The sequence below is a fragment of the Zeus faber genome (genome assembly GCF_960531495.2).
Source record: "Zeus faber genome assembly, chromosome: 20".
NCBI lineage: Eukaryota > Metazoa > Chordata > Actinopteri > Zeiformes > Zeidae > Zeus > Zeus faber.
In genome coordinates this window covers 4,333,394-4,405,482 of record NC_137207.1, presented here as the reverse complement: position 1 = coordinate 4,405,482, position 72,089 = coordinate 4,333,394, and the positions used below count along the sequence as shown (strand labels likewise).

Below are 72,089 nucleotides of genomic sequence, written 5' to 3'. Positions count from 1 at the left end.
AGGTCCCGACTCCACCGACTCACAAGGCTGGCGAAGACCTTGATCTCATTCTTGCTCAGAGCTGCACCACGGACAACCTAAGGGTCACTCCTCTTCATCTCTCTGACCACTTCTTCATCCACTTCAATGTCCAGCTACCAAAACAACCCCCCACCTCCCCACCCATGGTTAATATCCGCCGCATCCACCCACTTCTCCTCTGTGCTCTCCTCCTCTCTTCCGCCCCACAGCACTTTCTCCTCTCTGCAGGTTAATGATGCCACTGACTCTCTCTGCTCTACCTTGAGCTCATGTCTGGATAGCCTCTGTCCACTATCCACCAGACCTGCTCGATCAACCCAGTCGCACCCTTGGCTTACTGACACCCTTCGGACAACGCGCACTGACCTCAGAGCAGCCGAGAGGAAATGGCACAAATCCAAAACAATTGAGGATCTTGCAAGCTACCAGACACTGCTGTCCTCCTTCTCTTCCAGCATCACTGCTGCTAAGAAGGCCTTCTTTAACGATAGGATCAACGGTGCCACAGACACACGTAAGTGTGTCTGTGGCACCGTCGCCACCGTCGCCACCGTCGCCACCGTCGCCACCGTCGCCACCGTCGCCACCGTCGCCACCGTCGCCACCGTCGCCACCGTCGCCACCGTCGCCACCGTCGCCACCGTCACCGTCGCCACCGTCGCCACCTTTAAGTCTCTGCTTTACCCTCCACCACCTCCCCCAGCTACTAACCTCACTGCTGACTGCCTTGCCTCCTTTTTTACTAACAAAGTGGCAGCCATCAGCAGCCAATTCCCTAAACAACTTACTCACAACCTGTCCCTGGTTTCACCCCCCTCGCTGAAAGTGAGGTATCTAAACTACTAACATGTAGCCGTCCTACTACCTGTCCGCTAGATCCGATCCCATCTAACCTCCTTCAAGCCATATCACCGACTATCACCCCGGCAATCACACATATGATTAATTCTTCCCTAACTTCCGGCACTTTCCCTTCCGCTTTCAAAGCAGCTCGGCTCGCACCACTGCTCAAAAAACCCTCACTCGATCCCAATCAAGTAGAAAACTATCGGCCGGTCTCTCTCCTCCCATTCCTTTCCAAAACCTTAGAGAGGGCGGTCTCTAGACAGGTTACAGAATACCTGTCAAGAAACAACCTTCTCGATACACTTCAATCTGGCTTCAAAAGTGGTCACTCCACCAAAACAGCCCTGTTGTCTGTGACAGAGGCCTTAAAAACTGCTAGAGCTGCTGCCAAATCCTCGGTTCTCATTCTGCTAGACTTATCAGCTTCTTTTGACACTGTCAATCACAGCATACTCCGGTCCATTCTCTCAAGTATGGGCATAACAGGCAGTGCACTTTCCTGGTTAATATCTTACCTTACTGGGCGCTCGTTCAGTGTGACATGGCAAGGCCAGCTGTCTGTGCCTCACAACCTCACCACAGGGGTGCCCCAAGGCTTGGTGCTAGGACCCCTCCTCTTTGCCATATACACCACCTCACTGGGCCCGATCATCCGCTCACATGGCTTTTCATATCACTGCTATGCGGATGATACTCAACTCTATCTGTCCTTCCCGCCCGACGACCCCACTGTCTCCACGCGGATCTCGGATTGTCTCGCTGACATATCCACATGGATGAAGGATTATCATCTTCAACTAATTCTGGCGAAAACGGAACTGCTGGTCTTCCCGGCCAAACAAGGTATTTATCACAACATTGATATTAAAATCGACTCTCTATCTCTTGTTCCTACCAAGGCTGCAAGGAATCCTGGTGTCATTATTGATGTTGCCGCCGTCTCCCGGTCCTGCCGCTTCGCACTACTCAACATCCGAAAAGTCAGGCCGTACCTGACCCAATATGCCACTCAACTGCTGGTACAAACCTTGGTGATGTCCCGTCTCGACTACTGCAACTACTGGCTACTGGCTTCACCTGTGCGGTGAAGCCACTACAGATGATACAGAATGCGGCGGCGCGACTGGTTGTTCAACCAGCCAAAGAGGGCACATGTCACTCCGCTGCTCATCGAGCTCCACTGGTTACCTGTAGCCGCTCGCATCAAGTTCAAGTCTCTTATGCTGGCCTACAGAGTGATTGCTTGGAATGCTCCCGCCTACTTAAATGCTCTTGTAAGAGCACATGTTGCCCCCCGGATGCTGCACTCGTCAAATGAGCGTCGCCTGGCTCTGCCGGCCATACAGCCACGGCAATCCAGCAAGCTGCTAAAAATGACCAGAGCAGGGACCTCCCTCTCTGTCTTTAAGAAGCAGTTGAAGACCCAGCTCTTCAGTGAGTACCTCCTGTCCTAACCTACAATTACTTAGCACTACCTAGCAGTATTTATTGTTACACTAATGTTGTTGATACACTAATCTCTGTCGCAATGTAGCTTGAAAGTTATTCTCCCTTGTAAGTCGCTTTGGATAAAAGCGTCTGCTAAATGATTAAATGTAAATGTAAATGTTATTACAACCGAGGACACACGCGCCCTTGGTGATTAATGGGACTTCTGTCGACAGGGTGAGCAGCTTCAAATACCTGAGAGTCCACATCACAGAGGATTTAACATGGACTTTACAAACAGACATTCTGGTGAGAAAGGCGAGACAGCGTCATTACCACCTCAGACAGCTGAGGAAATTCCGGGTCTCAGTGGGGATCCTTCTACTGTGGAGCAGTGGAGAGCATCCTGACAGGCAACATCACTGCCTGGTTTGGGAACTGTACTGTTCAGGATAGGGGGGCCCTGCAGAGGGTGGTGCGCTCAGCTGAACGTACCACTGGAACAACCCTCCCCTCCCTGCCGGACTTATACACCAGGAGGTGTAGTAGCAGAGCCCGCAGGATCATGAAGGATCCTCACGACCCCAACAATGGACTGTTCCAGCTGCTGCAGTTAGGCAAGTGCTTCCGCAGTCACACAGCGAGAACAGAGAGACTGAAACTGAGTTTCTTCCTGCAAGCCATTAGAACTGTCAATGCTGACCTCACCAGGGGTCCTCACAGAGCCACACATATAGGCTCCACTACCTCACTGTACTGTATGTAGCATACTGTACCGCATACTGTATCACTGTTCTGGGTTGTTCGGTGTTATGGTATTGCTGCGCCATACTGTTGTATACTGTGCTGTATATCTCACACACACTAAGTCACTTTATTCACATGCCACTTTAATGCACATATCTGTATATACAAAAATAGCCTATCCCTTATACATAAGTCTATCCTATATACATAAGCCTATTCCCTTTATTCTATTTTGTACCCCCACTCTGCATACTTTTGAGTTCTTATTTTATTTTATTTTATTCTATATATTTTATTTTATTCTATAGTATTCGACTTACTGCATTACGTTTTAGGAATCAGTTAGTTAGTCAAGTAGAAATTTTTAGGTAGCTATTGTTTTCAGTCTCGAACATATTGTGCGTAATCACCAGGTGCGTTGCATTGAGATTTCACTGCATATATGTATGAAAGTATGAATATGTATGTGAGGAATAAACCTCTTGAATATCTTGAATACCTCACAGACCGGCCACAGTACGTGAGGACAGAACTGCGAGTCTGACATGGTCATCTGCAGCACAGGGGCCCCGCAAGGAACGGTCTTGGCATCTTCCTCTTCACCCTCTACACTGCAGACTTCATGTACAACTCAACCAGCTGTCACCTGGAGAAGTTCTCTGATGACTTTGCAGTCATTGGCCTAATCACAGATGAGGACGACAGGGAATACAGAGAACTCATCATGGAATTTGTGGACTGGTGCCTGCGGAACCACCTCCAAATCAATGCGGGGAAAACCAAAGAGATGGTGGTGGATTTCTGCAGGCGCAGACACTCCCCCCCAACACCGGTTAACATCCAGAGAATGGATATTGACAAAGTGGAATCTTACAAGTACCTGGGTGTTCACATGAACAATAAACTAGACTGGACTAATCACATACATGCACTTTATAAGAAGGGTCAGAGCAGACTCTATCTGCTCAGAAGACTTAGGTCCTTTGGAGTACAGTGGGCTCTCCTGAGGACCTTCTTCGACAACGTGGTGGCATCAGCCATCATTTATGGAGTGGTCTGCTGGGACAACAGCCTCACCACAGCTGACAGGAAGAGACTTGATAAACTGACCAAGAAGGCCAGCTCTGTCCTGGGGGCCCCCTGGACCCAGTGCAGGTGGTGGGAAAAAGGAAGATGATGGCTAAGCTGTCATCCATGATGGAGAACGACTCCCACCCCATGCATGAGACTCTGATGGCACTAAAGAGGTCCTTCAGCGATAGGCTGCTTCACCCAAAGTGTAGGAAGGAGCGCTACCGAAGGTCCTTACTTCCTGCGGCTGTCAGACTGTATAACCAACAGCGCAGCCAGTAGACCACACACACACACACACACACACACACACACACACACACACACACACACACACACACACACACACACACACACACACACACACACACACACACACACACACACACACACACACACACACACAACTGTGAAAAAATCCAAGTGCAATTTTTTATATTAAAAAAAAAAAAAAAAAAGAAAGAAAGTGCAATGCCTGATGTGCAATGTGTCAAGATATGTGCAATACACTTAGTACTGTGGTTCCTATTAATGGTGTTTTTATTTTTTTTTCCAATATATTTTATATTGTTTATAGTGCTTACCTTATATATGCTCTCTATTTTCTGCTGTCCCCTTTTTGCTGCTGGAACAATGTAAACTTCCCTGGTGTGGGACTAATAAAGGTTTATCTTATCTTGTCTTTTTTGTAATCTTCTATCTGTTTTATCCTGTTATTGTAATTGGCACTAACTGACAAACAAAAACAAATGCCCCCACCCCCCACCCCTGTCGGTAAACCGCTTTTTCGGGGGGGTTTTCACCGCGGTAAGAAAAAAATCATACCGTCACAGCCCTAAGCCTATATTTTCTTTTAAAATGCTTATTTTACCTCAATCCATACGGCTTTGTCAATGTCAGTATTTGTCTGAGATAAAATTTCTCCATGCTCTTGCTTGTAGCTCAACTTATAGCTCTTGCTTAATCAGGGGGGAAAAAACAATTAATAAATGAATACATAAGGAGTAGATAAAGAAATATGAAATATGTATTTTTTTCTGAATTCATTTCCAGCTATGTCTATTGTATTTCTGTTTCTTTTCCGTTTTTCCATTTTATTTCTGTGTTTTTTTCACATTGTAAGACACATATACATTGTATTGCTGAAAGGTGTTAGAATTTAGTGGCAACTAATGGTGAGGTTGCTGATTGAAACCCATTGATTAACCCTCTCCATAGCAGTGCAACATGGCGGCCTCCGTAGAAGAGACGGTGGCCACGAAATTCCAGAAAAAACGCAAAAGGCCCTCTGTAGAGCCAGTGTTTGGTGTGTCCGTTCTGGGCTACTGTAGAAGAAAGATGACAGCCTCCCTAAAGCGTACCCGCTCCCTATGTAGATAAAAACGTCTCATTCCAAGATAACACCAACACAACAATTCTTATTTTCATGGGATTATATACTAATTAAAACATACTTCTGAATATTATATTCCCTTTCTGCCAAGCAAGTTCCGTAAATTCTACACACTGCACCTTTAAAGCTGAAAACGACCCTCTAACTCTAACTTCTGTGCACCAATGGATCCCAAACATGCGCCATCAAGGTCATCAGAAGTACACTGAACACCGAGTACACTTAAACGTATTCCTACAAAACAGTAGAACCAGAGACAGGATCTAATAGTACTCAAGTACTCTTGGACCTTGACATGCGTTCAGATTTACCAGAGAAAAACAAAGAAAAGACATTCACTCAAAGCCTTGGTCAGAAAGATATCTTTTCTAGCTTCCCCCCTTTTATGGTTTTCCTATGCACTTCGCTACCATTCACTTTTTTCATCTGTATTACATTAACATTTTTGGGTTCATTCTGCCATTACAAAATTAAATTCAAGGACTTTCAAGTACTGTTTTTTAAGCACTATTTTTTTTATTTTCAAGGACTTCACACAAAACAAATTTGATCCATTTTCAATGTGATCTTTATAAATTAAAATATAATATAATGATTGTCTATTATTTCTATTTGTTTATTTATCATATCTATATATATATTATTAATGTCATTGTCATCTGCTACTATAAGGGTCTATTTCCAACCACGCTGGATAAAATTTACATTTCCCTGGAAAAATCTATGGAGTAAAAGTGATTCTGGAAAAATGTTATTCAGTTACGATTTGAATAACAAAACCAGGGGGAATATCAGAGGTTTTCAATGATTGAGTTTTTTTTCAAGGACTTTTCAAGTCACAAAAGGGCTGAGCTATTCTCAAGGTATTCCAGTATTGAAATTTAAAATTAAACAAATTAACAAAATTCAAGCACTTCAAGCACCTCCTCAAGGACCTGGTAAGAACCCTGCATTATGATGTGGTGTGAAGCGCTGGACAGTGGAAGAGAAATAGATCGATGTGACGGGAATGGGCTGCACAAAACATTTGCGGGTGTAAATTTCATCCTCCAATTAAGAGGACCTTGCTTTAGTGGGGTACAGCACCGGGTCGTCGTTGGTTATGACACAGGAGGGCACAGGGTTTAATTGGCACCGCAGCGGACACCTGATTGAGTCCCTGGCTGTGGTGTGAGAGGTCAACGGACGGGTAAGCCGTTGGCAATAAAATAATCATGACAACAGGATGCCATCCATAAAAAACTCTTCTATGTGTGCACGCTTGCGTGCGTGTGTGCGTGCCTGCGTGCGTGCCTGTGTTGGGGAGTCCATGGATCAGAGTCTCCAAGACTCTCCACAGAGGGTAAGGAGCAGGACCAAGGACAGCACCCATTCAAGTAAAGGCTGAAGTTGGGCCTTGTTCTTAGTAATCAGTATGAAGACTGGCAGCTGACCTTGAGGTGAGGCAGCCACAAATCATCACCAAATCACTAACCAGTTTTTTTTTAAAAGGGAAGGTTGGCTCAATCAAAGAGTGGGAAGCGGCGGGCAAGCAGTGAGTGAGCGAATGAACTACAGAGAGAATTGTTGGAGAAGAGAACATCCCAAAACCAACGAAAGGAACAACGGCTACCCAAGGGGGTAATTGAGACCAAGATTTTCAGTTTCTGGTGAGGAGATTTCGTTTTAGTTTAGCTCTCAATTCCTATCCCTACCTTGTCTGGTGTATTGATCCACTAACCACCGTCACCTCACACAGCAAGAGTATGTTCAGTGTGTGTATACTTTTGTATTTTATCACTGCAGTGAAAATAAATAAGTCACAATTCTTAGAACGTTTTAGGGCTCAAAATCTATCTTATGCTGAAATTTTTAATTGAGGTAACTGTCACAACTTTCACTTGTAACTAGGTTTGCTATTTGGCGACTAAACTTCTGTGTACTCTGTTCTCAGTCAGCGTACACAATGTCAATACTAAAGCCTGCTTCACACCTATCCAACAATCAGATCCCCCTATTGACTGTCGAATGAACTGTGTATGAGTTTAGCTCGTTTACCTCGCTTTTTTTCACGTACAACAGCGTAGTTTGATCAGTTTGACATTTACCATTTTTTCATGAATGAGGGTTTAAATTGTATTTTACATTGTACTTGCAAAGTGTGAACATTTATTTTCTTTAATACACACAATTCACTTACTTCTTATCTTCTTATATACAACACCCCATCGCCTCAAACAGAAAAAGTGTCCACAGTGTGTGTGTATACTTTCGTACCTTGTCACTGCAGTGAAAATAAGTCGCAAAATGCTGATTTATGCTGTCAACGACCATCGTAGCTAGGTTGCTTGTCACCATTAAATTGGAATTATGACACTATTCTGAGTTTTGCGACACTGCATGTCGGCAGGCATGTTTACTTAGTGTGTGTGTTTGTGAGCGCCCGCTTACCCGGAAGTCAATACCCACAGTTGAGATGAAGCTTCCGGCGAGGAAGGCTCCGTCTTTGAAACGAACCAACAGGCAGGTCTTCCCGACACCCGAGTCCCCTACCAGCATCACCTGGAAAGAAACAGTTAGAATATACTTTATATTCATCCCTTACAATTACAATTACATTGCATTTAGCAGACGCTTTTATCCAAAGCGACTTACAATTATTCAAACACCGACGGACGCAGCCATCAGGAGCAATTAGGGGTTAAGTGTCTTGCTCATTTCCCTATGGTATGGCTCCTATCCCTGCATGGAAAGTCATCCTAACTATTAGAGGGAGCTCCCACTATGTGCCTAAAATTACGTGTCTAGGAGGAAACCCATGTGAAACCCACGAGAATGTTTTTTTTGTTGTTTTTTTATTCCTTCGTTATTCATTATGTGTTACAATCAAATGTTGCTGCATATTTTGTATTTGCTCTATTTCAACGATGGCAATAATATGGTCACACCAAAATAGCTGTACTGGAGTTTGAGAGGAGCCACAGCGCAAATGACACAGTAAAAAAAAGAGAAACAGAGCAGGGGGGCGCCAGAAGAGGAAAAACCACAAGAAACACAAGTTACAGAGGAAGAAATCGTTTAATTTAATCATTTTTATTCCCTTTAGGGTCGGTGAAGAGACAAAAGAAATAAGTCTCCCAGAACACAAGTAAAGGAAACCTTCACTGTAATATATCTATCTATCAGTCTAATTTTGAAGGTATTGGAGGCAGATGATTCGCTGTGGCGACCCCTAACGGGAGCAGCCGAAAGAAGAAGAAGAAGATCAGTCTCATATTATTGGACTGTATATATTCTGGACTATTGCTGAACTGCTCAACTGCTTATTGATTCTGAACTTCTTCCCGGGGATTAACACAGTGTTATCTTGTTGATTGATCAAGACGCACTGTGAGAAGATCAGCTCGGATAAATTAACACTTTTTGAATCCACCAGCTATTATTGTTAGAAGTCCGATGGAAACAATTATCCTCTGCGCTCTGTGCGTTCAGCATTTTGACACGGACGCGCTTCAATTCCATTCAAAGAGCTTTATCGGCATGGGAAGTGCCTTCACAGCCCCAGAGGAAACGAAAATAATAGGTGAAAAAATAACGCATAAAACTATTGAGAGGAGAAATAAATGATAGATCGCGCTTCAAAAGAAAAAAAAAAAGAGCGATACTATAAAATGTATAACTTTCGCTAAATTATAAATAAATATAATATAATGCGCTTCTCTTTGTTCACAAAGCTATATGACACACTGACAACATAGGGACGGCGCAGTTTGACCTGAAGCGCTCACTCCATCCGTGCGTGTTGTTTTGTTTTATACAGACGATAACCGTTCACAGTAAACCTGCGTCCCGACACTTGGCGGCCGCTTCGCCTACCTTGAAGGCGGCGTCGTAGAACTCTCCGCTGGTGCTGATCGAGGGTCTGCTCGGGTAGACGACGCCGCCGGACGGAGCCGCTGCAGCGGCGGCGGCGGCGGCGGCGGCGGCCGAGGCTTTCCCGCTCTTGCCGCCCTCTTTGCCGTGGCACGGCGACGACTTGGGGCTCTTGGAGCCTCCCTTGCCTTTCGCCGCCCTTTTCCTCGACATCCTTACAACTTATAGATGAAAACGAGTAAATTGAATAAATGACGAGAGGAGGGTGGGGGCCGGTTTACGTCGGAACCTGTCTTCGCTTGCTGTTTGTAGAAAGTCGGACGCAAAATAAAAGTTCACCTGTGCGTAAACATCGTAATTGCCGGACGTTTTGAATGGCGGGGAAAAAAAAAAACCCCACTTCGCTGTTCCAGCTGTTGATGGCGCGGTGTAGTGTGGCTCTCCCCCCCCCCTCTCCTTCTCTCCTTCTCTCCTTCTCTCCTTCTCTCCTTCTCTCCTTCTCTCCTTCTCTCTCCCTCTCCCTCTCGCCTCTCCCTCTCTCTCACCCAGCCTCTTCGTACATCTCCACTCTCTCTCTTCAAGTCGGTCACTTTCTTTCTCTCTAGATTTGGAAAAGTGCGGTGCGCGTTTTTAAAGCAACACCATCAAGCATGGTGGGATAAATAGTCATTGTGTTTTAGGTTTTATACATCCATAACTGATGTTATTTATTTATGTTAGACAAAAGACCAAAAGTGGAACAAGTCTGGTAAATCAGGCAGTGGAGGCCAAGCAAAAAACAAGTTATAGATTCAAAAAATATAATAATAATAATAATAATAATAATAATAATAATAATAATAATAATAATAATAATAATAAACGGCACCCCCAAGCGGTGGGGGCAGGGATAGTACTGGTCATTCCACGGGCTATTCCATGTGCCACCCCATTCAGGGGCGGAAATTACAAGGGGGCCGGGGGCTGGGTGTTTGCTCCCTGGGAGAAGTAGAGAGTTGTCCCCTCAATATAGTATTGAAAACGTAACTATATAATATTAAATAATCGCGGCCCCAATTGCTCCCTCTCTGACGGTACCGACTGTGCCCAGGGCGAACAGTATCAGTTGAAATAATCTAGAAAGATATCGCATTTCGTGATTCAACCCTTAATTCCAATTCTGTCTCGTACACGTGGGCCCACTGTAATTTCTTTATATATCCATCGTGACTATTATTAAGGATTTTACATCGCAGGCTACTGGGTGCACTGTCTGCTCTAAATGTCACTCATGTCTGTCTGAGTCCGACCATACAGCTTCAGAGATTGAAGAGTTTGAATCAGCCGACATTGTGATATCCTGTGTATCTAAAGATATTGTCTCTGTAATATGGTTTGCGCCCGTTGGTAAATTGAAAATGAACTGAGAGATTCCAGACTAATACGCATTTGCGAATTATCAGATCTCCTTAGTGGCCTGCGGATGAATTGTGCTTAAGTTAAGCTTGCAGTAGTTTGATCAACTTCTTTGACATAGTGTTTGCAAAGTGTGAACATAGAATACGTACAATTCACTTAGTTCCTTTATAAAAAAGAGATTTATTGATAGTGAATATGGTGACATCCAAGGTTAATGTCAATGACGTCATTAGTTAATATACGTGACTTACAGTATTTACTTATTAAAAAACCTGACTGACGTCACTTCCAGTAGTACTGCCGAGCTGAAACTTGTCACACTAGAAATTTGAATGCATCCCAGAGCAAAGTCCCGAAACGAGTCATAGCTTATCGCGTGCAGAATCCAAATCGCCATAAAAATGGATGGACTTGCAGTTTGTTGTGGTTGTTTGTCAGATTCGGTGGGAAGCGGGCTTAAGTGTCTGGCTGTATGTGAAGCTGCCATTGTGATGGAGCCTGTCTGTAGTTGTGGAAGGATGCAATGGATGTACACCAACACAGCACAGTCACAACAAAATCAATCCTGGCTCCTCCGCTGGGGAAGAGGAGATGATAAAAACTGGCCATGCTGTGAAACTGGTGCATAGTGGAAGCTGAGGAGCCGCTCAGCACACAAGGCAATATTTCTTTGCCCCCACTGCTCTATAGGTGGTACACCATCTTTAACTCTCTGTCACACAATGACCCCACCCACAGACACACACACATACACACACACAAACCCCACTCTCTCACTAAAAGCTGTGAATCTATTAATTCATGTGATAGTCATTTCACATCTCTATATTGCCCAAAGGTGCACATGACACCTCAGCAATCATACTCTATTAGGCTTGGTAAACATACTCAATAAGAACTCTGTTTACTTCTTTATATGTCATTCCATGCCAGTATGGGGCATAGTGTGAGTCAGTGGCACTTCTTTCCAGAGCAATATAATCTATAATGAATAAATAATTATTCCTTTGTATCCGAAAAAGTCTTGCCAAATTGCTGCTGCAGTAGCTTCTTTTTAAGTATACCGTCGCCTTAAGGTATTAATCCCTCGTCTTTTTGAGCTGTTTTTGAAAAACGACTCATTCTGTGAAATAAAAACATTTCTTAACATTCATTCCGCCCCTTTGAGACCGAGAGACCCTGTGATGGATGGGAGGGCTTGAGCAGCCACACCTGATGTTCGTTGGTTGGGCTAACGAGCATCAGTTTTATAAACCCCGTCCACACACTCAGTCAGGATGGGAGCCCTGTGTCATGACATGTTCCATCTACTCTTGGCTAATTCCACCTAACTCTACAATAAACTGGTGTTATCAACCCTGTGTCTCTGTGCCGGAGAGTGGCGAATCTGCGACCCTGGCACCTGAGCAGGGATTCTCCGGCACGGGGAAGGGACACAGAAGGGCTGTCCGTAGCCACCCTGGAGCCACCAGTGATTCAACGGGCGGCCCCAGCACCAACCCTCTCCCAACTGGCGGCAGCAGCAGCAGCACCTAGAGAGTCCGGTGGCGCACCAGGGGAGAAGCAGCGCAACAACCACCACAGGTAACCGCTGGCAGCTAGCTTCTCCGCCCAGCAGGCATCGCCGAGACCATCCAGCAGCCTAGCAGCCAGGCCAACCCTCTCTCAACTGGCAGTAGCAGCACCCTGGGGGGTCTGGTGGAGGACTGGAGGAGAATCAGCACAGCAACCACCACAGGCAACAGCTGGCAGCTAGCTTCTCCGCCCAGCAGCCATCGCCAGGACCATCCAGCAGCCAGGCCACCCCTCCAAGCAGCCCCCGCAGCAGCCAAGTCCGGCCACGCCGTCACTAGCCAGCGCAGGAGCCCGAGGCCCCACGCTCTTTCTTCCTCCTTTCCGGCCAGTCTGTAGGTGCCCTGGTGGAAGGAGGATGGTCAACTATGCTGCTCCGGGGAACCCAGGTCCTCTGGGAGGGGACCTGTTAATTTTTGTTTTGTACATTTGTTAGTATAAGGTATGGAAAGCCTGTTTCAGTGTTTATTATTTATTTAAGGTATAGGAACCCTGGGTCAATCTGTTTTAAACATTTATTTTAATTTTGTTCTCTACTTGGTGGCGGGGGGAGTAGGTTTCAGCCAGGAATTCTTCCTGGACTCGGTTTGGTGTTGGGAGTTGTGTTGGATGGCTTGAGTAGCCACACCTGATGCTTTCTGGGATGGCAGGGCGCTGGTGGGTCGGGGTGTAGTTTGGGGGGGGCGACCGGGTGGGCGCCCTGCCAGCTGTGTTTGGGTCCTGGTGGCTTGCCGTGTGGGTAGCAGTGCGGGAGGCAGCTGTTGACCTTGCTCCCGCTGTGTGGCTTCTGTGGCGGGCTCCCCGGGTGCCTCCTGGTGGTTCTGGCGGGGTTCTTGATACTCCACGGGTTTCTGGCTTGTCTGGGGGCTGGGGGGGGTCTTCTCTGGCTACAGGGAATGGTGCTTTCCTGCAGTTGTGGAGTGTTGGGATTCAGGGGTGGCTGCAGGGCCTTTTCCACTGCTTGGAAGCGCTACGATTTATTTCCAACCTCATACACCAAAATTAATTGGGAGAAGTCCCATGCACTCCCCAGTGGACACATCACACACAAACACATACAGACTCATCACAGGCACACTTTGAACACACCACCTCACACCCTCCTGATTATATCCATCTCCTTTTCTCCCTCCTTTACTGCCATAGCTATCACAGGAAGAGGCCACATGCCGAATTTCTGTTCCAATTTTCCTGGACTTAATTATTTATGTTTTGTAGATACATGTTGTTTGATGTTTATGTTTTCCCAGGTACATGTTGTTTGTTTCTGTTTATTTGTCTCACCTGTGGTGCTTCTCCCACTCTTGGAGTAGTAATGATGATTAGTTGTTTATAGACCAAAACATGGTAAGATGGTTCTCCAAAGAGGGGGATTGGTGGTTTTGTGTCACAAAAAAGCTGTGCTCTTGTCATCCCGCAGGTCGTCAACAGGTAAGAGTTGCTGCAAGCAGTTCTTGATTACAGAATGAATAAAAAGTGGCATTGCAGTTTGAGAAGTTGAACTCCACTCGCAGACTAAATCTGTCCTCGATGCAATGGCATACAAATATGGTGTATGCCTAGCATTTTGACAGCACATAAAAATAGCAAGCACTGGCGTTCACAACATGGGAACAGTCAACGGTAGCTAGTGGAGAACAAAAGTCTTTATATAACGAGACAATCAAGTCCATCTTCCCATTTAGACTTGCCATGGACAAAGACAGAGACTTGAAGAGGAATAAAGGGGCTGTGGCAGTGCATTGCACTGCTGCCTCACAGCAAGAAGGTCCTGGGTTCGATTCCCGCCTGGGGCGCTGTTGGCACCGTGCTCCGGCGGGTTATCTTCCAAAAACAGGAGCCTTTCTGTGTGGAGTTTGCATGTTCTCCCCGTGCTCACATGGGGTTTCCTCCACCTCACGTCAGTAAGGACCCCCACCAAAAACATGCACCCATCATCGTCTGACCAGCGATGGACACTTATCACCTGGTCCCCGGGCGCGTCCACGTATGCTGCCCACTGCTCCTGGCTGTGCCCCCGGAGGAAGGACAAGCCAGGATGGGTCAAAAGCAGAGGAGCCATTTCACCGGCCACCATCAAGCATGTGCCCTGGAAAAGTACACTTTGTGGATTTAGAGAAAGTGTATGATAGGATGCCGAGAGAGGCAGTGCGGTATTGCATGAGGAAGTCGGGGGTGGCAGAGAAGTACGTAAGAGTGGTACAGGATATGTATGTGAGAGCAGTCAGACAGTAGTAAGGTGTGCAGTAGGCATGATGAGGGCAAAGTAGAGGTGGGATTGCATCAAGGATCAGCTCTGAGCCCTTTCTTGTTTGCAATGGTGATGGACAGGTTAACAGATTAAATCAGGCAGGAGACTCTGTGGACTATGATGTTCGCGGATGACATTGTGAACTGTAGCGAGAGTAGGGAGCAGGTTGAGGAGAGCCTGGAGAAGTGGAGGCAGGTTTTAGAGAGAAGAGGAATGAAAGTCAGCAGGAGTAAGACAGAATACATGTGCCTGAATGGGACGGAAGGCGGCAAAAAGCTGAGAATGCAAGGAGTGGAGGTGGAGAAGGCGGATGAGTTCAAGTACTTGGGGTCGACCATTCAAAGCAGCGGAGAGTGCAGGAGAGAGGTGAAGAAGAGAGTACAGGCAGGGTGGACTGGGTTGAGAAGAGTGTCCGGAGTGATCTATGACAGAAGCGTTCCAGCAAGAGTGAAGGGGAAGGTCTACAGGACAGTAGTGAGACCAGCTATGTTGTACGGTTTAGAGGCTGTGGCACTGACAAAAAGGCAGGTGGCTGAACTGGGGGTGGCAGAGTTGAGGATGTTGAGATTTTCATTGGGAGTGACAAGGATGAACAGAATTAAGAATGAGTACATTAGAGGGATAGCTCAGGTTGGACAGTTTGGTGAAAAAGTGAGAGGTGAGATTGAGATAGTTTGGACACGTGTGTAGGAGAGATGAGAGTTACATTGGGAGAAGGATGCTGAGGATGGAGCCGCCAGGCAGGAGGAAAAGAGGAAGGTCAAAGAGAAGGTTTATGGATGTGGTGAGGGAGGACATGAAGGCGGTTGGTATAAGGGAGGAAGATGCGCAGAACAGAAGGTATTGGAGGCAGATGATCCGCTGTGGCGACCGCTAACATGAGCAGCTCAAAGAAGAAGCTGTGAATGTTTAGTGTTTTTTTTGTCTCTGTCTTTTCCCCTCTCTCAATCTCTATCCTCCGCTCAGGTCCTGTTCCACAAGCTGATGATCAGGAATTGATCATTCTGAGCTGATGATCATTCCGAGAGCAGCTGCTGGCAGCACTTAGTGATCCTGCATATAAGCTCTGCTGTTCCCTTCCTCTTAGACAACCGACCATGTGGTCGGTCGGTTGGCCAGTTTTTATGATTCACACGCTGTTCCGGTCCCTACCAGTTACCTAATCCCGTGTTTCCTGATCCTGTGTTACCTGTTTCGGGTCTACCAGTCCATCCAGCTCCAGTTTGTTTTCCACCAGCTTCCTCTGCCTCCCTGTTTTTCCAGGATTCACCTCTACTATTCCCCTGTCTGTTAAAACATCTGTCTGCCTCTGTGTTTGCCTTTAGGTTCTATTGACGGTACCCATCTGTGACACAAAGTGTCAAACCTGACCAGTGATTGGACATAAGGAGGAGCAGTTCAATGGATGGCCTTGTAGGCGGGCACCAGCATCATAAATTTTAGATGGGAAGCCAGTGAAGTGATTTTGGTTGGTTATACACTACACAAGCTGCTGCATTCTGGATGCGCTGCAGAGGTCTGATGGAACAGGCAGGAAACCCAGGCAGCAGAACGTGGCGGAGGGCACCCTGGTGGCTCACCTGGTAGAGCGCACCATATTCACGGCTAAGTCCTCAATTCCAGGACGAGGCCATTGTTGCATGTCATCTCCTGTCTTGCTCCCCTGCCTTTCCTGTCTCTCCATACTGTCACAGTTAATAAAGCATGAAAATGCCCAAAAAAACAAGGGTTGCAGTAGACTAGAAGGGAGATAACAAGCGCCTGAACTTGCGTCATGTCCCTTGTGAGGTATGGCCCTATTCTTCAGATGTTGTCGAAGGAAAACCTGCAGGAGAGAGCACGGAAACTGGTTGTCCAGAATTACCCCAAGGTGCTTGGCAGTCTGAGAGGGAGAAACTGTTGTTCTCCATGGTGATGGAGAGGTCTGTGTGAGGGTAGTCTTTCCCAGGGAGAAGGAGAAGCTCAGTCTTGTCTTGTTGAGGTTGAGTTTGAGGAGGTGCCCAGACATTTATGCATTAATGTCATGAAGACATGCAGAGATGCGCCTTGATATCCTGATATTCCGAAGAGGGAAGGGAGAGGTAGAGTTGAGGGTCATCAGCATAGCAGTGGTAATGGAGATCACGTCATCAAGGGATTTAGTGTACAGGGAGAACAGCAGAGATCCCAGGACCGTGCCTTGAGGGACTACGGTGTTTAGGGTGCAAGGTTTGGATAGGGATCCCCTCCATGAGACCTGGTATGAGCGATTGGTCAAATATGATGTCATCCAGGTGTGTGCAGATCCTGTAATTCCAAGTTCAGAAAGGGTGGAGAGAGGGATTTGATGGTTGACTGAACTGTGTTGAAAGCAGCAAACAGATCTAGGAGAATCAGAACAGACGAGAGGGGTGAAGCCTTGAAACTGTGACAGACAGCAGTCTCGGTGGAGTGGAAAGTCTTGAAGCCAGAATTTCTTTCTGAGAGAGGTAGAGAGAAAGTTGATTGGAGATGGCTTGCTCGAGGGTTTTGGACAGAAAGAAAAGAAACGACATAGGCCTGTAGTTCTAGACAGCAGCTGGGTCGAGAGATGTTTCTTGAGTAAAGGCTTGACTCAGGCTCTGTTCCTACTGTCCTGAAGTCTGCCAGAGGAGAGGGAAGAGTTGATGACTGTAGTGAGGAAGGGCAGGATGTCTGGTTTTGAGGAGAATGGATCAGATCCAGGAGGCAGGTGAAGCCTCGGTTGGTTTGGATGAATATCAAGAAAGACAATCATCCACTAGAGAGAGGATCGAATGATGCAAACCAGAAGGGAGGAGATGATGAGTTGGGTTCGAGATGAGCACAGGGGTGGAAATAATGGATAGGGACAGGGGGCTCTGGACCCCCCCTTTCTGGGAAAGACAGATTTGTCCACCTTAATATATCATTGTAAACATAATTATATCATTTTAAATAATATAATATGCACTGAAAGCACTTGTGCTAATTATAGACACAAAACAATGCTACACAATGAGTGTGACATTTCTGAGACAATATGAGCCGCTTCTGCAAATTTCCTAAATGTTTCTCCAAACAAAAAACAAAAATGTGTGTTTTTATTTTACATCATGTATTTATATTCCTTACTTTCCTAATCGAAAGAAAAAAAACGCACCATGCGATCCGTACAGCGTGTCACACATGGCAGCTTATGGAAACCACAGGGGTACTTGGCATCTGTCATCTAATGGCATACACACTCTTTCTTACAAACAAACAAATGAATAAATAAAATAGCAGCGTGTGTGTGTGTGTGTGTGTGTGTGTGTGTGTGTGTGTGTGTGTGTGTGTGTGTGTGTGTGTGTGTGTGTGTGTGTGTGTGTGTGTGTGTGTGTGTTTGTGTGAATAAAGTGATTTTTATTATTAGTATTCATGAGAGTTGTAGTATTTATAGTATAATATAGTTTAATCATAGGATACATAGGAAGCGATATGAAGTACATGATTTCCTGATTATAAGTAAGACAAATGGTTGAAGATCAGTTGTATAGACTGAACGTGTCCTTTTAACATAATGGAATGTAATTGTAAGTTAATGTGGTTAGTCTATGCTGAGTGTGGTGGACATTTGAAGGTTTAATGGTGAGTGAAACGTACGTGTACAGACTAGCACCCACATACACAGTGCACATGTGATCAAGACATGAAATTCACACAGTATGCACCATATGCTTCATTTCCATATTTCACAACAACGTCCACCGCCAACCAATGGACACACGCACACACATGCAATAAAGCAAAGAACATAAAGTAAAAACACAATGAGATAAGAGTTTAATACAAGACACACATTTAAATGTAGAGGGCAAAACCAAAAATAAAATGAAATGTAAGTAAAGAATAATCAGTAAAAGGCTGAGTATAGTATTAACTAGTATATGGTACCACTACTACTATTACAACATTGTTTTATAAGTAGTAGTATTATAATCATACTAATGAACAACAATGAACTATCTATGGATCTGCTGACACAGATATTTCAGCTTGTATCTGACATGTTTTTGCCATTTACTTTATTTGTATGTATCATACATACATAGATAAAAATAAGGGGAAAAAAATAAGTCAAGGTCAGAGGGAGCTATATGTGCTGACCTGGTCCAATAGAACTCTGAGAACAGACAGGCAGCAAAAACCTGCTCACCAGCTGAGGCAGGTGAGCAGGCAAAAATTGCCGCTGAGTTGGATATAGGCCGGCATCCCATTGGTGGGTGTAGAGCCAGCTCTGGGGATAAATACAGCACCGACCCTCTTGTCCAGCGTCACATCACAATGGTTTTCCTCTGGGTCGTCTCCTGCCTTGCCTTTGTCAGCGCCGCCTACGGTAAGCAACTGAGGTCCTGCTCTCACCTGCCTTCGTAGTTTGAACAAGATATTTTAGAGGCTTTGGATAATGTGCTCTTGTTATTTAGGATTCATGAGGCCATTCACTGTGCACTAGAACATGTTTTGTTGAGCTGTGAGAGGAAAAATATGGCTGTTCTCTATTGAAACACATCAATCCTGTTCACCATATTAACCTCTGGCATCAGAGATCGTACAGGTGGATCAGCAGACCATCCACCAATTGAAATCATCCACTCGTTTATAGATTAGTACTTTTAGAGGCTCTCTATACAAATTTTCCAAATCTGAGTCGGAACTGTGAAGCAACAGTTTGAATGGACTCAAACCAAAGGCTCCAACTAGAGAACAGGCTCAAACCAGGGGGTGGGATTACTCAAAAGCATCGTGACTACATCAAACACTCTCTTTGATTTGCAGTTTTTACCCAGTAAATCATTTTGTAAAAATGTCTTACATGCTGGGCTGAATTGGTCTCTCTAATGGCTGGAACTACCCTCGGTTTCCTTCTCACTAGGCTGCGGCACTCCCGCAATCCCTCCCCAGGTGAGCGGCTATGCCCGCATCGTCAATGGTGAGGAGGCCGTCCCTCACTCATGGCCCTGGCAGGTGTCCCTGCAGCAGTCCAATGGCTTCCACTTCTGCGGAGGCTCCCTGATCAACGAGAACTGGGTGGTCACCGCTGCCCACTGCAACGTCAGGACCTACCACCGCGTGATTGCCGGTGAGCATGACAAGGGCTCCGGCTCCACCAGCGAAATCATCCAAATGCTGAGGCCCGCTAAGGTCTTCACCCACCCCAAGTGGAACCCCCGCACCATCAACAATGACATATCCCTCATCAAGTTGGCCACCCCTGCTCGCATGGGCACCAACGTCTCCCCCGTGTGTCTGGCTGAGACCAGTGACATCTTTGCCCCCGGCATGACCTGTGTGACCTCGGGCTGGGGTTTGACCCGTTACAACGCCCCCATGACCCCCAACAAGCTGCAGCAGGCAGCCCTGCCTTTACTGTCCAAAGAGCAGTGCAAGAAGCATTGGGGAAGCAGCATCTCCGACGTCATGATCTGTGCCGGCGCTGCTGGAGCTACCTCCTGCATGGGCGACTCTGGGGGCCCCCTGGTCTGTGAGAAGGACAACATGTGGACCCTGGTCGGCATCGTCTCCTGGGGAAGCAGCCGCTGCTCCACCTCCACCCCTGCCGTCTACGCCCGCGTCACCGAGTTCCGTGCCTGGGTGGACCAGACCCTGGCAGCTAACTAAAGACCTCCACGTCCTCCTGGAAAACCCAGCCCTCAGCCCATGTACCCCACATCGAATCACAGGGTTGAGTGAGAGAGAACCACCCTTTACTGAGTTGGATTGTGAATTTTAATAGATCTTTTTTAACATTGTGAAAAAAGAAGTTCCAGAGAAATAGAAATATATATGCTAAAATGTATGGTGCTTAACAGCTTTACAACAGAAATATTAAACTTTTAACTCTCGATAGATGTTTCTGCGTCATTTTTTTCCTGTTTAACTTTATTATATAAGCAACTTACTAACTTGAATCATGACCACTTTTTTAGTACTAATTACATGCCCTAAAATGCAACAATCGGCAAATATAGAATACCTATCAGATCCATTACTTTGACTGAATAGCATACTAGTATAGTTTGGGATCATTAGAATTGTAGTATTATATAATATCAAATAATATTCTATACCTCTCAAAAATGTGCTTAATTTTTCCATATTAAGCCTAAATATTGCACCATTTTCCAGAGATTTGGCATCACACAAAACGCATGTTAATATTCATCTCACTTTTTCACATGTATCAATTTAAGAATTATATATTTAATATAAATGTCACAATATAAATATTAAATATAAATCCTAAATATAAATATAAATATAAATATGCACCTGAAATAGAAATTATAAATTTAATAAATATTATATCTTATACTCAGATTTATCATTAATATTAATCTTTAATCTAAAACAAAAAGGGCTGGGCTGGCGCCAGGATGAAGTGAGGGGGCAGTTAAAAATGGCAAAGGGGCAAATCTTGCAATACAGTGGGGCAGACACGCGCAGACGTGGTTTTTTTTGTTTTTGTTTTTTTCAAGCAAGTGTTGTTGGAAACAGCTGTACTATGATGATGGGGGGACCATTACACGCGCAAAGGCAGAGAAGAGAATTCTTTTGAGTTTATTTTTTTATATCTGAAAAACAATTGTAAATTTTTGATTAAATAGAATAATATGAGCCCAAAGCGCTATCAGCACTGTCAGCGCTGCGCTGAACAGCGCTGAATGCTGTTTGTGCAGTGGGAAAAGAGACTGGATCAGATAACAAGCTTCAAATAAGGTGTTTCATTACTGTCGTCTCTATGACACTTGTATCTCTGTCAATATTTTTGTTGTTTTTGATATTTTTCTATAGGGTACATAACATTTAAATGGGGTGACCAGAAAATATAACTGAGGGGGCAAGCCCTGTCATGCCCCCTTGTGGCGCTAGGCCTGGCTTTCACAGAGGACATGGTGTGTGCTGTGCTCTTGCGATTTACAGTTGCCGCAAGTGAGCCATATATTGCGTTAACCAATACACGGCTATGAATAGTCACATGCGCATCCGCCGGTGGTTATGTCCGCCTCTCCAAAAATCTGCCGTCTCCTGCAGATGGTGCCACGGCCTCACCACCACTGGAACCCCCAGACTTGTCTTCAGTCCCAGAAGAATATCACGACTTGGGTGAGGTTTTTAGTAAAAACTTAGCCCTGTCCCTGCCACCCCATAGACATTATGACTGTGCCATTGTTCTTTTGCCTGGCCGTTGCCCTCTAGTCGTCTCTACAACCTGTCCTGTCTGGAACGAGAGGCGATGGAGAAGTACATTAAGGACTCTTTAGTCGCAGGTATTATACGCCCCTCTTCATCCGCTTTAGGGGCGGGTTTCTTCTTCATGGAGAAGAAAGATAAGATTTGAGACTCTGTATTGACTTCCATGGTTTAAATAATATTACCACCACAAATAGATACGGAACGCTTACCATCTGGTCTGGATCAGGGATGGAGATGAGTGGAAGACGGCCTTCAACACCCTGCTAGGTAATTTCTAGTACGTGGTGATGCATTTTAGATTGACCAATGCCCCAGCCATTTTCCAAGCCCTGTCGAATGATTTTTTAATTTTTGAAGGTTTTGCAAACTTTTATAAGAGGTTCATCGGACACTTTAGCAGAGTTTCAGCCCCCCTTACCAGACTCACCTCCACCTCCATCCCATTTGTCTGGTCTCCAGAAGCAGATTCCACCTTCAAAGGATTAATGGGGCTGTTCACCTCTTGCCTGTCCTCACCCAGCCTGACTCTACTCTTCAGTTCATCGTGGAAGTAGATGCTTCAGACACCAGAGTTGGAGCAGTCCTGTCCCAGCGTTCTGGTCCTGACCAGAAAACTTCATCCCTGTGATTTTCTCTCCCGTTGTCTGTCCCTGGCCGACAAGAATTATGATGTTGGTAACGGGAGTTGTTGGCGGTGAAATTAGCCATGGTAGAGTGGAGACATTGGCTGGAAGGAACAGAACACCTGTTTAAGGTTTGGACGGACCATAAAAACCTAGCTTATATCCAGTCCGCCAATTGCCTGAATTCTAGGCAGGCCCGTTGGGTGCTGTTCTTCAGCTGATTCAATTTCATGCTTTCTTATCGTCCTGGCTCCAGAAATGTCAAACCCGATGCTCTCTCCCAGTAGTTTGTCTCGGGGGCGGACACTGCTAGTCCTGACACCATCCTCCCTCCGTCTTGTAGTGTGGCAGCACTTACCTAGGAAATGAAAGCTGCAGTCCACGAGCCCCAACAACAGCAACCTGACCCAGGTAATAGTCCGGCGAATAGTCCGGCTAACCGCCTTTTTGTTCCAGATTCCGTCCGTTCCCAGGTTCTGCAGTGGGTCAACACATACCGGTTTTCCTGCCATCCTGGAGCCAGCCGTACCATGTCCCTACTCAAGAGGTACTTTTGGTGGCCCACTATGGATGCCGACACCCAAGAGTATGTGGCGGCTTGCTCCATCTGTGCTCGTGGCAAGTCCTCTCACTGTCCACCGGCTGGCCTGCTACGCCCCTTACCTGTGCCCAGTCGTCCATGGGTCCACATCGCCTTGGACTTCGTCACTGGTTTTCCGCCATCCCAAGGTAACACCACATAATCACAATTGTTGACCGTTTCTCCAAGGCTGTCCATTTTATTGCCCTACCTAAACTTCCATATGCTTGTGAGACCTCTGACCTCCTTACTTACCCCATTTTCCGCCGACATGGTATACCTATGGATATAGTCTGCAATAGGGGCCCCCAGTTTATGGAGCGCGTTCGGCACAGCGTTGGGGGCCATGGTCAGTCTCTCCTCTGGTTTTCACCCCCAGACAAATGGACTGGTGGAAAGGACCAACCAGGACCTGGAGGCAACCCTATGTTGCGTCGCCACCTCCAACCCCTCCTCCTGGAGTGCCTAACTGGTTTGAGTTGAATACGCTCACAACTCCTCTGCCAGCGCTGCTACAGGTCTGTCCCCCTTCGAAGCATCTCTTGGTTACGAGCCCCCTTTGTTCCCTTCCCAGGAGAGGGAACAAGCTCCCTCAGTCCAACACCATCATCGCCACTGTCAGAAAGCATGGAAGGAGACACGGGCAGCCCTTCTTAGCTCGGTGGAGAACAATAAGAGACTGGCAGATCGCCACCCAGTACCATTCCCTAACCACTCTACACAGAATCCAGGAAACTTGCACCACGTTATCTCAGCCCCTTCGTCATCAAAAGGATCATTAACCCCATAGTCGTGAGGTAAAAACTACCTGGTTCCATGAGAATCCATCCCTCTTTTCACGTAACACAACTAAAACCTATCTCGTCCAGTAGTCTATGTCTAGTAGTCCTCCCTGAGGGAGGATCGCTGGTGGACCATGTTGTTCTGGGGAACCAGGTCCCATGGAAGGGGACCAGTTCAGTTTTGCTGGACATGTATTTCTTTGAAGTATGGGAAACCTCTTTCAGAGTCCAGTGTTTTATTATTTTAAGGTATAGGAACCCTTTTTTAGAGTCTATAGTTTTTAGACATGGGAACCCTGTTTCAGAGTCCAGGCACCTGTCTTGGGTCAAGGTAATTGGGCCCAGGATCAGTGTGGCTGTATGCCTGTTGCTCATTAGATTAATCATAACATGTTTTACATCTGTTCTGGGCTTGTCCAGCTAACCCACTATTTAAAGTAAACTAGTGTGTGGCAGGCAGAACTGCTACATTTACGTTTTAATTTGTCTAAAGAGACCTGTCTATATTTACATAGCGGAACCAACATCATTATTGTTGGTTGCACTCTACGCACAGGGTAGCCCCGAAACGGTCCCCCCCTCATTTTCATTGGGACTTCTGCATCAGTGTTGCCAGGTCCACGGTTTTCATGCAGAATTAGGCTACTTTTTAAGTGTTGGGTTGAAGGGTTGAATTTGTTATCCCCGTGTTAGGTAGACCTTTTTTGCACGCAAATTTCAAGAATAATAAATGAAAATTAATCTAAATAAAAATGGGGCTGGGGATAATGCAATTTTGAGGGGTGTTATTTTGCCAAACCTGCGGGAAATAGTGTTCCACCATGCACCATCCCCCGTGACTCGTCTACTTCAGCATGTTTAAATACAGGAGAAAAAAACCCAGGTGGTTTTATTTAATATTTCACATCTTCAATTTATTATCTGACTTTTTGTATTGGAGATAGAGATTTCAGCCCGGTGTCAATACATCCATGGGCCCCTGAGCCTGAGAACGACAAAGGGTCCTGTGGAGGTGTGTTCTGACCTAGGGCCAGGGAATGAAAGGGAGGAGGCAGGCGGAGTTGAAACAACACCGGTTGCGGTGTATTTATTTAAATGTTTGAAACAAAATGCGGCTCGTGGGCCAAATGGAGCACTTAAAGGCTCGCAGGAAAACAAGGAATCTTATCATGCGTAATCACCGGGTGTCATGACATTTCACTGCTTATATGTATGCCCGTATAGTTATGTATGTGACAAATAAGCTCTTGACCTTGAACTTGAAGTCGTCCGCTAGATTGGCACTTAGGCACACTCCCGCCGTGTCGTGTCGTGTCGTTTCGTGTCAGGTAGTGTGCTCCTCTTGCCCGATCCGCACCAAGTCCCGCAAGCACGCCCTCATTCACTGCGGGGACAACAAAGCCTAAACCACTTCCTGGTCCCGGATTGGACGAGTCCCTCCGTTGATTCGCCCAATCCGCAGCAGCTGAGCAGCCCCGGGATGGGAGCCTGCCACACCTGTCTGCAGCGGCGGCTTGACCACGCCCCCTTTGCCCGCCACAGGTCCAATTTATTTTTTAATTTCATCCTATTTATTTTTATTTAGCATAAAACTCATACTCAGTGACATAAAAGACAAAGAGGAGAGAAGTGAACTTCTGAATGTCAGGATCCTGCGCTGTGCTTGTTTGTTATCTGTCCCTAGGTCCCCATGTCCCTCTCTAGCTCCCTCTGTCTGTCTCTGGTTCCACATCCCTGGCACTGCAAACCTGTTCCCAGTCAGCAATCTCGCCACCTCTCTTCACCATCCTCGTCACTCCTCTTGTATTTAACCTGTTCCATTCACTCTGTCTTAGAGATCGTTGTGTCTGTGGTTGTGATAGAATTCACTGTCCAATCAACTGTGTTGATTCCCTGCCTGTTGCTGGACGCCGTTTCACTGCCTATTCCTGGACCCTGTTTCCCTGCCGATAAGTTTGCCCTTTGACTGTTCCCCTGATTTTGACCGCTGCCTGTTCTTCAATGAGCCCTTTACCATTGCATCTACTTCTGAGCCTCCTCCGTGTCCTGCATTTGGGTTCACCAGACTATATCCTAACACTGAGTGGTCGCCAACTACCTATATGGAACTTTGGGCTCTGGACTACAGGGGGCTCCAGGCAAAATTTTCTTCATTTGATTCAGTAAAATCATAGACTCATTTAACATTCATAATTGCTCTATGAAACCTACAAAATGAGAAGGTTTTGTTTGTTTTTCTGGAAAATAAAACACATTTTAATTTTAACACTCAACTTAAATTCCATTTTGGTTTTTACTTGAAATGTTTTTGTTCTTTGTTGGAGTCTTAAAAGCATGCAATCACATTTTAAGCAGGAATCTCAACTCTCCACCTGGAACGAATATCCCTGCCCACCTCCCCTTTCGATTGGATAAGGATCGAATGGGGCGGAGCCAAAAAAGCCAAAAAAGCTTACAAGTAACTGGTAACAGATCGATAATACATAGCAAACGGATATATTCATCTCCCCCTGTTACCATAGCCCTCTTCTGTTACTAAATGTTATGTTCTGTGTGTATGTGTGTGTGTGTGTGTGTGTGTGTGTGTGTGTGTGTGTGTGTGCGCGCGCGCGCGCGCGCGCCTTCTTTTAATTTTTATTTGTGACTCACATCCCGTTGCCGTGGAAACGTGAAAACAAAGACCGTCGAGTCTTCTCGCGGGTACCTACTACTAGACACCCCGTCCGCGTCGTTTCCCACTGTAGCTGTTCGTTTTGAACGCCTCCCACCCAGTAAAAAATAAAAGCAGAAGCAGGATCTTAAATGATTCTGTTACTTTTCGGGGCTGCATGGATTTATTAAAGAGAGGGGACTGACATGAGTTGGTTTGCTTTGGAGGAGTTTGTCTTCCACAACGTCACTAAATAAGGCAGGTGCGTGACATAGGAGCTGGTGTGTTATATTATTATTTACCGTGTGTGTGTGTGTGTGTGTGTGTGTGTGTGTGTGTGTGTGTGTGTGTGTGTGTGTGTATTCATTCATAATATAATATTATTTATATAATATATAATATTCGTTCATAAGCCTACTTGGCCTCATTGTAACTAATACCTTTATCCTAAATACGCACTTTAAACTGGTCAAATGTGGCTAAAAAGTGATTCAAACACAGAGGAAGCATTTCATTTGTCTTTTAAAGTTAAATGAGCAAAAAACCAACAATTGTGTCAAAGTATTTCAAGTGGATAATATAGGTTTATGGGACACTCTAACTGTAATAGAAATAAGACACAATGGTAATAATAATAAATAATTTTAGCAAGTGGGTGGTGCCTTTACAGGGCACTGGGGACAGGACACAGTTATTGTACCTTCCACAGTATAATGCTGAACCTCATTCTGTACTACTCTTTAGAGCTTACCTGACATCGAGAACGTGCACTTTTAATGGAGGAAAACCATGTTTTGAGGGCAAAAGAGGTCCACCATTTTACCTGCGCCCATGTCACTTAACCCATGGACTCATCTTGCCCCACTCTCCCCCTGTACCCAGGATGGTGCCTCCTGAGGAGGGCTCCAATGTAGATCTGGAACATGATAATGAGCGATGTCAACAGTCTAGGGAGCGAGCGGGAAACAGTGGCCAAAACGAAACCGATGGCCAAAACGAAACCCTCACCCAGAATCCTCAACCTGCTTACAAGAGGAAGAAAAAAAAGAAGAGGTGTCCTCTTCAGATATTTTCTATTTATGATTTTAGGTTTACTTCAGATTTGTATCAATTTTATTTTGTAGAATACTGCGGGTTGTGTTTAACAGTGATCACACTTATGGGACTAAACAGAAACAAGAGGGGAGACAGTTATTTAAATTCAAATGTGATAGTATTTTAGCTATATTTTGAATATTTGAATTGTTTTTTTTGTACTTAAAACCTGATACCTCCCGCACCACTGGAGGAAGCTTGCTCACCATTTTTGGTACCTTTACCTCCCTGTGGAAAGACTTTCTTAGTTACCTGCGGGCTCATCTTACCCGACTCTCTCCTCTGTATCCAGGATTGTTTCAACTGAGGAAAGCTCAAACGTAGATTTGGAACATGGCAATCAGCCACGTCAACAGTCTGGGGAGCGAACACGGAGTGGCGGCAAAAACGAAATCCTCACCAACCTCCCTCAGCCCGCTTACAAGAGGAAAAAGAAAAATAATGGGTATCTCTTTCAGATGTTTCCATTGCCATATTTTAATATAGCAATTATAGGTTTGCATACTGGATACACTCCAACTCTCATACACCTTTATATCCTGTCCATGAAACGCACAAAAAGAATGGCAGACTTGCCCAGAGCCCAATACCCATTGGGGTGAAATTTGACTCAATGCAGAGGATACAAAAATATTCCCATTCCAGTTGAGTAGGGACCAAATAGCGCACAACTGCAGATATTGTACCCCATACTCCCGCAGTATCCCCCCAGAACCCCTGGGGCGCATGATCATAAGCTTTTTCCATGTCCACAAAACAAATGTTGATTGGTCTGGAAAATGCCCATGACCCCTCAAGGATCTTTGAAAGAGTAAAAAGTTGGTGCGTTGTTCCACGGCCAGGACAGAATCGTTATCATACCCACTGTATTTGAGGTTTGAATATTGTCCGGATCCTCCTCTCTGGGACCTTGGCATAGGCTTTACCTGGGAGGCTGAGCAGTGTGATCCCACGATAGTTGGAACACACCCCTTTTTTAAAAGTCTGCTAACCCACCGGTACTGTTCCCGATATCCATGCAATATCAAAACGATGTGTCAGCCATGACAACATCCAGGACTTTCAGCATTTCTTGACGCATCTTATCCACCCCCCCGCAACACTCCAACACTTCCTCCTTGGAAGACGTATCAGTTGGGTTTACGATTTCCTCAAGGTGTTCTTTCCACCTCCCAATGCTATCCTCAGTCAAGGCCAGCACTTCTGCACCCTTGCTGATAACAGCCTGGGGGTGTTCTGCTTTTGCTTCTTGCCAGAAGCTCTTTGAGGCCAACCAAAAGTTCTCCTCCATGGTCTCTCTGAACTCCTCCCACACCCAAAATGTCTTTCTGGCCTGCTGGTACCTGTCTGCCAAATCGAGTCCCTTGTGCTAACCAAGACCGGAAGGACTCTTTTTTTTTTTTAGCTTGACAGCATGGCTGTCATGCTAAGGCTATCAACCTAGGGTTTCCACCATAACAGGCACCAACCACCTGCTGGCCACAGCTGTGAGCAGCTGCTTCCATGATCGCAGCTTTCAGCTTTCAGATCGCAGGGTCCATCCGGAATGTCCTCAGCTTCCTTTAGGATGTGACAGAAGCTCTTCTGAAGGTGGGAATTGAGATAACCGTGGATATGGTCCTCTACCAGTCACTCCCAGCAAACCCTCACTCCCCATTTGGGGTTAACAGTCTGGTAGTCTTCCCTGCCATTTGATCTAGCTCACCACCAGGTGGACAGTAGACAGCTCCAGTCCAGAACATATGGCCTTAGGTCAGACAAAACAGCTACAAAGTCGATCATTGACCTTCAGCCCAAGGTGCTCTGGTACTAACTCCACTCATGAGCCTTCTTGTGTTTGAATAGTGTTTGTTATGGACAATCCATGACTAACGTTAATAACAGAGTACCAATCGATTTCAGGTTGGACAGACCATTAATCCTAATCGTTACAAAGCATTTGTAATAATAAAGGTATAATGCTGTTCTTTACCTTCTAAGAGTATAGTTGACATAGCGAAAACATACTTTTAACAGCGGAAAACCATGTTTTGGCAGGAAATGAGGTTCACGATGTTACCCATCACCTTACTCTCTGGCTTATAAAACCCCACTCTCTCCTGCACCCAGGGTGGTTCCTCCTGAGGAATGCTCCAACACTGATCTAAATGGCAATGGGCAAAGTCAACAGTCTGGGGAGCGACCGGGAAGCGGCAGCCAAAACGAAATCCTCACCCAACATCCTCGGTCTGCTTACAAGAGGAAGAAAAAAAAGAAGAGGTAACTTCTTCATATAATTCCTATTTACATTGTCATATTTTCATAACACAATGAAAGTTTTTTTCAAAACTATCTATTTCATATTGTCGGATACTGCAGGTCAACAGAAATGTGCAAAACATGTGCAACATGTCTGTCAAAGTATTCGCAATGGAACTCATTAGATCTCAGAGGAGACTATATACTGTATATGGGATATGGGACTTAAGTGTCAGCTAGAACGTTAAGTTTCCCACCAATTATAGATTTAGTTAGAGGAAGATGAAAGTCCTGAATGGCAGTAGTGCACTTGTCTGTCCCTTTTCTCTGTCTCTTTTCTTCCAGATGACTATGGATCAACCTCCTCAGTTGTAAATATGAAAGTGGTAAGTTTAAGTCTCAAGGCCTCAAGTTTTCCTTGTTAAAAGACTGCCAATACACACACACACACACACACACCAACACACACACACACACACACACACACACACACACACATACACATACACATACACATACACATACACACACACACACACAGTAGTATAAGCATAATTCCTGAAATGCATTTCATTTTCCAGTGCGACGCGCAGCCAAAAGATACGGTCTCAGGGAAGTTCTGGAGGGGGAGGACTGGACGCTGCTTTGGACTGACTGTTCTGTATCCCTTGACCGCGTTAAAGACATGAAGCGATACCAGGTTGGTAGTTGGAACAGGTTCAAGTGCTCTTCACCACAATTAATGCTGCCAGGTTTGCGAATATAGAACAACACAGAAAAAGTGAACAATGCTCCCTTTGCTTCATTTTTTCAATGTCTATCGAGATGCCCATATGTTACAAAGCAGTTCATGTTCATGTCTTGTTGGTACTTTAGGCACTAAGGGTATTTCTGAAGTTAATTGAACTATAGCTGATTGATAACATTCAAATTTAAAGAGCAACTATCAGGTTGTTTGTTTTTTTTAATGAATTTACAATCTTGGCCTTATGGAGAAGATGGTTTGGAAAAAAAGATGTACAGGTAGAAAGGGACAACATTCAGGAAGAATTTTGGTGTTTTGAATCTGAGGGTAAAACATATATATATATTTTACATCTGGGCCAGCGACATCACTGGTGTGAGTCGTTTCTCTGCCACAGTGCTGTAGCAGGATGGTGGTCAGTCGCCAGGTCAGTCAGTTAGATTCACAGCAATTTAGGATGATGAAGTACACAAAGTACACAAAGAAATCCAGTTTTCGCAAAATAAAGTCCCATACCAATGGAGACCGTAAAGTTAAAGAGAATAACGGAGAGACATGGGTTTTGGTTTGTTTCGTTCTAGTTGGAAACAAAGGAAAACAAATACATCTATATCTAAAGTATTTTTTCTAAGCGTCTCTCACAGAGATCTCTTCAGCTACAGAATGGAAAAAAAATCAGTAAGTGTAATTCCTAGTGAAACATTTTTTAAATCCCCACACATTAATTCACTGTATACTGTATGCCAACATGCAAGTTGCCCTTTAAATTTAACATAACATTCAAAGGGCATTAATACTTGGGCAACATTTGGCACCACCAGTTGAATAGGACTGCTGTAGCGTATACCCCAAAAGTGTCAATGGTGTTTCAGTTTTTGTTAGTGTTTCGATATGTAATATCTCTATTGTATTGTTATATCTAATTACAATACAATTGTTTCAACTTCATATCAATGCAATAACGTTTAAAGTATTGATTCACCATGAAACCTTTTGTGCAGATGCTCACCCTCCACTGCAACTTGTTTCCTGTTTCTGTAGAAAATTAACCATTTCCCAGGGATGATCCAGATCTGTCGGAAAGATATGCTGGCACGAAACTTGAACCGCATGCGGAAGCTCTTTCCCAAAGACTACAACTTCTTCCCGAAAACGTGGTGCCTGCCCGCAGAGTCAGTATGCTCTTTGAAATACGACCATTAGGTACTGGTCTATTTTCCTTCCGCGACCTATTAACTCATAATCAAACATGTACTCAAAGTTACAGCGACTTCCAAGCTTACACCAGAGCCAAAAAATCCAAGACATACATCTGTAAGCCAGACTCGGGTAGCCAAGGGAAAGGCATTTTCATCACCAAATCCACCAAAGATGTTCGTCCTGGAGAACACATGATCTGCCAAGTTTACATCGCCAAGGTAAAGGTTAGAGACATTGTACACACACATTGCCACCCATATGCACTCGTTGTAGAGTAGAACCAAACTTCTCTGAATAAAGGCCATTTGGGAGACAAATATTTGATTCACCAAAAAAATGTTCTTATTTATATCTGCTAACTGTAGCCTGCATTCATAAAGTTTTTAATATGCATTATTATCCTGGTGATTTGTGCAAGCTGGTTTACCACTACTTTGAATGGGTGAAGTTCCGATAAACAGGGTCTGCTGTATTTACAGAACAAATTATAACATTCCACATCTTCCCTGCCCCCTGAAAGCCATTCCTACTCGACGGATACAAGTTTGACTTGCGCATCTATGTGCTGGTAACATCCTGCGACCCATTCAGCATATTCATGTACAAGGAGGGCTTGGCTCGCTTCTGCACCACCCAATACAGTGAGCCTAGCCATAGCAACATGGTAAGTGAATGGTTGAAAGTATTATTCAAAGTAATTCTATTTTAATCTTATTCTATTCTAATTACAAACTGGAAGTTGCCTCACTTGCTACTGGCTACCTATTGTAGCCAATGTTACGCTTTGGATGTACTGTGGCAATTGCAAAGGGAAGTTTTAAATAAAATGTGATATTACTGTTATGCAAAACATGTAAAAAATAAATCTATAATACACACTTAAGGACACAGGTGACTATAAAGTGAGTTTGAGATCTTTTGAAAAGATTAACATAAATTTGGACATGCACTAATACTGTATATAGTGCTTACTGTGAATTCTCTCTAAATGCAATCCCTGCTTTCCAAAGGATACAGCGTACATGCACCTGACCAACTACGCCATCAATAAAAACAGCAAAAACTTTATTTGTGATGAGGACATGGGCAGCAAACGGTATACAAAATTAGCACTATTCCTTGTCTTTTTCTTTTGCCTTTGGCTTTGAGATTGATAGCTCTCAATGATTCTCGTTTTGGTGCTTTTAGCAAGCTGTCTGTCCTGAACAAGGTCTTGGAGTCCATGAGCTACAGCACAGAGAAGATGTGGGATGACATTGAGGACGTGATCATAAAGACTCTGATTTCAGCTCACCCTGTGCTGAAACACAATTACCAGACATGCTTCACCAATCACATCAACGGCAGCGCTTGCTTCGAGATCCTGGGCTTTGACGTGCTGCTGGATCATCGACTCCATCCGTGGGTCCTAGAGGTGAAGATAATGTCGTTTTGACAGGTTTTAAGTCTTAAGATGCCCTGACATTGTTGCATTTTTGAACTCGACTCAATTTGAAAAGGGCCGGCTCCAGATTACGCCGTTTTCCCGTAAAAATACTGTTAAAGGGCCTTGTCAGGAATTGGATGTGATGAGGCTTCAGCATTTTGGCTCAGTGACCAGTCTGTTTGTGTGTATGTGTGTGTGTGTGTGTGTGTGTGTGTGTGTGTGTGTCTTTGGCTAGGTGAACCACTCTCCGAGTTTTACAACCGACTCGCAACTTGACCGGGAGGTGAAGGATGCACTGCTGTATGACACTCTGGTTCTCATTAACCTGGGGGCCTGCGACTGCCGTAAGATCACAGAAGAAGACAGACGTAGGGTGAAGGAGAGGCTGCAGCAGGTCCGCTCAAGAGAAGCCAGGTTGGGGGCTTTGTTACATTTCCAAAGTGTACACAGAAGCCAAGGTGTAGGGGTGCAGAGGTGGTCCACCTTTTTGGCCCTTTTTTCATAAGGCTACTTTTCCACCGAGGAACAGGTACTAAATGAGGAACCATTTAAGCCCAAAACCTTCTGAAAAAGGGAAAATTAGCAGTCCCTAAAATATTTGTGTGGTTGCTTCCCCACTGCACCTAGGAACAGTGGAGATTATGAAAATTAGGAGGTGGTGACGCCAACGTGTAACCATTAGGTTTGATACGTCATTTCGCCGACAAATCTACAACAGTAGCAACATTCAATCGGGAAGTTGAAAGTCTTCCGAAAATTCTTCCTGTCAATAAAAATAAAAAAATAATCCTAAAGTTCCCGAGAGCCCCGATAAATTATGTAATTCTGTTGGGCAGTTGGGAAGCTGTTTTGTGTTCCCTTAAAACACTTAGAACTTGCCTTAAATACACTTAAAACATGAAGTTTCTATTGGCAGAGCTAAACAAACAGCAATATAATCACAACCTGTTGTCTCAAAGTAGAAAAAAAATAGCCTTGTATCGAACTGAACTGTCTCCTACTCATGTTAAATTACTTTAATATGCCACTCAAGCTTTATATTTTTGTCATATGTATATAGGTTATACATATATATACGGATCAATCACAACATTTAAACCACCACTAAAAGCCACAAATACAGTGGCACCTCGACTTACGACTGCATCTACTTACGACTAATCCAAGATACGAGTAGCGATGGTCACGAAAATTTGTATCGACTTGTGACCGACTGCTCCAAGATACGACCGTGGAAATTTGCAGTTGGCGCATCAGTGGCCAGTCAGCAGTCAGTCAGCGGGCGTCCTACATTGTGTGTGCACTTAGTTCGTGGCTTATCGATATTTTTTCCATACTTACTGTGTTTGTGCTGTGTATTTTGTTTATTTTCACCCTTCATGATTTCATAATTTATATGGGAAAAATTGCTTCGACATACGACTGTTTTAACATACGACCGTTCGTATGGAACGAATTACAGTCGTAAGTCGAGGTACCACTGTATTGTGTAGCTCCCCCTCGTGCCGCCAAAACAGCTCTGACCCATGGAGGCATGGACTCCACAAGACCTCTGAATGTGTCCTGTGGTATCTGGCACTCAGACGTTAGCAGCAGATCCTTTAAGTCCTGTAAGTTGCGAGGTGGTGCCCCCATGGATCGGGCTTGTTCCACCATATGCCACGGATAGTCAATCCGATCAGACCCTAACCTCAGCCATCCACATGATGTAGAAGAAAGCGTGATTCATCAGACCAGGCCACCTTCTTCCATTGCTCCTTGGTCCAGTTCTGAGGCTCATTTACCAATTGGACCAGGGGTCAGCATGGGCACTGTGACTGGTCTGCAGCTACACAGCCCCATACACAGCAAGCTGCGATAACTTCTGACACCTTTCACAGCCAACATTGTTTTTCAGCAATTTGTGCTACAGTTGCTCTTCTGTCAGATCGGACCAGATGGGCTAGACTTCGCTTCCCATGCCCATGACCTTGTCGCCGGTTCACCAGTTGTCCTTCCTTGGACCACTTTTGGTAGGTACTAACCACTGCATACCAGGAACACCCCACAAGACTTGCTATTGTGGAGATGGAGGCTCTTACTCAGTCGTCTATCCAAAACAATTTGGCCGTTGTGAAAGTAGCTCAGATCCTTACGCTTGCACATTTTTCTTTCTTCCAACACATCAATTTCAAGAACTGACTGTTCACATGCTGCCTAATATATTCCACCCCTTGACAGGTGCAATTGGAACAAGATTTTAATGCGTGGCTGATCGGTGTGTGTATATGTATGTACTGTGTGTGTGTGTGTGTGTGTGTGTGTGTGTGTGTGTGTGTGTGTGTGTGTGTGTGTGTGTGTGTGTGTGTGTGTGTGTGTGTGTGTGTGTGTGTGTGTGTGTGTGTGTGTGTGTGTGTGTGTGTTTGTGTTGTCAGGTCAGAGGAGCTGCGCCAGTGCCAGGCAGCAAGCATGGAGCAGACCGAGAGGTACGAGGCCAAGCATTTGGGAAGCTTTAAGAGGATCTATCCCAGAGTCGGAGGGGAGAAGTACGACAAGTACTTCAAACACATCAGCTCCCTTTTCCAGGAGACTGTGGCTTCCAAGGCCAGAGAGGAATGCGCCAGGTAGTCACAAGAAACTTTGCTTTGGACGGTTGCAAGAAAACAAACACCAGAATGACATACCTGCAAACTTCAAGAGATGATAGCTAAATTAATTTATTCTGAGACTCTTAGATTGAATTTAAAATGATCTTTATTCATTTATCATCATTTCAGTTTGGCGTCTGGTTTCAACTGCTCATCATTCACGGCAAGATGTACAGAAAACATAGCCGTACTTAATGAGCTAGAAATATTAGAGTGATGAGCTTGAATCCGCTCTATTGGATGTAGGAGTCGCGCCCAACAGGTGGATGCAGGGGAGGTGAAGGGAGCGAAGCAAGCAGGCAGCAAAGCAGTAGGGCAAGAGGGATTGCTGCTTAAATAGGTCGGTCTGGAAGGGTGTGGAAGCGTGTGGCGCCGTCGAGTTGTCCGACACAACTGCTCGCCTCACAACTCGTCTAGAAGAACGGGCCTCTGGCCAGGCACCCCAAAAGTTGCATCTCCATCTAACAATCAATTCAGAATCAAAGTAATTTCCTTAATGGACAGAAGGAAGGCTGTACAAATAGCAATGCACTCTATGGCTTTCTATTACTGCACATCATGTGATTTGTCCATTTGCAGGCATCAGCTGCAGGAGCTGCAGCGAAAGCAAGAGCAAAAGGAATACAATGTGAAGGGCAGCCAGAGGAGAGAGCTACAGGGGGAGTCCGCGGGGGAGAGGCTGAGACCACTGAGGCTGCCGGCACAGTCTATTGGTTTACACGTAGCCTCCAAGTCATTAATGGTAAGATGATTGAGTTTAGTCAAGTTGTGAAAAATGAAGTAAAGTCATTTTCCTGTGACTTTCTTCTAATAGGAAAATGACTGAACTCTGCCAAAAGCTTTTATGTGCCATTACCTATTGAGGAATAGGTATGGAAGAGGATTAGGGCACTGAGAAATAAATGTTTTTGAGTCCAGGGATTAAAGTCAGAATTTGGAGAGAAAAAAAGTGCCGTGCAAAGTAATAGGAGAACACCGGGCTTGTTTATGGTGAAATTGCCATTAAATACATTTAACGCATCTGGAGAATTAAGATCATTTTGTGTTTCTGTTCTCAATAATAGAATATATATGAAGTATGGCTATAATCCATGCACTATATTTTAAATAGAAAATTTAATCTTTTATGGTCAACTTGAGTGAATTTAAAAATTAATATTTACCAATATCATAATTGTTTTCATCACAGACCAAAATTGGCCACCCGAAAACCTTGCTTTAAGTAAACACTTTTTTTTGTAGTTCTTGCCAGGTTTCTCACAGCTGAAGAGTCACGTTGCTCAGTGAGAGATGAAAGCCTAATAACTCGTACTATTCCTTCCAGCTTTCGTCCATGCGCACGCTGTCCACCCTGGGGGTGACCCCTGCTGCTGCCGACACCTCGGAGGGGGAGAAGGAGCATAACGGGGAGGAGGAGAGAGTGAGACGGCTCCTGCATCGGGAGAGGCTTCTCCGCGAGATGGAAGTGGTGGACCAAGTGAATCAGCTCCTTCTGCACGGCCAAGAGGCAGAAAGGGTGTCCAACCTCCAGCAGACTAACTCCAATAGGAAAAGTGAACCGTACCAGCTGGTCAGGCCACCGCCGTGGGTAAGGTGACATTTTGGGCATATTATTTACAGTTTATGCCTGAAAAAAGTTTAAATGAGAGGAAAAATAAATATTGAGTGATTATTTTCAGAGTTATGAGGATAGAGCCAGAATTCTGATCAATAAGTGAGAATTCTTTGTTTTTAATGTCATCTGACATGATATGGAGGGGATTATGGTCACATGAAAAAGAATATTGCCATGTGAAATAATTTTACTTGAGTTCTGAGATTAATCTCAGACTTGAAATCTGAGAAGAAAAACCCTTTAGAGGAGTGTCCTTTTATGCGGTCATTATTCATTTTGTTGTATGAGTTGTTACTGGTTATATTTGGTGTCATAAATAGTATTATATAAAAAAGTAATAGTGCATATATAGTGTTAATAGTTATATATCATCATATATCATATCGATAAATAGTGTCATTTAGGGTCATAATAAAGACATTTTTACTGAGTTGGGCCCTGAAGTCTGCATTTGGGGGGTGATGGTCTTACTACCATTTAGAGGTCCTGAGGGAAATTGTAGTCGGTTTTGGCCAGAATTATGTATATATCATTTATATATTACATCAATAACAATCGTTTTTTCTTTCTTAATATAAGATAGTACTTATTTGATTCCCGTAGGTAAAATTCACGAGTGACATGAGAGTGAGAGGATTTACACAAAATCCTCAATATATACATAAAGAAAAATAGTATTAAGTAAGCAATTAAAATAAAATACGTAATAAATATAATGAATAATGAACATAAACAGCTCAAGAATATACAGTGTAGTTATCTTTAATAGAATTGTATTTATTTTATTTTACTTGTGATTGACATATTGCAGGGATTCCACTGGTGTCTCTGGGTTTTTTTTTATTTGAGTTTGCCCATCAGAAAATCTTCCAACATTCAAAAGTGGAAGGAAGAAATAAGAGAAAACTAATTATTTTTCCCTGACCTTTCATAGTTAATAATAATTGTCAAGGGCATTTTGACTATTTTCACCATGTCTGTAGACTTTCACTCAATTAAGGCTCAAATTCTTTATTGTCCAAGCGACATATGACAGAAGTCTAGAAATGTAAGGATACTTGAGGATAATTTCAGGATGGCTCTTATGGTAATGATAATCATCTAGACTAGCATCGCTTTGTAGATCTCACTATCCCCTTCATTTCATTCCTAACACCTCATGCATCGGATTTTGAAACTTTGTATAGATTTGGAATTGCTTTCCTGAAATCTTCATTAGCAACATCTGAAAAGTGTTTCATATCCATATCTGCATCACATCCACTCCCACATTATCCAGAACGGCTGGCAGAGGAGCAGCCACGACTCCGCCACCCTGAAGTACTACCTGCCTGAAGAGACGCTGGCTGAGGCGAGCGGTTACAAACCCAAAGAGATGAGGAGGAGCATCAGCGCCCAGAAGAAACCCTGTCTGGGCGATGTTCTGTGTAAGAATGAAACGTAAAACACACACCGCCAGCCACAACATTAAAACACTGACAGGTGAAGTGAATAACATCGCTCATCTCCTTCCAATGGCACCTGTCAAGGGATGGGATATATTAGGCAGCAAGTGTAAGGAACTTTGACAAGGACCAAATTGTGATGGCTAGACGACTGGGTCAGCATCTCAAAAAGGACAGGTCTTGTGTGGTGTTCCCAGTATGCAGTAGTTAGTACTTACCAAAAGTGATCCAAAGATAACCGGTGACAGCGTATGGAGCTGGGTAGCCACAGACCGGTCAGAGTGCCCATGCTGACCCCTGTCCACCACAAAAAGCGCTTACAATGGGCACGTGCAGCAGACCTTGACCGTGGCGCAATGGAAGAAGGTGGCCTGGTCTGATGAATCACCTTTTCTTCTACATCATGTGGATGGCCAGGGTTAGGGTCCGATCCAGCATCCGTGGGATGTGCTGGAACAAAAAGCCCGATCCATGGGGCCCTACCTCGCGACTTACGGGGTGTAAAAGATCTGCTGCTAACGTCTTGGTGCCGGATACCACAGGACACCTTCAAGTTCAAGTTCAAGAGATTATTTGTCACATACATACACATACGGTTGTACATATATGCAGGGAAATGTCATGACACCTGGTGATTACGCACAATAAGCTCTATAAGCTCGAAAAATACTCAAATGTGCGTAATCGACACACGGTTCAGTGGTCTTGTGGAGTCCATTCCTGGCTGGGTCAGAGCCATTTTGGAAGCATGAGGGGGAGCTACACAGTATTAGTGGTTGTAAGTTGTGGTTTTAATGCTGTGGCTGATTGGTGTAAGTACACATCTGTCCACAGAGTAACATGGAGTAGCACCATGTTAACTAGTGAGTCCAATGTGGGCAAGTGCCAGTAATGGATGGATTTTATTTTTGATATAGAGTATGGTTAGGTAAATTGCAAAGTATATATTTGTCATGATGTACAATACAGGGGGGTATTATAATGACCAAGATATAATATATGGTGGAATAAAGTATAGTATAGCATGATTATATACAGTATACATATTCACACACATTTGAGTCACTATTTATTTTGTTTTTCTGTTCTTTAGGTTACATATTTAGTTTTTACCATAAGGTTTAGTGTATATTGTCATATTTTATTGTGTACCGTCAACATTTCCATATATTGCCATTTTCTTATTAATTTTTTACTCCATTAGTATTATTGACTATTTTCTATCTATCCAACATAGCTACCTATGACATTATAATATGATATGATAATAGTATAGTATAATATAATATAATTATAGTCCATGGAAATAAATAATCCAGTGTCAAGTACTATAATGTTCAGAGAAAGCACAAACCAGGTTTGAAATGGTATTTCAATGTCAATATTATGTATCAACATGATACTCTACTTCTTCTGGTCTACTTTTCATATTATAATTAAAAAAAAACCTTGTCAACTGTTCCCTGGTTTTGTATTAGACATAAACTAAAATCCCTTCTCTTCCCACCATCACCACCAGTCACAGGCTCGCACACCGCCAGCCAGGACAATTTGATCGGCTCCGACAGCAACGTCCGGACCGGCACCAACCACCCACCGTTGGGGGCCGGGAGCCACTCACTGATGGCCCGCAGCCCCGAGCTCCTGCAGAGCCTGTACGTCATCGCCAAGCCGGCGCCGCTGGTCATGAGGCCCAGCTTCTTGCAAACTGCAAGGAAGACCTTCTGCAAAACACCGCCGCACGACGAGGAGCGATGACGCAACTAGGCTTGGAGCCCCCCCCCCAACCCCTTTTCGTATTGAATGTCTTGCATGTTAGTGGACACAAACTGTTGCCAAAATATGAGCGCAAATCTTTTTTCGGTTTTGTCAGTCGACATCCTCATCCATTCATGACCTCCGGTGAATGTAAATGTTATTCCTGATGCTTTAAAACATTTTTTAGAAAAGCTAAAATGTACTGCTTCTTCCTGGAACTGAGAATTTCATTTTCAAATGTTATTTAAGTTTTTCTTTTTTTAAGTATTCCCAATAATTGAGTTCTTACTGACCGTCAAATGTGATTTAATTGAAAGCTCGGTGGCTCGGCCTGAAGGAATTTTATAAACACTGACGATTATAGTATTTTTAGTTTACAATTGAACATTTTAGAGCTACCCACCCAGAGGGAGTCCAGATAAACAAGGTTCAACCCTTCTATTTTTCCCATTATAACATCAATGGAATAGTTTTTAAATATTATTATCTTTGATGGGAATAGCTTCATTACAGCCAGCAAAGGAAAAGCCCTTATTCAAAAGGGGAATGGAAATATTACAAAATATTAAAGAATCAAAGAGATTTCAGATAGTACATTTTATTGCAAGTTTTGAAAGTCTTGGAATATTTTCCTGTAGCGGTATTTTTTTTCCTTTTTGAATATGTTGCAAATCCTGAAAAACGTAAATGATGTAAAAAACAACTCTTTAAAAAAAGAACTCGCAAGCATCTAGTTGTGGTGCGACGCACCCTTGAGGCTCGACTTCTGCTTCTTGGTGTCTTTCTGTCCCATCATCCGGTAAAGTTTCTTTTTGGCCTCCTTTTGCCTCTTGAGTTTCTCCTCCTCGAGTTTCTCCTTCTGCTGCAGGAAAAGCTTGTGCTTGGCGTGCTGCGCCGCCTGGGACTTCTTGCTCTTGTAGCTGTGCACCGTGCAGAGGGCGGTGAGCAGTGCCGCCACCTGGGGGGGATAAAAATCAAAAAATTACAGTGTTGTGTAGAGAGACTATTGCATTTGAATCAGTATTGTGGTCAAGACCACCCAAGGTGAGACCCAAATCGAGACCAATGTTGCATACAAAATGGCGTACTACCGACTACATGTTCGTGCTTATGTCCAACATACTTTAGTAGGCGAGTAAGTAGAACTATGGCTCATTCAGTTCGTCGTGGCTTGATAACATCACATAGGCGTCTTGCCCTCACAATGCATTGTGGGAAACGTATAGTGCACTGTTGGTTATACCGTATGATTCATACAATAGTTTCGGACACGCTAGACATATTCCCCTACTAATTTGGCATACTACATAGTATGCCATTCAGGATGCAGTGCAAGTCTTAAGAGGGGGAGGAGACTGAGTTCAATCCAATACTTCAAATCAAATATCCAAATCAAAAGGTCGTTCAGAAGACAAAAAACACTAACCCTTACCATTAACTCCGATGAATGTGTCAAAACATCCGGCACACTCTTTATAAGGCAGAGGAACCTCAATGAGTGCAGTTGCTTTTGTGCCCTCACCTTCTTTTCGTGTGGCTCCCTGATCACAGTGGGTCTCTGGAGATCTCGCGGGGTCTTGCCTTTGGCCAATTCCTGCTTGGGCTTGCTCTTGAAAGGTAAGGCCTTCTGGAGCTGATTAGGGATGTGCAGAGGGTTGAAGTGTCTCGGGCCCCGCACCACCGGCTGCAAAGAAAGAAGAGGGATTTCAGACGTCTCTAGTCACGTGATTAAAAAGTCGTGTTCGGGAGCAGGCTTTATTTTCTACGCCAGCTGTGTGTTTTGTCAACGTAGGCATCATCAACAACACCAGCAGCATGTAAGTATTTATAAGGAAATAACTATATCTTCACATCACCAGGAAAAACGTTTCACGCTAAAACATCATCATCTTCCTTCAAAATCTGTGGTGAGGGTTGACATATAAAAACATTCAAAATGAGATACTATGCACAGGATAAACTATTGTCATGATATATAGGATCTAAATTATAAATAGGCATAACAATGTACTTACTAGCTTATTACAGTATGTACAATGTAATACCAAAGTGGTATTACACTTTATTTTCATCGTGATCATGTGATGTGGCCCATAATTGCTGCACAACCATTGTACCACTAAAATGCATATGGAATGCTGTTATGTCTGTATATTCTGCAGTGGTAGTCAGCCCTCATTCGAATGGCAGGTTCACGTATCCACGTAGAAGGACAGTGTAATTAGTACACAGGAAGTGTTGAACACCAGGAGAATAGAAGCACCATGAGACACAAATAAACAATGTGAAAATTGTGAATAATTGAAAGCGTCTCACCAACCGTGTCACGATTTTGGGATTATATAGGTCCTTAACAAAACTTTTCAAAACTAAAAACATGAGGTCAACATCAAATAATGATGACCTGGTGCTGCCTTTGTTCAGTAAGAGGAGAACAAAGATATCTAAAAATAACTCCATGCAATTCCTCTGACAATGGTAGGTTGTATCAGGGGCTGACCCCAACTAAAGATTTTCCTCGTTGAATATTAGTCGTCAGTTCAAGCTATTAGTCGACTTATCGTCCCACGTTTATGACATTAATTTAATAATTGAAGTATGTGTTTTTGGGGCATCAGAAAACACTGTGCTACATTACAGATAAATACAAAACCTAATAACCAGCCAGCTTTTAAAATAGAAATTTGATTTACAAGTGCTGCCTGTGCACACAAAATGAGCTGCCTGTTAATTACACCGGTTAAACATTACATCGTTGAACTTATTAGGCCCTATTATTATTTTACTAATATACACATTTCAATTACATATTGACATAATTTGCACTAAATGTGGCATACAGAAGATCGTTTTCCCGGGGTCGGCGTCTCCTCGTTAGGGACCCCTCCTCAGGCGAACTTCCCGGGGCTGCGTCTGGCTTACTTGATGCGCCACACCACCACCAACACAATAACTCATAACTAGCCTTTAAAATATACATTTATTTTTCATGAAGAGAGCTGCCTGTTTATTACCGGCAAACAATCAAAAACTGCAATTATTCTTCCGAATGTGTCGGAACAACCAGCAAGGAGTGTGAATATTTATTTTTGTTCAAATTGTTTCTATAGAGTTAATTTGTTCCTGGGACCAACCGACCAATGAAAAACTTGGTCCACTAAGACTCTTCTTGTTGACTAACGTTTAGTCGGCTATTTGGGGGCGGCACTAATTGTGTCGCTGACTACATAACGGAGGGTTCTGTGTCTTTATTTCCATAATACAAGACCAGATGATTCTGTACTCTACCTTGTATAAAGAGTCGGCGATGGGCTTGTGACGGATGCCGAGGTCGTGCTTAAGCTGTCCCAGAGTCCTCATGCCCGACCAGTTCTCCTTCTGGCCGACGGGCAACAGAAGAGAGGTGACAGGGTTGTAAAGCTGGGGAACGGACACCGGAAACCAAGAGCGCAGGAACACGATATCTAAACAAAAACAACAACAAAAAAGTTCTGTAGAATAGATTAAGATATCCTAGATTGGTTTCTGGCCTCTACTGCTCATTACTCCTGGCCAAGTGTACACAAAACATAGGCATGCTTAATGAGCTAGAAATATAGGAGTGATGAGCTTGAATCCCCTCCTTTGGATATAGGCATAGAGCCCAACAGGTGAGGACAGGTGACTAGCTGCTTAAATAGGCCAGCCCATAATGACGTGGAAGCATGTGGCAGGGTCGAGTTGTCTGAGACAACTAGCTCTGCAAGTGCCTCAAATGAAATAGGAGAGGTAAAAAATGTGTGATCCTTCTGTGTTCTGTTGGTGCAGTGTTATGGTGTCACACACACACACTATGGTGTCTCACTCACACACACACACACACACACACACACACACACACACACACACACACACACACACACACACACACACACACACACACACACACACACACACACACTTCAGTTTGGCACTATATTAAAGGGTCTTTGTTTTATTGATAAAACGGTGATGTGCAGTAGCGTGGAAGTACCACAAAGAGGGCAATTCGCGAAACCCTGTTTCTAAACTTCTGAACCCAAGGCACTTGGTGCCGTTTTCCAGAAGATTACAATCTTAAATGTGAATAATATCCTGTTGAAAAAGAAATACATTTAATTGAACACGTACAATACTTGCAAAGCAGTGATTTTTCACCCCACTTCAAGCACTGAATAAAGTCCATATCATACTAGTGTTAGGTGGCCGGTTTCTACTCACCACTCATGAGCAGCCTGTCCTCAAAGGTAGCCCTATAAGCTCCCACGGGCGTGGAGAGCGCCTTCTTGATCTGACCCCTGACCCCCGACACCGTTCGCAACGAGGCCCCTTCGAACTTGGCTACTTCCAGCACGGTGTTGAACATGCCCTGTGTGGGACACGCAGACTCTGTTTAATAGCCCACACGTTGGGACACTTTCAAACTCCAAGATTTGGCATTCATATGAATGGGAGGAAACTACAGGTGTGGCAGGTTGGCAGTCAACAGTTTTGTGACGTGATTAAAATGAAATCAAAACCCACTTCAACTCAACTTACTTTAATGAAGCTGGTGTTCTTATAGATTTTGTACGGGTAGCCGATCAGCTTGAGTTTTTTGACTACTGTTACGGACTTATCCAGCTCCAGTACAACTCCTGTCGCAGCAATGCGGAAATTAGCCTGCAAAAAAGATACAGAAATAAAAATTAAATATTTGATCTATTTTCTGATGTGGTTTGAATCAGAACTTCAAAAATGGAAGAACAAAAAAAGGTTACTTTGGTTTCTGAAACGGACTGCACGGCAAGGAAGCCCGTGCCCTGTGGCGTGATCGGACCTTGAGAAAGAAAAGACAGGAGTAAGAGGATGAGTGGCAGATCACAATGACCAAAATTGGGAAAAAAATTGCCCACAAGACAGCAACCAATCTCTACAACGTCAAAAAAAGCTAACTTAGAACTAATTTGAGTCTGATTCCTTACAGCCATCTTGCACTTACATCCGTTTGAATTTAGAAACACGTGCTCAGGCACTTCAGTTGGAGGTTGCTCCAATGGTCGATGTATGCTTTGATTGTTTCTAGCCTCTCATGTACTGTAAGTTGCTTTGGACAAAAGCGTCTGGATCAATGAATAAATGTAACTTTATATATAAAGATGCATCGATTAGATCGTTTTTCAGACCCAGAACAAGTTATGGGCGCTCATTCTTTGGTCTTGGCGAGGCTGAACATTAAAATACTGAAATGTTTCCGTTGTAATAATAGTATAATAATAGTGAGACCACCATGCTTGAAGACCCTTGCGTAAAGAAAGTTTGTCAAAATTACTTGATTGTGCAATAACTATGGTTTGCTTATTCCGTCTCAATTCCACCTTTTCAAAACAATGTGTGTATTGGCCTATTATTGCATTTTGCTAGTAAAACACTCACAGAACTTACCTATAACTCTGAGGGAAAATATTCCCTAAACAGAGTGATATACATACTAAATCACATATTTAGGTTTTCTGTGCGAGAACATCTTTGTCAGGTGAGGCTGGTCTCTCACCATATTGTTTGAATTGTCAAAAGTTTGTTAAATAAACAAACAAACAAACAAACACATATACAGTGGGGCAAAAAAGTATTAAGTCAGCCACCAATTGTGCAAGTTCTCCCACTTAAAAAGATGAGAGAGGCCTGTAATTTTCATCATAGGTACACTTCGACTATGAGAGACAGAATGGGGGGAAAGAATCCAGGAAATCACATTGTAGGATTTTTAATGAATTAATTGGTAAATTCCTCGGTAAAATAAGTATTTGGTCACCTACAAACAAGCAAGATTTCTGGCTTTCACAGACCTGTAACTTTTTCTTTAAGAGGCTCCTCTGTCCTCCACTCGTTACCTGTATTAATGGCATCTGTTTGAACTCGTTATCAGTATAAAACACACCTGTCCACAACCTCAATCAGTCACACTCCAAACTCCACTATGGCCAAGACCAAAAAGCTGTCAAAGGACACCAGAAACAAAATTGTAGACCTGCACCAGGCTGGGAAGACTGAATCTGCAATAGGTAAGCAGCTTGTTCTGAAGAAATCAACTGTGGGAGCAATGATTAGAAAATGGAAGACATACAAGACCACTGATAATCTCCCTCGATCTGGGGCTCCACGCAAGATCTCACCCCGTGGGGTCAAAATGATCACAAGAACGGTGAGCAACATCCCAGAACCACACGGGGGGACCTAGTGAATGACCTGCAGAGAGCTGGGACCAAAGTAACAAAGGCTACCATCAGTAACACACTACGCCGCCAGGGACTCAAATCCTGCAGTGCCAGACGTGTCCCCCTGCTTAAGCCAGTACATGTCCAGGCCCGTCTGAAGTTTGCTAGAGAGCATTTGGATGATCCAGAAGAGGATTGGGAGAATGTCATATGGTCAATGAAACCAAAATAGAACTTTTTGGTAAAAACGCAACTTGTCGTGTTTGGAGGAGAAAGAAAGCTGAGCTGCATCCAAAGAACACCATACCTACTGTGAAGCATGCGGGTGGAAACATCATGATTGGGACTGGTTTTCTGCAAAGGGACCAGGACGACTGATCCGTGTAAAGGAAAGAATGAATGGGGCCATGTATCGTGAGATTTTGAGTGAAAACCTCCTTCCATCAGCAAGGCATTGAAGATGAAACGTGGCTGGGTCTTTCAGCATGACAATGATCCCAAACACACCGCCCAGGCAACGAAGGAGTGGCTTCGTAAGAAGCATTTCAAGGTCCTGGAGTGGCCTAGCCAGTCTCCAGATCTCAAGCCCAAAGAAAATCTTTGGAGGGAGTTGAAAGTCAATGTTGCCCAGCGACAGCCCCAAAACATCACTGCTCTAGAGGAGATCTGCATGGAGGAATGGGCCAAAATACCAGCAACAGTGTGTAAAAAACCTTGTGAAGACTTACAGAAAACGTTTGACCTCTGTCATTGCAAACAAAGGGTATATAACAAAGTATTGAGATGAACTTTTGTTATTGACCAAATACTTATTTTCCACCATAGCTTTCAAATAAATTCTTTAAAAATCAGACAATGTGATTTTCTGGATTTTTTTTTCTCATTGTGTCTCTCATAGTCGAAGTGAACCTATGATGAAAATAACAGGCCTCTCTCATCTTTTTAAGTGGGAGAACTTGCACAATTGGTGGCTGACTAAATACTTTTTTGCCCCACTGTAAATAAACAAACAAACAAATAAATGGTCCCGTTGAGTCTTACCCCAGATTGAGGCACCGCAATGCATGTGTTGGGGTGTGTATTTCAGCAGGCGATGTCGGCCGTTGTGATCCTCGATGTGGTAAAGAGGAATTGTCTGGAAGCGTCGCCAGCCCAAGGACAGAATGAGGGGGTCTCGGGTCTTCAGGATGCGCTCGTACCAACGGTGTTTTTTCAACCGCATCTAATGGACACAATGGGCATTTACTTAGGATTTCTTGAAACGTTATCAACGATTAATAGGTTTGTTATTCAACTTTTTTTTTTAAGGCTAAAACATGCAGAGTGGTATGTTTCTCAAAAAGTCACCTTTGTATATTCCTTTTGGAAAAACACAAGTTTGACTATATTCAAATATCTTTTAAAAATTTTAAGTGTGTGTGTGTGTGGGGGGGGGGGTGGGCTGCAGCTCAGATCAGAGCGATCTTTTCTCCAAATAAAAGCAGTGCGTTTTTATTGTACACTGCGTTCCAAATTATTATGCAAATTATATTTTTCTCTGATTTTTCTAAATAGTCGATGCAAATGACAGTCAGTATAATTTCCAAGTCATCAACCGTTAGGGTATAATTCGAATGTTACTGAACAAACCTCCCAATGATAACAGTATTTTTTTCAAAAATAAAAAACTCAAAATGCACTGTTCCAAATTATTATGCACAACAGAGTTTCAAAACAATGTATAGGTTATAAAGAACTGAAAATGGTCATTTGTTGAATTTGCAGCATTAGGAGGTCATATTTACTGAAACCAAAAGCTATTTCAATCAACAACATCTTAACAGGCCAAGTTACATGTTAACATAGGACCCCTTCTTTGATATCACCTTCACAATTCTTGCATCCATTGAACTTGTGATTTTTAGGAGAGTTTCTGCTTGAATTTCTTTGCAGGATGTCAGAATAGCCTCCCAGTGCTGCTGTTTTGATGCAAACTGCCTCCCACCCTCATAGATCTTTTGCTTGAGGATGCTCCAAAGGTTCTCAATAGGGTTGAGGTCAGGGGAGGATGGGGGCCACACCATGAGTTTCTCTCCTTTTATTCCCATAGCAGCCAATGACACAGAGGTATTCTTTGCAGCATGAGATGGTGCATTGTCATGCACGAAGATGATTTTGCTAAGGAAGGCACGGTTCTTCTTTTTGTACCATGGAAGAAAGTGCTCAGTCAGAAACTCTATATATTTTTTCGAGGTCATTTTCACACCTTCAGGGAGCCTAAAGGGGCCTAGCAGCTCTCTCCCCATGATTCTGGCCCAAAACATGACTCCGCCACCTTGCTGCCGTTGCAGCCTTGTTGGGACATGGTGGCCATCCACCAACCATCCACTACTTCATTCATCTGGACCATCCAGGGTTGCACGGCACTCATCAGTAAACAAGACTGTTTGAAAATGAGTCTTCATGTATTTCTAGGCCCACTGCAACCGTCTCTGCTTGTGAGCATTGGTTAGGGGTGGCGGAGGATCCTACACTTTGAGGTTCACAGGACTCCAGAGGCACCAGCAGCTTCAAATACCTGTTTGCTGCTTTGTAATGGCATTTTAGCAGCTGCTCTCTTAATCTGATGAATTTGTCTGTCAGAAACCTTCCTCATTGTGCCTTTATCTGCACGAACCCGTCTGTGCTCTGAATCAGCCACAAATCTCTTCACAGTACGATGATCACACTTAAGTTTTCGTGAAATATCTAATGTTTTTATACCTTGTCCAAGGCATTGCACAATTTGACGCTTTTCGGCAGCAGAGAGATCCTTTTTCTTTCCCATATTGCTTGAAACCTGTGGCCTGCTTAATAATGTGGAACGTCCTTAGGTAATGTTTTCTTTAATTGGGCTCACCTGGCAAACTAATTATCACAGGTGTCTGAAATTGATTTCAGTGATCCAAAGAGCCCTGAGACACAATACCATCCATCAGTTTAATTGAAAAACAAAAAATGTAATGTTTATAACACTTAAAACTTATTTGCATAACAATTTGGAACGCGGTGTAGATGGGTGCAGTTCGCTGATCGCTTCTGGAAAAATTCCCGCCTACGTTCTCAGCCCCAACCACCAACCATCCGGCACGGTCCACAGCCCCGTGGTTGGGAACCTCTAATGGACATTCAGTCTCTGTTGGAGATGGTCGGAAGGCTTAGGACCATCCATGTACCTCGGCTCAAGCTCGCAGATAAAATCGTTAAATCCATACCCCTGTGAGATGTTTATCGGCCGCATATCTTTGCTGATAAAACAGCGGGCAGCTGCCCTGGGGAAGAGTTCATGTGTGAAAGCAGCTCTAGTGAGGTTGCGCTACGAACAACTCTAAATGATGGGTACCAACATTTTAAGAAGGCCTGGGTTGAAAGAAAGCGAACCTATCATTTAATGAATCCAGTGAAAACAATTTAAATTAAAGTAACAAAAAGGGTACAGTATACATTCAAAAGGCATTCAAGCCACATTCACTTAAGCTCACAATTCAATGATGGCACCTACTTGCAGGTATCCTACGTTTCCTTCGCCTGAGCCCAGACCACCGAGAATGATGGGGTAGTGGGGATCGAAGTTGGTGACGAACTCACAAGGCAAAGACGGGATTTCCAAACGTATGTACATCCCAGGCCGAAAGCCTTCGTACTGCACTCTGGTCTCATCCTCCACGTCCTCAAACTCTGCTCGGTTTAACTTAAGACAAAAAAATAAATAAAAATAAGGAATGTATAGTCTTCAACTCCATTAAAGCACACTTGAGGGTGACTTCAATTGTTAAATAGTACATTTCATATCACATTTAATATACCATTTGACCAGCTGATTGACCATGTCTTTCAATCCCCGTTTGGGGAAAATACAGGCTATCTGGCCTTCCTTAAATAGATAAACAATTTTCTGAAGTACATTAGCTTGGCAACATCAGATGCATCCTTATTGGAGATAGTCTAGAGAAATGACATTACAAAGAAGTAATTCATATCTATATCATTTAAAAAAAAATAAAATACCAGATCCATGCAACACTAGGGTAGGAAATGTGGACTAAAAACCATGTGATGCAGTGATGAACACGAGGACGTAGTGAATTTTCCCTACTTTCGAATTGGCACCGGCAGTCTTTAAATACTTAAAAGAACCATTCACCAGGCTTGAGTTAAAGAAGTGTGTGTGTGTGTGTGTGTGTGTGTGTGGGGGTGGGGGTTACCTCAGCCTGTTTTTGCATCTCCTCTTTCAGGTCGTCAAAATAAGTGGCCTCTCCTTCATCATAGGCGGCATCAAAGCGCTCCTTCAGCCTTCGCTTCTTCTCCAGACGCTTATTCTTCTGGACCTCATTGTTTTCCAACTTTATGCTCTCTTTGCCATCATCTCCACTCTCACCTTCATTGCTTTCAACCTGGTCACACCATGCAGTGAAATCAAGATGTGTAAGTATAAACAAAATACTCCATCTGGGAAAGGTAGAAGTGATTAGTGTTCCAATAACAACGTAGACAACACAATAACAAGCTTAGAAGATAATTATTAAACGCTCATTTGAACAGAGTTAGCATAATTATTAGAACATAATAAAAAGTAGGACAGCATTCTATATAAATTGTTTTTTTTTTGTTTTATGAAGCCAACTTTAAAAGGAAGTACCTCAGACTGGTCCTCCTGCTTTTCTGCTTTGCCCGTGTGGACCACTCCCGTTTCCAAGTCTTCAAAATCCCCATAGAGATCCTCTAAAGGGGGGGGGGGGTGGTTGTTAAGGGGATAGGGATATGAAGTAATTCCATTTTTTTGGGACAATTTTTGTTGCTTGCAGCGACCACTTAACGCCCAGTGGTTTTACACATGCTCAAGTTGGAATTGCTTTTGGTGGAGATCAGTTGGTCATGCTGGCCACGCCCGCCTTGTTTTCAGGCAAGGCCAACTGTCTGGCTGGCGTTCCCAAGGGTGCAGAGATGAAATAAAGCAAAGTACAAAGAAAATAACCTAATTTCCCCGATGTTGTTATAGGCAAATTGAGATCATCCGATGATGAAATGGCCTTGCGGCGCTGAGGCAGTGGAAATATAAATGCTTCACTGAGTCAGGGCGGCAGGAGAACATTTTCAACATCTGCATGGAGAGTGTCTGGTTGGAGTTGCTCACAGAGCAGCATTAAAACTCCTAAATCATACAAGTGGGATCTAGCAGTGCTGGATTGGTTGGCTGATAAGCGAGGTTTGGATCAACAGGGTTCTACTGTGGTCCGTGGACGAAAGTAGACTGAACTACCTGGCATGAACAAACTAAAACCAACGAGTCTTTCAACAAGGCTGCCGTGTTTGATTTTTTACAGAAATGGTTTCAGTTCTCACCGTCCTCTTTTAGAAGTGTTGCAGCATCCTGGCTGTCGTCCCATTTCCCTGTAACAAAGCAATCTCTTATGGAATTCAGCATCTGCCAAAACAAAACAAAAAAAAGCTTGCGATGGAAAAAATCCCCAATGTTACATACATATTGAAAATCTCATATTTCCATCAAACCTGTTCTCTTGCATTTCACTGAAGTTATTATGCCGTACATTCTTGAGCTGTATACTATTAGTATTATCGCTAATTCAATTTTTTACTGTTGGATTTCTTTCTGTACGTATATATTGTGATTTCAGAGTACTTCTCCTATTCTTACTTCTTACCTTATGCGTTTCCTATTGAGCTGCTGCAATGCCTAAATTTCCTCTTTGCGCAATCACTAAAGTACTGTCTTAACTTATGTTTATTGCCAGAGCAACAGATAAGCTGACTGTGGGGCTTCCTCACTGGGAGGGCTGCCCTCTTATTGTTGCATGCCTGTCCACAAATCCACCGTTCAAAAAAGAAATGTGCACACTTTACAGTAGCATAGAATGGCTGTGTAAAACTGATCTGTGGATCCTCAATTGTGTTGTCCTTGATATGTGTAATTTTAACACTGCTGACAAAGTGCTGTTGCTGTTGATATGAAGGAGTGGACAGTCCTACAATCTTCCTCTCTCACTGCCACCTCACGAACACACGGTTTTCCTGACCTCTTCCAAACCCCAGTCATGTAGGCCGTTGGGGTGGAAGTGGGAGCAGTCGGTGGCGTCGGCCCAGCACTTTCTGCCCTTCTCGGGGCGGCTCACTCTGAACAAGCCTCCCAGCTCCTCACCGCCACCCTCATCAGCACCGTCCTCGGCAACTGAAATGTACAAACACCCACAAAAATATATTTTTTTAATTGGACATTAGTAACTAAAAGTAGAACATTATGTACATCATGTTGTTTACTAATAAAGAATATCTTAATAGGCACCTGTCTAGAGATTTCATGACAGCTGTCATTAAAGGGGCAATCAGCGAGATTACTTTGTTAAAAAAATATATATATACACACACATATATGTGTGTATACATGTGTGTATATGCACACACACACACACACACACACACACACACACACACACACACACACACACACACACACACACACACACACACACACACACACACACACACACACACACACACACACACACACAGTTTATACTTTTTGTAGCTGGCACTTGTAAATATATTCTTTTTATTAAGCTAACATTTCTGTATTGTTTGCAAGCTTGTTTTTAACGGGTTTAAAAAAAATTTACTTTTGACAATTTTGTATACTATTTTTATAAAAATGTCAGACTTTAACAATGTTGCGGCTGACACCATGTATAAGAATTTCGTAACCAGCAATATCTGTTTCCTTGCAATTTTGTTGTGCTCATGACAGTAAAAAACATTGAACTGACCAGGAAAAAAATGTCATCATTGGGACGAAGGCATTTTTTCGAGAAAATAATTATACTGCGAAAAAAACACTAAAAACAAACCAAAACAAAGAAAACAAAAACTTTGAATGGAAGTTTTCAATGCCGTTTCAAATGGAATTCTGGGCCCAACACAATCAATCTCATGCCACTTCAACTGGACACTTCCCAAGTTAAGAGCACTACAGTCACATAAAAGCATAGATCATAAAATTGCCAGTGGAAAATGGCTCTTTTGACCCCAGATCCTTTGTCAGAAACGGTACGAATTGTGGTACGATTATGGTATGCTAAATTAGTAATATTTAATGTCCAACATACAAATGTTATGTGCAATTGTAAATACAGATCACGATACGGATCAGATAGTGTCGTTACATGAGCCGACTCACCCGTCCCATACACAAGCTTGCGCAGATTTGGGGCTGCTTGTTGTTGCCTGAGGAAGGCTTCGGATGCCTTCTGTTGAAGGTCCTCCTTCCACCGCAAGGCCCCTATGACCGCAAAGGCATAAATAGAGTGAATAGTAGAGGAGTGTGCAATGGACAGTTATAAATGACAGGAAAGTCAGAGTTGGGGGGAAAAAAAACAAAACAATTTTTAAGTCAAAGAAACGCTAAAAGTTGAAAATGGTGTCGCTGATACCTTCAGTTTCATAAGCTACTTCTCCTTCCTCTGTCACAGTAGCCTCCGGCAGTTCGATGGGCTTTTCAGTGGTTGTGGGTGCCTCGACAGGGATTTCCATTGACTCATCTTCTGACTCTTCATCGTCGTCATCATAATCATCATCATCATCATCATCATCAGTCCCTTGGCCACCCTCTTCTTCGGAGCAGTGACCAGAGTCCTTTGCCCCAGTGTAAGCGGCACGACCGGATTCGCCCTCCGAATCAGAGATGTCCTCCGCACTTTCCTCGCCATCGCCACTTTCTTCCTCCCGCTTCCCCTCTTCTTCGCCAAGCTCCAGCTCATCCTCGCTGTCTGCAAAAGCAGGCATCTCAAACAATTTTCCCACTTCTTTCTGGTCGACAACCTTCTGCTTCTTCACAGGCGGAGCGAGGGCCTCCTTGATTGGCGTGGATCGGTTCTCTCCTTTCTTTGTGTCAAACTCGTCTTCTCCCTCACACTCTTCTTCCTTATCATCGTTGTTGTCACACTCTTCCTCCTTATCATTGTCGTTGTCAGTGTCATCATCATCTTCCTCTTCATCTTGGCTACCGCTGGATTCATCTGCACCTTCAAGTTGAACTTCATTTGCAAATACCATCTTCCTCCTTTCTCTGTTGGTCGCAGGATCCCATACGCGGTTCTCTTGAGGCCCGTCTTCCGCCCTACACACACACACACACACACACACACACACACACACACACACACACACACACACACACACACACACACACACACACACACACACACACACACACACACACACACACACACACCGTTATCATCATTACTGTTACGGTCTTATATCCTAGCTTCAAGTGCTTCTGGAGAAACAAAACTTCAGTTGCTCCGCTCGTCACTACAGCTTTGCAGCAGTTTCAGCAATGTGTAACCGCAGTATTGTGGTTATACGTTACATTTTACCGCGGTAAGAAAAAATTCATACCGCCACAGCCCTATAGGTAATAATATAATCATTCCTATATAATCCATTTGATGTTCACTCATGCTGAAACAAAAAGGTTGAGAACCCCAGTCTTAAAAAACCCCCTAAATGTCTCATCTAAACCGCAAACTTTTGTGTCAGGAACTTGAATTAGAAATCAATGTTTGGTATTAAAATTCCAATCCAAACAGGAGAATTGACATCCAGAATACACAGAAAAATCCTTCACTGTCCTCTTTTGCTACTAAAATATCAATGTCAATTTTGAGTATTGATAAAAAATAATTCATCATTAAGCAGAATCAACAATAGCATTGCAGTCTTTTAATTTGCTGTGCACGTTGACAAACGAAAGAAAAAAGGGGACAAACATCACTAACCATTTTTGATGCTCAACATCAGTGTCTGCCAAGGTGGTGGCACCTTTGAACAGAGAAACCATACTGGCAGCCATTTTGGAATCCAGCGTGGTGTGCGTGTCAATGAGAGATTGGACCAGCTCTGTACTGGGACGCGCTTCCTCCTGTTGAAAGCATAAGCGGATCACAGTTCTGACTTGTAGAGGTTTTGTACCCGACAGTCGGTCGGGTACAAAACCCAACGAATAGAGCATTTGCCCACGTTGTTCTGGCTGTGTACTTTTGCACATTCCTATGAACATACACAAGGATGACGCTCCCCCTAGATCCTATCTCTTGTTTGGGAACCTTATGGTTTCCCCAATTTTGCAATTCTTTTTTCCGCCCGTGACCGCAGAATAATAAACTACGTAACCAAATGTAGATTTTGCGTGCCATTGCAGCTCAATCAGAACCAAGCGAGTAAACACGCAAGACACACCTGCTCCTGGTTGACATGGCTGCTTGGAATGTCGATGTAAACCGCATCCTTGTCGTAGACGACACCCCCCACCCCCGCCATGGGGGCATAGAGCAGGCGCTCCTTTTCGTTCAAGGTCCTCCTCTTTTGGGCGTCTGGCAAGGGACATGGGTCTGGCAGGAATCCCACATCGGCCAGGCCAAAGTCACCCACTCCTGTGAACCGTATAACACAAGACATCTGCAGCAGGTAGGGCTGTGTGATATGACGATATACATCGCAAGACAATAGATTGAGTATATTTAAGATACCGTTTCTATCTATATGTTGCATATCGGTGGCAGAACTGCTTTACAGCGATTTTTGAAATCATTTGGAGTCACAGTACCTGCACGTTGAAGTGGATGTAAACAAACAGGGTCAAATAACCCTGTCTTTTGTTTATAACTTTTTAAAAGTGTGTTGATGAAAAAACGATCATGTTTCATCGCTAACACCAATTTGTGTTTGATAAGGATATCTCAAATTGCATGATGGCGCCATTCGTGGATTGTTACAACATTTGGCTGTCTGCTACCGTGCTGCCATAACATAAGGTGAGGGTTACGACCCAGCCAAACCCAAGGCGCTTTGTTTGATCGCATTTGAGTTCAAGGTTTCAGTAAATTAAAGTTTAGATCTTCAATTTTGCAAATAAGTCGGAATTTGATATATATATATATATATATATATATATATATATATATATATATATATATATATATATATATATATATATATAGAGAGCTAATTTTTTCAAGATTATTTTGACTCTCCTGTGTATTTGAGAGCCCTGACATGGGCCTTCCTGTGCAGCGGCGTATCACAAAGAGGCTTTTCCAAGTGTTTTTTTTTAATCAAATAAACTATTTATTAATTGAATATACAGAAAACATGCTATACCGTCATATATATGGTTATCAAGATATGTTCAGTTCATGCACACCCTCGTTAAAGAAAAACCTCAAGAGAATGCACTGATCTTTGCAAAATACATTAGTTCCCACAAGAGTTCAAAAAAGATAAATCGTATGAGATCACTTCTGCACAAGGGGTAACCAAAATGCAGACATTTTCAGGCAAGGGTAGCATAATTGCAATGAATTGCAATTTCTATTCACAGATTGGTATCAATTCTCCACAAAATTCTACAGAAGCCAACAGTTGGTGTAACTGTTGGCTTCTGTAGAATTAGTAGACAGTTACACCTCTTGGTGTCATCCCTCATAGGCAGACCACCTCTTGGGTAAAAACGTGACTGGAGCCGTTTCACTGACCAACAATCACATGAAACGTACCGGTATCTCCAACAAGTGAGACTAAGAAATGCGTTACCTGGGATATGGACCTGGCTTTGGTTTTTTAAATAGGTCCCTCGCAGGTAGCCATACAGGGACACCGTTCGGTCACACTTGGGATCCACCCTCACCTTCTCAGGGTCAGTCAAGTCCTCCATACTGAATGATTAGAGAAACAAGTGAATGAGCACTGAAGAAAACCATGGATTAACAGAATTACAAATGCCGGGCCCCAACAAGTGTTCAGATAATGTTTTGCGATAAAGCTATGGGTTTGGGTTCAGTCCGCATTTGCACCCACCGATCAGCCAGCACATAAGGGTGGGACATCTGCCACACCAGAGGACGGAACTTCATGACGGAGATGAAACGACCCAGATTTTTCACCTCCTGCGTTTGGTATTCACCGTAGACCATACCAGAGAGATAAAACAGCTTGGCTCCCTAGGGAAAGAAATTCACCATTATTGCACACCTGCACGAAGGCTGAATTGGTTGTGCATTCAAACAACATTTTGCATGATGCTCTCACTCCAAATAACACTTTGGCTGTGCAGCTTTTAAAGCAGTCCATTACCTGGTAGACTTCCGTCCAGAAGCGATGCTTGAGGGTTTTCTTGGTCGTGCGCAAAGTTTTGTTGTTTTTGAAGGAATCCAGATGTGTGAGCACACCCATGATGCGAGGGAAGCCGTGGACCTGGCAGATGTTGAGAAACTCAAAGGTCTCCATCTCAAAGCCAAAGCTTGCGTCGATCAACATCAACACCTGGCGACCAAGCAGAGGAAATGACTCGGAAAAGATTCCAATTGGGATTTTTATGGGATTTTTTTTTCCCAAGTTCCTTATCTTCTGTATTATTCACTAAATACAAGCAATTCTATAGCAGTGGTACTCAACCTGTCCCAGAACAGGAGCCACATTAACAAAAAATATTTCCGCAAGAGTCAAATTTCTTAAAACCACCATTTACTCCATCACACCATTTTACAATAAGGCTACTACTAATATGTTATTATGGAATGAAAAGCATGATGTACAGTATTAAATAATTCCAATTTGTTATATGTGCAGGTTGTGGCTCTGGAAACCCATTCGCATCATGCGAGCTGCGTGGTGTAGGCTCCATCGGTCTGTAGTGGTTGCAAACTGTGCGTGTGTGTGTGTATATCGTCTTACCTGTTTGGCATCGGGGGGATTTGCGTTTGATATTTTGTGTCTTTTAAATAAATGCATTCTGTTCGCATCTAACCCGGTGCCATGACCCTCCTTATTTTAGCGGCATTTGAGCCACAAACTGTAGGAGTTGAAAACAGTGAAAAACATTCTGTTTTTGTGTCCTCACATGAAGTTCGCCTGCTGCTCCAGAGCAATGGGTCCAAATGTTGATGATTTTAAATGATTTTAGTCCCAAAAGTTTAAAAAGTTGATGAAATGTCCCTGAGGGACGTGCAATGTTTAATCCATTTGAATGGAACTGTGTTGTTGGGAACGTTCAAACTGGGCAACAAAGACACTACGAGGCAGGACTCTATGCACCACAGGTAGTACAGCCATGTTCTAATTTTTAGGATAAAGTACTAACACGCAACTAGTGTATCAACTTGTAGTAGTAATTCTGCCCGTCACCAGGACTTGGAAAAACCCGTGTCATTACATCAGCCGATGCTGACGTAAAGCTGAAATAAAGACGAGCGACAGCGCAAACTACGCCCCGTTCCATGGGAACTCGAAAATTTGTAATTGGTGTCAATAATGGACCTGTGTATTGCTGCCTGCAGCTATATTTGTAAATAATTATTATGAGCATCACAATATTAGTATTACCATTGCAACCACAAATGTATTATTATACACAAATTATGTATGTATTACATAGAGAAAGCATCGAGTGGACTCTTCTGTGCATGCCTGCTGCGCCTGCAATGGTAGGTGCCACCCACTCTGGAATATCACACTTAAATTAATCTAAATGTCTTAAATAAAAACTGTGGTTTGATATAAAAGTTTTTTTTTTTCCTATTTATTAATTGCATGGAGGCTGTTGTGGTGCTTGTAGCGTGGAAGCCGAGGAGGATTTAGACACAGTGGTCTTGCGTGGTACAGTTCGGATAAGTTGCAGTAAGTAATAATATAATTAAACACTAATAATTATCAATAAAACTGCGAGTGGAAACCAGGTGATCAGCCATTGATCACTCAGTTAACAGATCATTGATCACTACCAAACAGAAACAGATCTCTATAGATGTGCTCTCTCTCAAAGCCATCATGGGTTGATGTGTCTAATGGGAAATTCAGTTTTGAATACTGCAGACAAAATGTATTGATCGTCTTTTAGAATTGTTTTTACATTTAATTTAAAATAACACTTGCTGCAACTTGGCAATTTATTTTATTATTATTATTTTTTTTTTTAATCGCATGCAGCCTTTTCAATTTAAAAATTGCATTCTCTTACATTGCAATGTCGGTTTGAGTTTGATTAATTGTTCATCCCTATATATTACACATTCATAGATACATATTTATTCATTTAGATCAATGCAGAATTCCACACTTACCAGGTCAGCTACTTTTGCAAGGTCAATCATTGTATTGATATCATTGTTACACTCAATGAATGTAAGCCGTCGTTTTTTACCTAAGATATAAAACGGAATTAGTTATTACATTCAAGGTAGATGACGACAATATCTAAACTGGATACATTTGGAAAGTACAATGTGTTAGTTAAATCAACCCACCAGCTAATTTCTACTTATATTCTTCATAGTCGTAGTATTCCCACCCTCTTATCAGAAACTATTCCAAGATTAGGTATTTTTTCCATACAACTCCTTCACAGCTTTTGAGTGTGATTTAAAAAAGAAAAAGGAAAATTTGCATTATGAATAAGTTTGCAAATCAAACGGACAAATAAGCAGGGTCATGACACCATGCAGAGATTTTTTTTTCCTATGTGAAGATTAAGTGCACAAGGGACAGGTGAAGTGCTCAATGTCAAAAATGCTTCCACAAATAATATGCAACGTTGGTGTACTTCATCAATTAAAAACTGTCTACCCAAAACTTTATGACCAGATGTTTCCTTCCTAGGGTGGATGTGCATTATTAGACTACCACAGGCTTTAATTAAAAAATTCATCGCAATAATTTATATTACAAGTGTCAACTAAAATTTCACAATCATGAGAGGCCTATGACGTTTATTAAGTATGTATTAAGCAGACAAAGATTTAACAATCGTTTGAATGGAAAAATGTCAGTTCCCAAATGTAATTTTCAGTTACACATTGTGTAACTGTAAAGCCCAAACCATAAATAAATAAATAAACAAATGCATTTAAAACCCAAGATGTAAGTGATTAACAGCTAGACAACAACATCTCAATGCGCAGCAGACACAAACACCCAGCTCGCTGCATTAGACAAACATTTGAGAGAAGAGCAAAACTTAAGAGCAAAACTTACCAGATACAATAGTCACTGGTCCACGGATGTCCCCAAGTTTCTGCCGTGTGAAGTTTTTTATTAGGCATCGTATAAGGGTGCTTTTCCCCACCTTGGGCGGCCCGACCACTACAACCACTATCGGTGGTGGTTCCACAGGAGTGCGGTCGACATGGGGAATGTGGTGCTTTTTGGCCTTTATGTCCTGGGCTCTGAAAACAACAGCAGCAACAACACGTGCAAAATGTCATGATGCATACATGATAATTGGGCACCTGAACTAGCTGGCTAGATTAATAATCTTGCAAAGTCTGACACACTAGACTTAAAACACTGACAAAATATGTTTACAGACAAGTGAGTGAAATCATTTAGATGGTTGGAGGGTGAGTTTGAATCACTGCCGACCTATGAAAGGTTTTTGCCATGCGAACAGCAGACTGCACTGCGAACGCTTTGGGATTCCGCCTGTGTTCATCCTGCTCTTCCACCGGGCCTTGTTTCCTGGACTTCTTCTTCTCGGACTTGGGCCCACTGTGCTTCTGTTGGTGTCGCTTATGTTCTTTCACTTTCCCATCCATCTTGGCACCTTAGAAAACAAAAAATGAAATTGAAATGTTTATCGAGAAGAGAAAAAACATCATTATAGCAGGTGACAAGGCAGTACGATTATACAATTAAATGTTACACTTCTGCTTTTGTTTGCTCCCGTTAGGGGTCGTCACAGCGGATCATCTGCTTCCAATACCTTCTGTTCTGCACATATTCCTCCCTTACACTAACCGCCTTCATGTCCTCCCTCACCACATCCATAAACCTTCTCTTTGGCCTTTCCCGTTTCCTCTTGCCTGGCAGCTCCATTCTCAGCATCCTTCTCCCAATGTAACTCACCTCTCCTACATACATGTCCAAACCATCTCAATCTTGCCTCTCTCACTTTTCCACTAAACTGTCCAACCTGAGCTGTCCCTCAAATGTACTCATTGTTAATCCTGTCCATCCTTGTCACTCCCAATGAAAATCTCAACGTCCTCAACTCTGCCACCTCCAGTTCAGCCACCTGCCTTTTTGTCAGTGCCACCGCCTCTAAACCGTACAACATAGCTGGTCTCATTACTGTCCTGTAGACCTCCCCCTTCACTCTTGCTGGAACCCTTCTGTCACAGATGTTACACTATTTGTATTTAATGTGATGTAATAAGAATTATACATTTCTGCTTTTTCTCTTAAGACTTTTTTCAAGCCTGCTGCCTCCACTTAAGTCAAGTGGCATGGCAGTAAGTCTACAATTTATATTTTTTGTATAACTAATACAGCTGAGAAATTTGTGTTTTTAAATATACTTTCATCCGCATTAACATAAGGAGTGGTTCTGACTGGGTGTATTTTATTTTTATTTTTATATATATATATATATATATATAAATATATATATTCCCTGTGTTATAATTTGAATTAAATTGTATGTACTATATATATTTGTATTGCTTTTTTTTATCCCGATTTTTATTTCTTTGTAAAAAAAAATTCCCCTACGTTTCTTGATTGCCATATTGTAATCTGTCCACTTTATGTGAAGCACTTTGAATTGCATTTGCTTGCCTGAAAGGTGCTCTATAAATTGAGTTTTATTTGACAACTGGAAATACGCAATAAAGCCAAAAGATAACTAAAAAATAAGGAATAAAATGCCATTATATCAAAGGCCAAAAATGAAGGCAATGTATCAAAACGCCGGCTGTACCAACAATTGGCTAGTTGTGTATGCATGCAAATATAATATGAAATCTGTCCTGTGTATACAGATTTGGGTTTTCATTCTGTTTTATGCATTTACCCCTGCTTCACTAAGTCAGTTTTGACATAATCTCTCACAGTTCTGACTCTCATTTTGTTAATAACAAATACGCTTCTCAGAAGAACCGAAACATTAAGTCGTGATCACTTTAAACGCAAAATGATTGAAGAGAATCCAGCTGTATATGGTTACTCACGTGTGTTTGCTTCAGGTCTGACCCGGAAGTGGTGCGTCCAATGAACAGAGCCGGAAACAAAGGAGACGCGACGTTGTCACGAAGGTTCCGCACAAACAGAGAGAAAGAAAATGTAATTTAGAATTTCTCCATATTTATGTTTTTTCCCCCGCACTTTCAGCTTTATTTTTCTCTTTCTAATACATTCCGTTATCACGCAAGTAATTTACCGTGTATGCATAAATGACTGAATGAATGAATGAATGAATGAATGAATAGTGTATGTAGCCATATGAAATGGTGGTATTATGGCAGATGAATCACCAACAAGTACAGTTCCAGGGAACACCTTTCGTGGTTTGAAGTGAAGTTTTTGAATTCAGTTCACGTGAACACATTTGGTGTGGAAAATTAGTGTACACATGAAATCTGGCGAATTATCCTTTTGTTTTCATTCTCCTGGAATTGATTGATCAAACAGGTTGCCCCCACTCCTGCGATTCATAAAATATTCAAGGTGCCGGTTGCAACGGATATGAATTAATGTTTAGAGAAATAAAGAAATACAGGCTTGTAGAGGGCTGAGAAAGGAAAGAATGCGATAAGTTGCCCTCTCTCTTTGTTCGGTTTGAGTAGACATTGAATCAGGTGAAGTTCAGCAACAATCAAAGACGGACCATTGACATCAGTGCTGATCAAAATGTTGAGTCAGGGCGTCATCTTCTCTATTCTGGCTTTAATGCGTGTTTCGAAGTTATTGCATTATTGAAGAGACGGGGCATTCTAGATGGTGGGCCGACAGCATCTGGGCGTCATGGCAACAGTGCATCAACAAAACTGGCCGGTCACCACACGCTTTGTGTTGGTGTTCTTTCTTTGTATATGAGAAACACAAAAGAGAATCTGCTTGGAGGATTATGCTAAATTTCCTTGAATGTCCTAATCTCAGTGGCCTCAATCACAAAACTTGTTGTGCATTCTTATTTTTGTGCTTTAGCAAGCCTACGAAGAGTGCTGATGGGCTCATGAATCATGCAAAGCCTCTCCATTTTGTGTTTGCGTGCAAGCGCACATTGATTTGCACGTGCCCTGTCTACACCATAAAAGCAATCAAGAATGAAGGGTAAGGGTAAGATAGGGCTTTATCAATCCCTGTATACATGTAGTATGTTATGCCATATTAATTCTAACATTGTTTTTAATATCTCAGTTGTTTTATCGCTAGATGTTGTTTTTGCAAATTGAAAGATAATAAAACGATTTCATTTTCATTCGTAGTGGCTACTTTGCTGAAATTAGTTTTTGTGTAAATGCCATACGGTATCTTCACAGTAATTTTTAAAAACTCCAAAGGGAAAGCAAAAGGGCATGAATTTTTGATATCCACATTGCAGAAGTTTATTTATATGTTGCAGAGCTCATTAAAGCAACAATATGCAACTTTTTTACCTTAAAATAACAGACTCAAAATAATTTTGATGTTACACTGACATGTAATATGGAGAATGGCACATCTTTCATTACAACCACCGCCCAAATGCCTGTTCTTGCAGTATGTAATTTTTGTGCTGGGTTCTAAATTGCGGGAAAAGTGCATTACACTTTACGGCACTACATCATTTCCTTCATGTTTGGCTCTGGTAATTGCCATTTTTTTGCCTGGTAAAATTTATTTAAAGAAAACCCCATAAATTATAAGCTTGCTGGTCAAAAACACCAGTAATAAGATAAGATAAGATAAGATAAGATCAAGATTCTTTATCAATCTCCAAAGGGAAATTCCAGTGTTGCAGCACCAATGACATACAGTACATGACAAAACAAACAAAATGCGCATACAAATTGTAGCCGCCCCACCTCCCCTACAGACATTCACTTTCATTTCGCCAGAGGGTTTGTTTCACCCTCTGACTCATGCTTGCAAGCCAATCTGCCAGGCCGAGCACATCTGGTACCTACACCACACAGGGGGCGCTGTCCCTCTGGACGCCCTCTACACGGCTCCTGGAAGTGCCGAGGTCCGTGCAATGGGCACTGTAACCTAGGTGTATATTATATCTGCATTTGTAATATAGACTGTTATTGAAACGTGACCGATACGGTTACATTTGTCTGGTAAATAAATAATACTTCTGACACCAAACCAAGTTAGACAACAGTGGTGTTAAAGTGCAATTGCATTCAGAAACAGTAGGGGCACCAAAAACAAAAAGTTACATAGTTCTGCTTTAAGGCAAAGAACTGCTTTTCCCCCCAGAAATCTGTTCTTTAATCATTGGCCTGTTTCTTCTATCGGCTTATTTGGAAATTTACCATTCACTCACATTGGCAGCGACCAAAGGAGACTGGAATAATTTATTTAAAATGAGTGATGGGGGACAAGAAGAGAGGGCAAACATAGAGACTAGAGAATGTTAAGCAGTTCAATCCTATGCAAATTGCCAGCAACCAGTCCAGCGTTTACCAATTACGACGGAGCTCTGGAGGTGGAATGCCAGACAGTATGGGGAGAAACTCGACAGGGGTTGATGGCAGGGCACCACTAATTAGCCTCATGGCGGTGTTAAGCACAACATCAACACAGGCTGTATGGCTGCTGTGACTCCATGCAGGGGCGGCTTACTCAGCCGTGGAGTATGCGAGGGCAAGGGTAGAGGTGCGCAGGGTGGTGAAGTTTGCACCACATCCAGTGCCAGCCAGTCTCTTCAGGAGGTTTACACGGGCAGCGGTCTTGGCAGCAACTTGTTGGATGTGTGGCTTGAAGGTGAGGCTACGGTCAAGTGTGACACCGAGATATTTAGGGTTGGGGTCATGCCTGACGATGGTGCCATCGAGTGTGATGTTTAGCATGGTATTCACACATCGATAGGCAAGATGGAACACTGAGCAAACTGTCTTGGGCAGGCTAAGCTTGAGATGCCATTTGTGGAAGTACCTGCTCAGTAGCGAGAGATCTTTCTCAAGGGCATTCTCAACCACACTAAAGGCTTTGTCACCAAATCCAATGGCTGAGTCGTCGGCGTAGGTGTATAGTGAGCACTCTCCAACAGGCATGTCAGCGGTGTAGATGTTAAAAAGTGTAGGGGCAAGAACAGAGCCTTGGGGAAGCCCGTTCCTCAGTCTTCTTCTCTTGCTGCGTTGGCAGTTTGAGGTCTCCAGTACAAAGGTGCGGTCCTGTATAAGCAGCATGATGAACTTCACGAGCTTAACATAAGTCTTCAGGAGCTTGAGGTAGAGGCCTCTGTGCCAAACTGTGTCATACGCTGCAGTGAGGTCGATGGAGACTGTTCCAAACTTTTCTTTCCTCTGGAAGGCGCTTTCGATGTCATGAACTAGCCGGGTCACTTGATCTGTTTTTGATCGACCTTTACGGAAACCAGCTTGAGTGTGGGGAAGACTCTCTTCAATGATGTTGTTTATTCTTGATAGAATGACCCTCTCAAGTAGTTTGTAAAGATTTGACAGGAGGATTATTGGGCGGTAGTTCTTTGGTTCATCTGGTGTTTTATTTGGCTTGAGTATGGCCAGCACCTTAGCCTGCTTCCATTTGGATGGTATGGTCAGGTTTCCTAGGCAGTTGGAGAGGAAAAGCTGGACCCAGGTCAGTGACTCATGGCTCATGTTCTTCAGGAACTCAGTGTGGATGTTATCGTTTCCAGGAGCCTTATTTACCTTGAGGGATTTCAGAGCTGCAACGATTTCTTCTGACGAAATGGGCTGGGAAAGGGGGCTGGATTGAGGAACTGTCCTGGTGAGTTTCCTGATGTCTGCGACTACTTCTCTGGTGAAGGCTTTTGCCTCAGATGAGCGGTCTTTCCATCTGCCGTTATCAGCGAGTAGAGAGGCTATCGCATTCGCTGCTATGGGGCATGGTCTAGCTGGGCAACTTCGCCCAGTTAGCCGGTTGATCGTATTCCAGGCCCTACGACTAGAATGTGTGAAGCTGATGTTGTTTACTTCCTCCTCCCATCTAACCTTTCTCTTCTGCCCGAGAAGGTCCAGCAGTTGGCCACCACGGAGAGAGCGTTGGTCAGTGTCGGTGGCATTCAGGTACTCCTTGTACAGTTTCTCGCAGTCTTTATCCCAGCAAGTACATGTGGGTCCCTGCGGCCTCTTGGGATGGAGAGCTTGACTGCCTTGTTGAGCAGGATGCAGAAGGCGATGCAGAAAGCTCCATTCACATTGGATGATGGGTCAGGTAGGCTTGCTATTAATTTCCTGGTGAGTTCTGAAAACTTTTGCCTGTTAGCCTTCCTGAAATTCCATCTTCTTCTGTTGAGGCTAGAGATGGCTAGCTTGATGTCACTGGAGATGATGATGGGCGAGTGACCAGATCTAGGGAACTTCTGTAGAACCATTCTGTTGCAGCGTCTGCTGATGTTGTTGGAGACAAAGGACAGATCAGGGCATGTCCAGGTGCCGTGTCTGCCAGAGTAAAAGGTTCTGGGGTCCTTGTTGTCGAAGAGTAGATGAAGGCTGTTACTTTCTGCCCAGTCGCTAGCAACAGAGCCATTTCTGTCAGTGTTTGAGTACCCCCATTTGATGTTCCTACAGTTAAAATCACCGCAGACAAAAGAGTTCACAGGGATGGTGGGGAGGAAGGATATATCCAACTCAGCAGGTGGTGGGTTGTAGATGTTGCAAAAGGTGGTGCCCAGTGCTTCCATGGTGCACCATTCAATGGCAGAGTTAGCTGGAGATTGCTGGAGGGCTCTTGCATTTATTCCCTGTTTGGTTGGTGTAGCAGGCAATGCCGTGTTTGTTGTGACCTATGAAGCTGATGAGGTCGAAACCATCGATGAGTAGCTTGCCTTCAGTGACACAGTGGGTCTCTTTGTCTTATGTTATGCGCACTTATTTGTTTCATATAGTACAGCCCCTTTTATTAAAATATACCTTTTTCCTTTTATTAAAATTAGAATATGCATTTTTCCAATGGATATGCAGTATTGGCAAAAACATGGCAAACACTGGTTTCTGACCGCTAAGAAATATTGGTCTTTCTTTCAATCTTTTTGTATATCCACTCAAACACTTTAGCTTGATTCACACCAAATCAGCAATCGCTTCCGAAAAGTCGGATCATTCCTTTTAGTGGCCATCGGATGAACTCCCTCTAGGTTTCGCATCACAAAATATGTCAGGGAAAATGAGAGAGGTTCAAGTTCAAGTTCAAGTTCAAGTTCAAGTGATTATTTGTCACATACATATACATATGTATGTCATACGTATATGCAGTGAAATGTCATGAAACCTGGTGATTACGCACAATAAGCTCTATAAGCTCTAAAAATACTAAAAATACAAAAATATGCGAAATCGACACAAAGTGCTCGTGCAGACGGCCGCAAGGGGTGGCGCCACAATTCGGGGTTCTATAATTATATAATTGTTTCCAGAACAGTGAGTATTTGCTGTACAGCTGGACATTTACCATGTTTGCATAAATTAAAGTTTACAACTTCCTTTATATAGTGTTTGCGTACAAAATAAAAAAATATATAATAATTTGTACAATTCACTTATATGAAAAGGAGATTTATTGATAGTGAATATGGTGACATCCAAGATTAACGTTAATAATTGTCATTGTTTTATATACAGTAGTTAGTGTTAGTCTGAAACTTGTCGCAAGAGTTGGAATATTTGAACGCATCCCGGAGCCACGATCGGACGCGGAAATTCCAACACTGCAGCGCTTCGCTTGCGGAAATCCGGCTCTCCATAGGAATGAGTGGAGAGTGAAGACAAGGGTAGACCCGGATGTAGGGGAGGAAAAAAGTTTCCGTTTCGAATGGAATTCTGTCACTTAAAGTGTTATCCACCAAACTCAGACAATCTTATGGATTCAAGATTCAAGAGTTTTATTCGTCACATGAATACAATTTTTGATTGCTGGATTGTTGGATTAATTTGCACCAAAAAAATAGGGGGTGGCGGTGATGCTTCTGAAAGCACATGTATTTTAAATATTATGAAAATGGCTCTCTAAAATTGAACAAATGGGTGACAGTGTATGTGATTAGCCCACATGAGCGCATAGCAGCCACAAGGGCACTTTTCCCAGCAGGGTCACTTAACATTACAATTTATAATAATGTGAAACATGCCAAGTCATGCAATGAAAGCTTATGTCATTTGAAGTAGGTCAAAACCATATGAAATGCTAAGCTTTCTGCATTGCTTTATGTAGCATGATTTGAAGGACATTCGTACAGATGAATGTACGCAAAGAGACATTTTCCTCTCCCCTGCAGTTTCTTTATGTGCTTAAATGCAATCCAATGGGGCAAACGTTCAAGCCTTTAAAAAACAATACAAAAAAAACCATCTCCTCTTCAGAAACAGGAAGTTCTCAATACACCAGTCAGTTTATATGTTTTACTGGAAAAAATTTACCCAAACTGTTAATTGTATCAGCAATTTAGCACTTCTGCAAATCAACTCTTTTGGCGAAATCTGCGTACCCTAAGTGACTAGAAACAGGAAGGTGCGCTCCTTAATTTTCCCCCCTCTATGTGCAGTATAGTCAATACTATGCTTTGGATGTTTCTTCTAAATTCTAAATAAAATGTGATATTACTGTAATTCAAAACATATTCAAAAAAATCCACAGACACATAACTATAATGTGAGCTTCCTGTTTTCGAAGAGGAAATTTAGCATGTTTTTTTTTCCGTTTAAACATTTGCCCCATTCTACAGCATTTAACCACAGTAAGAAGCTGAAGCAGAGTGTTGAGTTTCTCAGTAGTAAAGCGTGCAGCAAGGTTGTGCTATGATCAGCTATAAATGATGGGAACCAACACTTAAATAACTTTGGTTGAAAAAAAGCCAAACTATCCCTTAATAGTAAAAGTGAAAGACATACTGTTGGAAGCAAAGACACAGTTAACATATAGGTCACATTGATTGGAATTAGTTTTGGTACCGGATATGACTCTTCTCCATGAATGTTTTTTTCTGTTTATTTCACACTAAATTGGAAGAGTCACACGTGAGAAAAATTGTAAAAAAAAGTCAAGAGTGTAAACTTTTTGTCAAAAGTGAAAAGAAGGTTGAGTCAAGATCCATGACAAATTAAACATTACACTGTTATTTGCTTCTGAAGGAAAGTTCTGAACCAAATGATTGGAATAATGATTTATTCTTTCCTTGGAGCAACAGGTGTGGCCTTATGTTGCCAATTAATTGTATGCTGAAATGTTTGGGGGGAGTAAACTGCTTGGCAGTAACTTCCTTATTACACAGTTCAACTCAGGCAAAGAGATACTTTTTTCTTACGAAACAATTAGAATACAAGTACAAGGATGAAACCAAAATAGTAGAGAGAAATAGTAGTACAGAAAAGCAGGGGCTTATTTATACCATTTGCTGCAGTTACAAAAAAATGAATAATATAAATATATTGTATGGAAGACACACACACACACACACACACACACACACACACACACACACACACACACACACACACACACATATGCTCACTGGTCACTTTATCAGGTACACCTGTTCAATTGCTTGTTAACACAAGTAGCTAATAAGCCATCACATGGCAGCAACTCATTGTATTTAGGCATGTAGACATGGTGAGGATGACTTGCTGAAGTTCAAACCCAGCATCAGAATGGGGAAGAAAGGGGATTTAAGTGACTTTGAACGTGGCATGGTTGTTGGTGCCAGACGGGCTGGTCTGAGTATTTCAGAAACTGCTGACCCACTGAGACCCAACCATCTCTAGGGTTTACAGAGAATGGTCCGAAAAAGAGAAAATATCCATTGAGCGGCAGTTGTGTGGACGAAAATGCTTTGTTGATGTCAGAGGAGAATGGGCAGACTGGTTCGAGACGATAGAAAGGCAACAGTAACTCAAATAACTACTCGTTACAACCAAGGTATGCAGATACCATCTCTGAACGCGTCGAACCTTGAAGCAGATGGGCTACAGCAGCAGAAGACCACACCGGGTGCCACTCCTGTCAGCTAAGAACAGGAAACTGAGGCTACAATTGGCACAGGCTCACCAACAATGGACAATAGGAGATTTGAAAAACATTGCCTGGTCTGATGAGTCTCGATTTCAGCTGCGACATTCAGATGGTAGGGTCAGAATTTGGCGTATACAACATGAAAGCATGAATCCATCCTGCCTTGTATCAAGGGTTCAGGCCGGTGGTGGTGGTGTAATGGTGTGGGGGATATTTTTTTGGCACACTTTGGGTCCCTTAGTACCAATTGAGCATGGTTTAAACACCACAGCATACCTGAGTATTGTTGCTGACCATGTCCATTCCTTTATGAGCACAGTGGACCCATCTTCTGATGGCTACTTCCAGCAGGATAATGCAGCATGTCACAAAGCTCAAATCATCTGAACTTGTTTCTTGAACATGACAATGAGTTCACTATACTCCAATGGCCTCCACAGTCACCAGATCTCAATCCAATAGAGCACATTTGGGATGTGGTGGAACAGGAGATTGGCATCATTGATGTGCAGCCGAAAAATCTGCAGCAACTGCGTGAAGCTACCATGTCAATATGGACCAAAACTTCTGAGGAATGTTTCCAACACCTTGTTGAATCTATGCCACGAAGAATTAAGGCAGTTCTGAAGGCAAAAGGGGTCCAACCCGGTACTAGCAAGGTGTACCTAATAAAGTGGCCGGTGAGTGTATATACTGTATATGAGAGAGAGAGAGAGAGAGAGAGAGAGAGAGAGAGAGAGAGAGAGAGAGAGAGAGAGAGAGAGAGAGAGAGAGAGAGAGAGAGAGAGAGAGAAATGAACCCTATGCTGTTTGCATGAAATAACATACAAAAATACTAAAATGTAAAAATTGGACTAGTAGTTCACAATAATGGACCGATCCGGATCAAACTTGGACGACGGCATGTCGGGGCTGCCCCATATACAAATTTTTTTCCCATGTTGTCTGTGAATGCAGTGGATCCATGAGATCCATACATCCAGTCCTTTAGGAACGACTCCCGACGTTCTCCCAGGAAGTGCTGGGTGGCGACGGCGGAAATCCCGGACCAGGGAGGGGTCCAGCACATCCCGGTACGGAACCCAGGAGCGCTCCTCCGGACCGTAACCCTCCCAGTCCACCAGATATTGCAGGGCCCCGCGGACCCAGCGGAAGTCCAGGAGCCGGCGGACCGTGTAGGCGGGCCGACCGTCAATGATGTGAGGCGCGGGAGGAGGCCTCATGATGGGCGCCAAGGTGCTGGTGGGAGCAGAAGACGGTATGCGACAGGATTGACCCGCCGCACGACCTTGAAGGGCC

The 72,089-nt window shown here is 43.3% G+C and overlaps 4 protein-coding genes across 4 annotated transcripts in view; 2 read left to right on the top strand and 2 right to left on the bottom strand.

Moving 5' to 3' along the window:
* The window catches only part of LOC307246021 (ras-related protein Rab-26-like), a gene marked incomplete at both ends in the record, with an annotated part of 202,551 nt that extends 192,980 nt beyond the window's left edge, over positions 1-9,571 (bottom strand). The window contains 2 exons of the mRNA XM_080021797.1: positions 7,937-8,047; positions 9,362-9,571. Coding sequence (XP_079877923.1) covers positions 7,937-8,047; positions 9,362-9,571 — 321 coding nt within the window. The remainder of the gene's footprint in view (positions 1-7,936; positions 8,048-9,361) is intronic.
* Positions 9,572-18,881: 9,310 nt separating this feature from the next.
* On the top strand, positions 18,882-20,216 carry LOC307245341 (chymotrypsin B-like; the record flags this gene model as incomplete). Its single annotated transcript, XM_080020871.1, has 2 exons — positions 18,882-18,933; positions 19,471-20,216. The coding sequence occupies 2 exons, from the start codon at positions 18,882-18,884 to the stop codon at positions 20,214-20,216; spliced, it is 798 nt and encodes a 265-aa protein (XP_079876997.1).
* A 7,093-nt stretch (positions 20,217-27,309) lies between these two features.
* LOC307246124 (tubulin polyglutamylase ttll6-like) lies at positions 27,310-40,575 on the top strand (the record flags this gene model as incomplete). Its single annotated transcript, XM_080021934.1, is given in 17 exon segments — positions 27,310-27,336; positions 28,778-28,860; positions 29,631-29,780; position 30,105; positions 30,109-30,145; positions 30,341-30,459; positions 31,546-31,676; positions 31,766-31,922; positions 32,225-32,368; positions 32,715-32,800; positions 32,893-33,118; positions 33,366-33,544; positions 35,545-35,733; positions 36,337-36,499; positions 37,082-37,345; positions 38,652-38,799; positions 40,337-40,575. Coding segments are annotated over 17 exon segments (2,343 nt in total).
* A 624-nt stretch (positions 40,576-41,199) lies between these two features.
* Positions 41,200-62,833, bottom strand: bms1 (BMS1 ribosome biogenesis factor). The gene is made up of 23 exons (XM_080020850.1): positions 62,822-62,833; positions 61,236-61,416; positions 60,849-61,039; positions 59,939-60,018; positions 57,954-58,142; positions 57,678-57,820; positions 57,414-57,535; positions 56,061-56,254; positions 55,601-55,743; positions 54,251-54,936; positions 53,998-54,099; positions 52,844-52,995; positions 52,152-52,233; positions 51,448-51,530; positions 51,014-51,202; positions 50,311-50,499; positions 47,832-48,012; positions 45,354-45,412; positions 45,133-45,255; positions 44,815-44,962; positions 43,864-44,039; positions 42,098-42,259; positions 41,200-41,533 (listed from the first exon to the last, which is right to left on the bottom strand). Exons 2-23 carry the CDS (start codon positions 61,406-61,408, stop codon positions 41,306-41,308), a joined length of 3,795 nt encoding a protein of 1,264 aa, XP_079876976.1. The 5' UTR covers positions 61,409-61,416; positions 62,822-62,833; the 3' UTR covers positions 41,200-41,305.
* Between the last annotated feature and the right edge of the window lie 9,256 nt (positions 62,834-72,089).

Excerpts from the sequence above, each read along its gene's own strand:
- bms1 (XM_080020850.1), bottom strand. The coding sequence starts at position 61,408 with ATGGATGGGAAAGTGAAAGAACATAAGCGACACCAACAGAAGCACAGT. Across the intron at positions 58,143-59,938 it reads TTGCAAAAGTAGCTGACCTG|GTGTTGATGTTGATCGACGC; the intron begins GTAAGTGTGGAA and ends CTTGGTCGCCAG. Across the intron at positions 54,937-55,600 it reads GATGTTGAGCATCAAAAATG|GGCGGAAGACGGGCCTCAAG; the intron begins GTTAGTGATGTT and ends GTGTGTGTGTAG.